Source organism: Malania oleifera, chromosome 12 (assembly GCF_029873635.1).
Source record: "Malania oleifera isolate guangnan ecotype guangnan chromosome 12, ASM2987363v1, whole genome shotgun sequence".
Classification (NCBI taxonomy): domain Eukaryota; kingdom Viridiplantae; phylum Streptophyta; class Magnoliopsida; order Santalales; family Ximeniaceae; genus Malania; species Malania oleifera.
Window position 1 is genome coordinate 82632936 of NC_080428.1, and position 72089 is coordinate 82705024.

General features: G+C 36.9%; 2 protein-coding genes and 1 non-coding gene across 3 annotated transcripts; 1 reads left to right on the forward strand and 2 right to left on the reverse strand.

Annotated features, from left to right (window-relative positions):
* The first annotated feature begins 33513 nt into the window (after positions 1–33513).
* On the forward strand, positions 33514–36278 carry LOC131144724 (uncharacterized). Its single transcript, XM_058093563.1, has 3 exons — positions 33514–33628; positions 33777–33828; positions 35164–36278. Exons 1-3 carry the CDS (start codon positions 33582–33584, stop codon positions 36016–36018), a joined length of 954 nt encoding a protein of 317 aa, XP_057949546.1. The 5' UTR covers positions 33514–33581; the 3' UTR covers positions 36019–36278.
* Positions 36279–36572: 294 nt separating this feature from the next.
* Positions 36573–36645, reverse strand: TRNAK-CUU (transfer RNA lysine (anticodon CUU)). Its single transcript has one exon. It is a non-coding gene; the product is annotated as a tRNA-Lys (tRNA).
* A 7447-nt stretch (positions 36646–44092) lies between these two features.
* LOC131144725 (U-box domain-containing protein 6-like) lies at positions 44093–50331 on the reverse strand. Its single transcript, XM_058093564.1, has 6 exons — positions 50032–50331; positions 49111–49204; positions 48559–48744; positions 47855–47962; positions 46191–47380; positions 44093–45181 (listed from the first exon to the last, which is right to left on the reverse strand). The coding sequence occupies exons 2-6, from the start codon at positions 49168–49170 to the stop codon at positions 44386–44388; spliced, it is 2340 nt and encodes a 779-aa protein (XP_057949547.1). The 5' UTR covers positions 49171–49204; positions 50032–50331; the 3' UTR covers positions 44093–44385.
* Positions 50332–72089: the final 21758 nt, after the last annotated feature.

Here is a 72089-nt window from a genome sequence, read left to right on the forward strand (position 1 = left end):
CCATTTTGTAATCTAAAATCATGGTTTTCCAAACACATACAGTTTAAACAAGTCAAGCCACGGTTATCCCTATAGCACAGTATAAATCAACATATGTAGTGACCCGAAGAATAATAGTATTTTAATAATAAAGAGGGAGGAAAATGGAAACAGGAACAGAAGGAGGCAGTAGGCTTTGTCGACGAAGGTCTTTAGAATCTCGTCGACGAGGTCCCATTTCGTTGACAAGAAAATACCGAGCAAAGGATTGGGCTACTCTAAATTTCGTCGACGAAGGGTAAGTTTCGTCGACAAATTTATTGAAGGACTCGTCAACGAGGTGACGTGTCTCGTTGACGAATCTGGCCCTATAAGTAGTGAAAAATCAGATTTTTTATCACATTTCAGTGCTCTCTCTCTCTCTCTCTCTCTCTCTCTCTCTCTCTCTCTCCTACGGTCTCTTTCCTTTCTCTCTTCGATTTCGGCCCCGCCAGTCGCCAGATCGCCTATCCGAAGCCACCATGACGCCCCTGGCGAAGTTCTCTGCAAGTCTGCCGAAGCGGATCGTTAGTGAAACGAAGTTGGATTTTATCCCAAATTCAGGGTAAGACATTTTAGTCCATTTTTTGTGTTTTGACAGTTATAGGAAATGATGTAGGCGCAGAAATACTGATATTTTATTCTGACAAATATTGTTTTCAGGGTGCTGTGTAGGAGGCCTTGCAGGTGTTAGGCCAATATACTATAGGGGCTTTCCAGTAGTCAGGTAAAGGAAATATGCTATGCTAGGAAATTTTAAAATATTATACAATTTATTAAATTATGAATACCATGTTTTAAAGCATGGTGTGGCTTGAGAATATGAATATAGTATGGGATATATTTTACGCATTTCAGTACCATGATTATATGAATTCTAGTACCATGATTATACGAATCTTAGTACCATGATTATACGAATTTCAATACTATGATTATGCAGTTTTCAATGATATGATTATACAGTTCTCAGTACTATGACGTATGGATTGCAGTTACAGTTTATTCAGTATCATGGTTATTACAGTTATTTCAGAATCATAGTAAATCAGATAGTGGTATATAGAGATATATTATATATTATCAGACCCTGTTGGACTATGCAGTTACAGAGCACGGTACCATTGCCACAGATATTTATGTTATGAGTGCAATCACCTATTTAGATAATACGTGGTAGTAGGTCGATCACCTAGGCCCTTGACGTTGACAAGCTCCCCATCAGATATGGGTTGAGGTGGGCAGATCAGACCGATGGAGTATAATAATTGACCCTAGTCGGCCAGCCAGTGTACATTCTGCCTACGGGCCACACAACCCTGTCATAAGGGGTTAAATCATGACACACAGTTATCCATAGGGAAAGTTTTCAGTTACTATTACGTATGTACATATTTACAGAAACAGGGAACATACTTATGTATAATAGAAATATTTTGAATAGTAACCTACAGTACTATTATGTTAAGCAACATGGAAAGGGGGTGAATTTTATTACTTATACTGTATTTACATATTCAGTTATACATGTTTATATGAAAACGAATTTTTATAGTATTGCAGCTCATATGCCACACACTAGTAATAGCATATTTCATCTTACTGAACGTTGGCTCATTCTAGTGTTGAATCATTTTTCAGGTGATCCAAGTAGGCGAGCAGACTAGGCTCGTAGATAGAGGGGCTTCAGTAGTGCCCTGTCAGTGAAGTGAGTATTGTGAAGGATTTTTGTAAATCTCATCATAGTTGAGGGTATTTTAGGGAACAAATATATGCGTATATTTTCGGAAACATGTTAGTACTCTGGTATTGTATATATATATTTACATATGGTTATGTTTATTTGAATTCTGCTTCTTGTTGCTTAGGTTAATGATTGGGTTTACCCCCAGTATGGTATCAAAGCATGTAGATTATCATAGTATAAAATAAAATAAAATAAAAACCAATCTAAATAGCAGGTTGTTACAACATATATGCTCGATTTTCAACAAAACCAGGGATGCAGCCCGTCGCCTCCTTTTTTCCTAAAACTGCAATCATGAAAAACCCATAATTTTCTTCGTTAGATCCTCCCAAATGAGTATCAAAAACACGCACAGGACCGTGAACCACAGTTCTATCGAGTCCGATTTTAAAAATAATCAATATAAACACGATTCCTCTTACCTTTCCCCAAATAGCAAATCCCGAACTCTAAGGTCCCCAAATAGCGAATCGAGTTCCAAAACCTACAATCAACAGTACAGAATATACTCACAACACTGTTCCCTACAAAATCAGATTTGAAAATTGAGCCTTACCTCGATTTTACGCTGAAACCCGAAAATCTTCGAAATGAGATTTCGATCCGTAGAACTTGTAGAGATTCCTTCCACGATCCTCGTGGTAACTTTAGATTTACTATTTTCGCAACGAACGACGAAGAAATCTAGAGAGATAGAGAGTAGGGAGAGTTATAGAGAGAGAGAGAGAGAGAGAGAGAGAGAGAGAGAGAGAGAGAGAGAGATAGTATTTAGTTTTCTTAGTTGAGAAGTAAAGAGAATTCTATTTATAGCCTTTTGACTCGGACGTCTTCGTCAACGAGATGGCGTACTCGTCGACGAGGTCGTATATACAACTTTTCAATGAGATGGTGGCTTTGTCAACGAATCCTAATATCATCGGTTCCCGAAACTCCTCGACTTCTCTTCGTCGACGTGTAACGACCTGCTCCTTTTTCACATATTTTTCTTTTATATATAAATAAATTATCATCACATCATACATCCCAGCTCAGCAGGTCACAATCCACCTGGGCCCATGGGCACCAGGGATATAACAAAACATACAGCAGAAGCCTACGCAGCAGAAAGTATAAAATCATATACATCTCATCATAATGTGCATAACACATACCAGAGTCACTACAATTACTATCTCACAGTACATACATCTCAAAAATGAAATCTAGGGACAATCTCCCACAAAACCTAACTGTCCCTACCAAAAACCTACCCTTCCAAAGAGGGCAAACAACTGATCTAGATCAGCGGGGCTTTTCTCGCTCTCCTATCAGGGGCTCCTGAAAAATGTATAAGATTTAGGGGTGAGACACCTCTCAGTAAGGGAAATAAACTAATACCAGTGTGTGGCAACATGAGTATTCTGTGTTCTACATATACCATACATAACATATTCAATACTATTTATCAAATATGGGAAAACATATGCATATCAACACATAGCAGAATATACTGCATTTTCATAAACATATCTCATCTCATACACTAATAATAACATAAAACAATCCTGGTAGGTTAGCTGGCTGTTGTCATGTATTACCCCCACATGACAAGGTTGTGTGGCCCGAAGGCGGAACCTGACAATGGTTGGCCGACCATTGCCAAGTCAAACAGTAGTCTGTAGGTCCGATGGGTCTACCCAGACTGGTCCGTACACCAGGGGCGATAACAGCACACTTCTTGAAAATAACCACATCGACCATCCAATCTCACACCACTCCGTACAGCGGCGTTAACACAGATATCATGATCACGAGGACCATGGACACATAGCAACGGTACCGTGCAAGTGCTAGCCTAGACCAAGCCAACCAGGTTCTGATATCATATACATATACTAAAACCGTGATACATAAATATCTCATATCATTTATTTTCACATCAATCATATCATTTTACATATATACGTGTATCATGAAAATCATCGGCCCGTATGCCGGTATTACACATTTTAACATAGCACGACCCATACGCCGGCAAATCACATAGCACAGCCCGTACGCTGGCAAACCACATAGCACGGCCCGTACGCCGGCAAATCACATAGCACAGCCCGTACGCTGGCAAATCACATAGCACAGCCCGTACGCTGGCAAATCACATAGCACGGCCCGTACGCCGGCAAATCTCATCCACATAGCACGGCCCATACGCCGGCAAATCACATATACATATAAAAATATCTCGGCCCGTACGCCGGTTTTCCATCATAGAAATCCATATCGTCCCCATTCCAAAAAAAACAGTATTTCACAACATTTTTATACTCATGCCACACTAAACAAATTTTCTACGTATTCAACATATCATCATTTAAACAGTATTTTCCAAATATAAATCATATATATAAATATATTTATTTTTCCTGAAACCAGATGCTATATATATATACATACATTTTCTCAAAATAAAACTAACTTAGTTTATCCCCTTACCTGATTCCCCCCTAAGAAAATCTTTCCCGTACCCACAAGGTTCTCAACTCAATACCCTGAAACTGAAAATTTCCAGTATTAAAGTTCAGTATTTTTACGCGTATATTACTTTCTTCAACTGTCAAAAATCCAAATATTGAATATAAAGCCTTACCTTGGATTTGGGATGAAATCCAACTTTGTTTTCCTGACGATCCGTTCCGGCAGACTTGTAGAGAACTTCGCCAGGAGCGTCGTGGTGGTTTCGGTTTGTCGATCCGGCATAAAACTAGCCCGAAATCGAAGAGAGAGAGTCGTAGGAGAGAGAGAGAGAAAGAGAGAGAGAGAGAGAGAGAGAGAGAGAGAGAGAGAGAGAGAGAGAGAGAGAGAATGAACTCACATCCACCAAAAATCCAATTAAATTTGGATTTTACCTTCAAAGCTTCTTAAAGAAGCTTGTGTTAATTTAATAATATATATATATATAATAAACCTTAAGTAAAGTAAAGTAAAGTAAAGCTTCTTTAAGAAGCTTTCATACCTTTTATATATATATATATATATACACACACACACACACACACACATATATATATATATATATATATATTTGTTCCTTATCATACTGTTCATTTTACTTATTAATTTAATTAATTAATTTTATTTTATTATTTTATTATTATTATTATTATTATTATATTTTTTTTTCCGGTTACTACACGACGAGCCTTTGAACTTCGTCGCCGAGAGATGCATGGCCTTCGTCGACGAAACTTGTTCAAATACCAATTTTACCCCTCTCTTATTTATTTAAACTCTTTTATCACGATTCGAGTTCTTACATTAAATATCAGAGTATCTGTAATAATCAAAATGAGGCATGACCTATAAAGTCACTAATAATAATAATTTATTATAATAATTATTATTATTATTAATGAATTGATATATCTATTTAGAAGATCGTGTAGTTGATATTTAATGCCTTTTAAAAATATAAAGTAGATCTCACATCATATATTACTTTCAACATTTTCCCACAATTCAATTCTGACATCATAACACGTTTCAATATCACATATTCCACAGGGTAATTCATCTATCCTAATTTAAACATTTTCCAACACAATTCATATGCCACACAAATTTCTTCTAATATTTATATTATAAACAAATTTCAGGTAAAATATCATATACCATTTCACATATTTCTTAACCCATAATTTACATAAAAATGCTGTTATAATTTAGTCCCTTTACCTGACTTGCTGAGATGTTCGCAACAATACTCAATTTGACGCTCCTCAGCGTTCCCAACCCAAAAGCCTTTTTTTTTTTTTTAAAGAAGGGCGGTACCTCCATTTATTTATTGATAACCCCTCACTTTTGGCAGAAGAATACCATGGTTACAAGACAATCAATGAGAGATAACAAAAGACAAACGTTAAAAATCTCCCAAAGGACAATACCAACATCCAGCCAAAATCGGGTTACAAGTCCAAACAAAACAAAACAAACCAGGACTTACAAAACAAATCTCACACAACAAAACAAAACAAAAGATAAACAGCAAAAAGCATAAGTAAAAAACCAAAAGAAAATCAGCTAAACATACCTCATATAAGTCATACACATCTTCTCCAATTTATACAAATCATTGTTAACTCTAGGGAGTTGACTACTATTTGTAAACAAACTATTCCTCCCCATAGCACCTTGTCGAGCCAAGGCATCTGCTACTTTTGTAGTAACCGGGAAAAAAATAATAATAATAATAAATTTTAATTTTAAAAAAAATATAATAATAATAAAATAATAAAATAAAATAAATTAATTAAATTAATAAGTAAAATGAATAGTATGATAGGGAATAAATATATATATATATATATATATATATATATAAATATTAAAGCATGTATATATATATATGTGTGTGTGTGTGTGTGTGTGTATATATATATATATATATAAAAAGTATAAAAGCTTCTTCAAGAAGCTACACTTTAATAAATGTTTACTGTTATATATATATATATATATAAAATAACACAAGCTTCTTTAAGAAGCTTTGAAAGTAAAATCCAAATTGAATTGGATTTTTTGGTGGGTGTGAGTTCATTCTCTCTCTCTCTCTCTCTCCTACGACTCTCTCTCTCTTCGATTCCGGGCTAGTTTTACGCCGGATCGACAAACCGAAGCCACCACGACGCTCCTAGCGAAGTTCTCTACAAGTCTGCTGGAGCGGATCGTCAGGTAAATGAAGTTGGATTTCATCCCAAATCCAAGGTAAGGCTTTATATTCAATATTTGGATTTTTGACAGTTGAAGAAAGTAATATACGCGTAAAAATACTGAACTTTAATACTGAAAATTTTCAGTTCCAGGGTATTGATTGGGAACGTTGGGAATCATCCCTAAGTTGAGGTAAGACTTTTTAAATCGAATTTGACTTAATGGTAGTTATAGAAAATGTTGTACGTACGAAAATACTAAACTTTAACTCTGTGAGTTTTCATTTTCAGGGTATTGAGTTGAGAAGCTTGTGGGTACGGGGAAGATTTTCTTAGGGGCTTTTCAGGAATCAGGTAAGGGGATAAACTAAGCTAGTTTTGTTTTGAGAAAATGTATGTATATATATATATATAGCATTTGGTTTCAGGAAAAATAAATATATTTATATATATGATTTATATTTGGAAAATACTGTTTAAATGATGATATGTTGAATACGTAGAAAATTTGTTTAGGGTGGCATGAGTATAAAAATGTTGTGAAATACTATTTTTTTTGGAATGGGGACGATATGGATTTCTATGATGGAAAACCGGCGTACGGGCCGAGATATTTTTATATGTATATGTGATTTGCCGGCGTATGGGCCGTGCTATGTGGATGAGATTTGACCGCGTACGGGCCGTGCTATGTGATTTGCCAGCGTACGGGTTGTGCTATGTGATTTGCCAATGTACGAGCTGTGCTATGTGATTTGCCGGCATACGGGCCGTGCTATGTTAAAATGTGTAATACTGGCGTACGGGCCGATGATTTTTATGATACACGTATATATGTGAAATGATATGATTGATGTGAAAATAAATGATATGAGATATTTATGTATCACGGTTTTAGTATATGTATATGATATCAGAACCTGGTTGGCTTGGTCTAGGCTAGCACTTGCACGGTACCGTTGCTATGTGTCCATGGTCCTCGTGATCATGATATCTGTGTTAACGCCGCTGTACGGAGTGGTGTGAGATTGGATGGTCGATGTGGTTATTTTCAAGAAGTGTGCTGTTATCACCCCTGGTGTACGGACCAGTCTGGGTAGACCCATCGGACCTACAGACTACTGTTTGACTTGGCAGTGGTCGGCCAACCATTGTCAGGTCCCGCCTTCGGGCCACACAACCCAGTCATGTGGGGGTAATACATGACAACAGCCAGCTAACCTACCAGGATTGTTTTTATGTTATTATTATTATGATATGAGATGAGAAATGTTTATGAAAATGTAGTATGTTCTGCCATGTTTTGATATGCATATGTTTTCCCAGATTTGATGAACAGTATTGAATATGTTATGTATGGTATATGTAGAACACAGAATACTCATGTTGCCACACACTGGTATTAGTTTATTTCCCTTACTGAGAGGTGTCTCACCCCTAAATCTTATACATTTTTCAGGAGCCCCTAATAGGAGAGCGGGAAAAGCCCTGCTGATCTAGATTAGTTGTTTGCCCTCTTTGGAAGGGTAAGTTTTTGGTAGGGACAGTTAGGTTTTGTGGGGATTGTCCCTAGATTTCATTTTTGAGATGTATATACTGTGAGATAGTAATTGTAGTGACTCTGGTATGTGTTATGCACATTATGATGAGATGTATATGATTTTATACTTTCTGCTGCGTAGGCTTCTGCTGTATGTTTTGTTACATCTCTAGTGCCCACGGGCCCAGGTGGATTGTGACCTGCTAAGTTGGAATGTATGATGTGATAATAATTTATTTATGTAAAAAAAATATATGTGAAAAAGGAACAGGTCGTTACAGTTGGTATCAGAGCCTAGGTTGTTAGGTTCTGTAGACTTTAGAGTGCAGCAGGAACAATACCAGAGTTTAGGAAATGATTTGAGGTTTTGTTCTACAATCTAGAGGCAGGACTTCCGTGGTAGTTTCTGTGTTTTTCCTGGGGTGACGATTTCAGGAAAACCATAGTAAGCTATTGTCGGGTTGTGTTCCTAGAATGTAGGACTGAGGATTAACAATGAGTTAGAAATGTTGAGATGAGTGGTGAGGATAAGTGGGTAAATTATGAGGATAGGATTACTGAATTGCAACTGCTATTTTCCAGGATGGATCCAGAAGGACATAGTGCCCATGCGAGTGGCAGTGATGGAGCAGGACCATCAGGTGCAGCTAGGACCGACTCTGATGCGGTATTACGTAGCGTGGCTCAGCAGGTTATGGCTGAGATTGCTAGGAGCTCGAGGGAGCAGAGTGGTCCATCTACAGGCCATGGGTGCACTATAGAGAAATTTACAAAGATGAATCCTCCGGCATTCTCAGGTGGAATTGATCCTGTAGCCGCTGAGAACTGGATGCAGGAGATTGAGAAAATTTTGGCTGTGCTGCAATGCACTGAGGAACAGAGGGTCCTCTTTGCCACCTATAAATTGATAGGAGAGGCTGAGAGGTGGTGGACTGCGGTGAGACTATTAGAGCAGCGGAGGGTAACTCCAATAGCTATGACATGGGACCGGTTTAAAGATCTGTTCTTTGACAGATATTTTCCAGCTACTGTGAGGGAGGTTAAGGTAGAAGAGTTCCTGACTCTGAAGCAGGGACAGCTATCCGTCCAGCAGTATGCAGCACGTTTTATCGAGCTGTCTCGATTCGCCCCATATATTGTTCCTGATGAGGTGAAGAAGGCGAGGCAGTTTGAGAGAGGCTTGGGGCAGAGTATATTTAGGTAGGTGGTGGTGCTGCGGATCCAGGACTTCGCTGAGTTGGTCGATAGGGCGGCCTTGGCAGAGATTGGTGAGCATCTTGATGCGGATGAGCAGGGACAGAGGAAGAGATCTGCATCTACGAGCTACCAGCAGGGTCACAGGCCGGGTCAGTGGAGGAGAGGTAATCATGGTAGAGGGCGGAGACAGGAGACGGGAGGACGCGAGGTGCAGATAGGGCAGGGTCCTCCAGTTTGTCAGACTTGTGGTAGGAGGCACTGGGGAGAGTGTCGAGCTGGTGGTGTAGTGTGCTACCGCTGCAGTAGATCGGGACATATAGTGCGAGATTGTCCTACCCCGCCAGATGCAGCTCCGGTGTGCTATTGCTGCGGTAGATCGGGGCACATGGTACGAGACTGCCCTACTCCACCAGATGCAGTTCCAGCTCCTAGACCATATCGGGGAGGTTATCAGGCACCACGGGGAGGCCAGCAGAGGAATACGGCTCCAGCCAGGGTGTTTACTCTGACGCCGGGTGAGGCTGAGGCATCAGGTGACGTGGTGACAGGTATGGTCATTATGCTTTCTTTTAAAGTTATTGCATTATTTGATTCAGGAGCTACATACTCGTTTGTGTCCTTGGGGTGTATTAAATTATGTGAGGCTGAAACACAATCATTAGATGTTGAACTGTTGGTATCTACACCGACTAGGTCGGTAGTGAGGTGTGGTAGGGTACTCCGTGACTGCCCAGTAGAGATTCAGGGGAAAACATTGTCTGCTGATTTGATAGTGTTAGACATGCATGGGTTTGACGTTATATTTGGCATGGATTGGCTAGCAGCTAATTTTGCCAGCATAGATTGTCGTGCACGAGAGGCGATATTTAGACCCTTGGGGGAAGCAGAATTCAAGTTTGTAGGGTCGCATGTACAATCCCCGCCTCAGCTAGTTTCAGCTATTCAGGCCAGGAGACTACTGTTGAGTGGTTGTTAGGGGTTTGTGGCGGTTGTGAAAGAGATGTCAGAGAATGAGTCGAAACTTGCTAGCACGCTTGTAGTGAAGGAGTTTGTGGATGTTTTTCCAGATGAGTTACCAGGCTTGCCACCCGACCATGAGGTGGATTTCTCTATTGATCTACCTCCCGGTACAGCGCCGATTTCTAAAGTACCTTATCGAATGGCACCTGTGGAGTTAGCAGAATTGAAGAATCAGTTGCAAGATCTGCTAGATAATGGCTTCATACGGCCCAATGTATCTCCATGGGGAGCTCCAGTTTTATTTGTGAAAAAGAAAGACGGGACTATGAGGATGTGTATAGACTATAGGGAGATAAATAAAGTGACAATCAAGAATAGGTATCCTCTACCCCGTATCGATGATTTGTTTGACCAGCTCCAGGGTACACGGGTGTATTCGAAGATTGACCTCAGATCTGGCTACCATCAGGTGAAGGTGAAAGCAGAAGACGTCTCAAAGACGGCCTTCAGGACTAGGTATGGGCATTACAAGTTTCTAGTGATGCCGTTTGGTTTGACGAATGCTCCTGCGGTATTTATGGACTTGATGAATAGAGTCTTCCACCAATACCTAGACCAGTTTGTTGTTGTTTTTATTGATGATGTACTAGTCTATTCTAGGAACTATAAGGAGCATGAGACGCACTTGAGGCAGGTTTTGCAGACACTTCGGGAAAAGAAGTTGTACGCCAAGTTTAGTAAATGTGAATTTTGGCTGGAGAAGGTCGTGTTCTTGGGGCATGTTGTATCTGGAGGCGGTATTTCTGTGGATCCTAGCAAGATTGAGGCTGTAGTGAATTGGGCTAGACCGAGAAATGTCCAGGAGATCAGGAGTTTCTTGGGGCTAGCAGGCTATTACCGTCGTTTTGTTGAGGGATTCTCAGCTTTGTCAGGGCCGTTGACACGATTGACAAGGAAGAATGTTAGATTTGAGTGGGACGATAGTTGTGAGCAGAGTTTTCAGGAGCTAAAGCAGAGACTAGTCACAGCACCAGTGTGGATCATCCCATATGGGGGTGAAGGGTATACATTTACAGTGATGCGTCCTTGAAGGGACTTAGCTGTGTATTAATGCAGCATGGCAGGGTAGTGGCGTATGCATCCAGGCAGTTGAAAGAATATGAGAAGAACTACCCTACCCATGATCTTGAGTTGGCTGCAGTGGTACGCGCACTGAAGATTTGGAGGCATTACCTGTACAGTGAGCAGTGTGAGATCTTCTCCGACCATAAAAGTTTGAAGTATTTCTTTACGTAGAAAGAACTGAATATAAGGCAGAGAAGGTGGTTGGAGCTGATTAAGGATTTTGATTGTACCATCAGTTATCACCCAGGGAAAACAAACGTGGTAGCTGATGCGTTGAGCAGGAAATCTAGGGAGCCAGTGTTGGCGGCTATGGGGATCCAGCATTCGATCATAATGGATCTGGAGAGACTCGGCATAGAGTTGGTGGAGAGTGATCTCCCAGTATGTATTGCCAGCCTAGTGGTACAACCTACCCTGCAGGAGAGAATTAAAGTTGCCCAGAAGGAAGATCCAGAGCTAGTGGAGGTGATAGACAGAGTACAGAGTGGGTAGGGGGAGGAGTTCAGTATCGCAGATGACGGAACTTTGCAGTTCCGTTCCAGATTATGTGTTCCTGCCGATACTGAGATCAGGAAGACTATTCTAGAGGAGGCTCACAGATCTTTGTATACAGTTCATCCCGGTAGTACGAAGATGTACAGAGATCTGCGAGAGTCATACTGGTGGAGTGGTATGAAAAGAGAGATTGCCGAGTATGTAGCACAGTGTTTGACGTGCCAGCAGGTAAAGGCTGAGCACCAGAGACCGGCAGGGCAGTTGCAGCCGTTATTCATCCCGGAGTGGAAGTGGGATCACATATCGATGAACTTTGTGTCAGGACTGCCGACGACGTTACATGGTCATAATGCCATCTGGGTGATTGTTGATTGATTGACGAAAACGGCCCACTTTATTCCCATCAAGATCAGCTACTCCCTCAGCCGTTTAGCGGAGATTTACATTCAGGAGATAGTACGTTCTCATGGGGTGCTTGTATCTATTGTGTCGGATCGAGACCCACGATTCACATAACGATTTTGGAGGAGTTTGCAGGAGGCTCTGGGGTCTCAGTTATCGTTTAGTACGGCATTCCATCCTCAGTCAGACGGGCAGACTGAGAGGACGATACAGATATTAGAGGACATGCTCAAAGCGTGTGTACTAGACTTTGGGGGTAGTTGGACTCAGTTCATGCCATTAGTAGAATTTGCGTATAATAACAGTTATCAGTCTAGCATTGGCATGACACCATTTGAGGCTCTGTACGGTAGGAGATGCCGTTCTCCTTTGTTCTGGGATGAAGTGGGTGAGCGGCGAGTAGTGGGGCCAGAGCTGGTTCAGCGGGCATGTGATAAAGTTCGTCTTATCAGGGATAGGATCAGTGCAGCTCAGAGTCGACAGAAGAGTTATGCCGACCATCACCGCAGGAATTTAGAGTTTGACGTAGGTGATCACGTATTTTTGAAGATAGCTCCGATGAAAGGGGTTATGCGATTTGGGAGGAAGGGTAAACTTAGTCCTAGGTTTATCGGTCCATTTGAGATTCTAGATAAAGTGGGACTGGTAGCCTACAGGCTAGCTTTGCCACCTGTATTGTCCAGGATTCACAACGTATTTCATGTTGCTATGAGTTGGAGCTTAGTGATTCACTGGGATATGAGGAGGTACCAGTACAGATTCTAGATAGGAAAGTGCAAGAGCTACGTAACAGGACGATTCCTCAAGTAAAAGTCTTGTGGAGGAATCACGCAGTAGAAGAGGCTTCTTGGGAGTCTGAGGAGCAGATGAAGCAGAGGTATCCGCATTTATTTCAAGAAGTCTGAGTGAATAAATGTAAATAGTTAAGTAGTGTTCTGTTGCAGGTACATGTAATGGTTGAATAGTGTAGTACTTTAGTTTTGGGAGAATGGTTTTCTTTTGTATATGTAATCTTCCAAGACTCGAGATGTAACCACGGTATTCCTCCGCCATAAGTGAGGGTAGGTAATAAAATGAGTAGACCATTTTTCCTGATTAAAGGATGGTGAGTTACGGAACAGTAAATTTCAAGGACGAAATTCTTTTAAGGAGGGAAGAATGTAGTAACCGGGAAAAAAATAATAATAATAATAAAATTTAATTTTAAAAAAATATAATAATAATAAAATAATAAAATAAAATTAATTAATTAAATTAATAAGTAAAATGAATAGTATGATAAGGAATAAATATATATATATATATATAAATATTAAAGCATGTATATATATATATATATATATATGTGTGTGTGTGTGTGTGTGTGTGTGTGTGTGTGTGTGTATATATAAAGTATAAAAGCTTCTTCAAGAAGCTACACTTTAATAAATGTTTACTGTTATATATATATATATATATATAAAATAACACAAGCTTCTTTAAGAAGCTTTGAAAGTAAAATCCAAATTGAATTGGATTTTTTGGTGGGTGTGAGTTCATTCTCTCTCTCTCTCTCTCTCTCTCTCTCTCTCTCTCTCTCTCTCTCTCTCTCCTACGACTCTCTCTCTCTTCGATTCCGGGCTAGTTTTACGCCGGATTGACAAACCGAAGCCACCACGACGCTCCTAGCGAAGTTCTCTACAAGTCTGCCGGAGCGGATCGTCAGGGAAACGAAGTTGGATTTCATCCCAAATCCAAGGTAAGGTTTTATATTCAATATTTGGATTTTTGACAGTTGAAGAAAGTGATATACGCGTAAAAATACTGAACTTTAATACTGAAAATTTTCAGTTCCAGGGTATTGATTGGGAACGTTGGGAATCATCCCTAAGTTGAGGTAAGACTTTTTAAGTCGAATTTGACTTAATGGTAGTTATAGAAAATGTTGTACGTACGAAAATACTAAACTTTAATTCTTCGAGTTTTCATTTTCAGGGTATTAAGTTGAGAAAAATAGATTATGTCAGTTTATTTTGAAAATATTTTCGATTAAATTGTAGTATTTGGTTTCAAAAATAATATACATGATTTTCTGAGTATTTAGGCTTATAAGAATTGTAATTTTGAATTATTATACATATGTTTTGGGGAATAAAATTTAATTAAATTAAACTATAGGGTTTTGATCAGATCGGGATTTTTGGGAATATATTCTAATTAAGTTAAACTCCATGGATTTAATCAAATCAATTTTTTTTAGGAATATTTTGGAGTTAAATTAACTTGTGGGGATTTGATCATATTCGGGTTTTTAATATATAATAAGGATTAAATTTAAAAATGGGAAATTGATCACACCTGCGTTATAATTAAATTTACCAATTATATATTTTGAAAATTCTGCAGACAATTGGTGAAATTATTATTATTGAATAAATCGTGTGGGAAGAGATTTAATTATATTTTACTGCATAATTAAATATGAGTATTTTTATGGTAATATCGGGAAAATGTGATTTGGACTATTTGATTGAAATATACGAAATGTGGTGGAATTTGTGAAATGAGATATGATGGCTGAGAGCTGGGTTTGATATGATGGCTGAGAGTCGGGTTTGATATGATGGTTGAGTGTCGGGTTTGAAATGACAGTTATACGAAATTACGAAAATGAGAATTTTATTATAGTTTTATTACTTAAATTGCATTATATGGTTTAAGAACCCTGAGGGCTAGTTGTAATGAGAGCACGATACTGTAGTTAGTGATTGAGATAGTGCAACCACACGGTTCTAGATAGAAGTGTTGGTATCGACAATCGATTTGGCCACGGAAGGGTTGTGTACCCCCCCTAAAGTCTAGACCAGACTGGGTAGGAAAATTGGACTTTCAGACATGAGATTTGACTTAACCTGGTAGGTTGGCCAGGGCTAGGTCCTGTCTTCGGACCGCACAACCCGATCATGGGGATTTATACATGATGATGTTGTATATCCAAACGGGGGTTTCTTCTATGCATATATGTGAATTTATGTAAATAGGGTTATTAAACGAACTATTTTATATTATGAAAGAAAAGTGTATTTTCAACTGTATAAGTGTGAGTTATGTTGTTCAAATGTCATATCTGTCAAATAAATTAAATTAAAGAATAAGTTTAAATTCATGAGAACTCATATTAGCCACACAGTGACAATAATCTATTTCGTCTTACTGAGAAGTGTCTCACCCCATTACATATACAAATTTTTCAGGGCCTTCAGAAAACTGAGTCCAGGAGCTTCTGAGCGGGATCTAGACAAGCTAGCTGAGAGTGAGTAGTGTTGGGACAATATTTTGTTTATATCTGGTTGTTTTGGTTATTCAAGATTGTAATATGTTTTTGGGAGATATTGATATTAAGGTTGAGAGGTAGTACTCTAGTATGCATGGTTGTAAAATTATATTTTGCTTACGTTGGCTGTATGTTTATATTAATTAAGGATGTTGATATGGTGGTATCAGAGTATTATAGGGTTATTATGGAATATTAGCACTCCAAGCTCCACTAGGTTCGGAGCGTTACAAATATTAACAAGAGTACACCTATAAATTATATACTACAATCAAATAATTTGATCACGTTTAAGAATTACATTTCATCAAAATTTCAAAAAAAGAAATTAAGAACTAGAAAAACACAATGATTCAAATATTATCACTAAAAGTGCTGATATACACATGGGTTTTATCAGATGGATAGTGATAATAAATCCAATACACAAATAAAAATATCTAAGATGTTGTAAATGAAATAAAGAGAGAATTATAGAAAAATTAAAGTAAAGAAATTTGAAACTATAGAAATTCAGCAGTCTAATTCTTCAGGAACTAGATGTTGCTAATCATCTTTTTTTATCTCCATTTTGGTTTTAAAACATGTCCTTATATAAGCAAAGATTATATTGACATCTCAAAGGTCAATTCCATAATGAACCATAATGTGGGCATTCCAAAAGTTACAACCTATTCTCAAGCTAGTCATCTACATGTATAATATACACGTTTTACAACACTTCCCTTTGGATGACTTTTAATGATAATGAGCATAAACCTCAACTATAGAATAATGTTGATATCGAAATGATTGGCCAAAATGGAAAGAAGCAATACAGGCTGAGTTAGACTCATTAGCCAAATGTAAGGTATTTGGACCAATAGTCCAAACACCTGAGAATGTCAAACTTGTTGGGTATAAATGGGTTTTAGTACGTAAAAGAAATGAAATGAATGAAATTGTGTGATACAAGGCGTATCTTGTAGCACAAGGTTTCTCACAAAAGCCTGATATAGATTATAATAAGACCTATTCCCCTGTTATGGATGCAGTTACTTTTAGATTTCTGATTAGTTTAACAGTTTCTGAAGGACTTGACATTCGCCTCATGAGCGTAGTAACAACTTACTTGTATGGCTCATTGGATAATGACATATATATGAAAATCCCTTAAGGATTTAAAATTCCTGAAGCACACAATTCAAAACATCGACAAATGTATTTTGTTAAATTACAAAGATCCATGTATGGACTGAAGCAATCTAGACGAATGTGGTATAATCGTCTAAGTGAATATTTGTTGAAAATTAGATATGAAAATAATATTATCTGTCCTTGTATTTTTATCAAGAAGATAAATTCTAGATTTGCTATAGTCACGTTTTATGTTGATGACATAAACATAGTAGGAACTCCAGAAGAGATCTCAACGACTGCTGACTACTTAACGAAAGAATTTGAAATGAAAGATCTTGGGAAGACAAAAGTTTGTCTCGGTTTTCAAGTTGACAAGTGGAATTCTTATTCATCAATAATCTTATGTAGAACAAATCTTGAAATAATTTTATTTGGATAAATCTTATCCATTAAACTCCCCAATGGTTGTTCATTCACTTGATGTGAAAAAGGATATTTTTCGTCCTCGAGAAGATGATGAAGAAATCCTTGATCTTGAAGTACCCTATCTTAGTGCAATTGGAGCACTCTTGTATCTTTCAAATTGCACTAGACCAGATATAGCTTTTGTGGTAAATTTGTTGGCAAGGTTTAGTTATACACCAACTCAAAGACATTGGAATGGAGTAAAACATATTCTTCATTATTTCCGCAACACATTTGATATGGGTTTGTTTTACCCAAAGGGAATAAAGTCTGTGTTGAAAGGATATGCTGATGTTGGATATCTTTCTGATCCTCATAAAACTTGATTACAAACAGGCTATATTTTTACATATGGTGATTCTGCTATCTCATGGCGATCTGTAAAGCCAACGATCATGTAGAGACCCGAACCGTAATAAACTGGGTTCGTCAACAAAGGAGTTACATTCGTTGACAAAGTCCTTCAGAGCCTCGTCAACAAAAAAATACCGAGTGGGTCAGAGAAATATTCAGAACTTGGGCTCGGCGATAAAGGGATAGCTTCGTTGATGAGTTGTGTGGTGTATTCGTTGACGAAGACGCCGCCTCATCGACGAGTTGGACTTGATCAAAGGCCATATAAATATCCATTTTGGTTGCTTAGAAGCTGAGTTTCTTCCCAAAAGCTCTCTCTCTCTCTACCAATGAAATTTCTTTCTCTCTCTAAGATTCTTCGCCGTTTGACGCCCGTTTCTTAAAACGGAGGTTCTTGCAGAGATCAGAGGAGGAAGTTCTACAACTTTAGCGGATCAGATCGTCGTTTTGAAGATTTTCGAGTTTTCCAAAAAAATCAAGGTAAGGATCTCATCTCAATTTTAATTGGATATTTGGATAGTAGTCGAAATTATAGTAAGATTATGTTATGGGGTTTTAGGTTTCCAGGATCCCGGGTTGTCGGTTTGGATCGTTTTCATACGAAGTTTCGTTTCGAGTTTAAGGTAAGGGGAAATTGATTACAACAACATTTTTGGAAAAACTAAACCGCTAAAAATCTAGTTTATACTTATATGTATGATTTAACTGCTTATTTGCTAAATTCTACCGAGTATAAATGTCGATTTTACGGTTTTTGGTAAAAACGAGGATTTTGGCGTATGATCTCCAAATCTTATGAAAAACATTTATTTGCATTTATATTATAATAGGAGATGCTTGAATCCTTTGCTTTTCCTTTTAAATGATGTTTACTGGATTTATATCATTTAGCGGATTTTTGGACTAAACTCGTATGATATATGTTGAAATAGAAATGTATGAATTTTTTGTACTATTGATATAGATTATGGGAACGGAGTTCCAATTTGTTATACTTAGTATGTTGAAATGGAAATGTATAAATTTTCTATACTATTGATATAGATTATGGGAATGGAGTTCCCATTTTTTATACTAAGTATGTGGAAAACAGAGGCCGGTGATACATCGAGCTGTATCAGTAAACAAAAAGGGATAAACTGAGTGGATAGACACCGGTTTGAACCCGATGTGATTATCTGAATTTGCAAAAATATTGAAATTGCACAGGTTACTATATTTTGCTGTAAATTGTATATATGATACTGGAACCACAGCTTGTGACCAAAATAAGTTGAAAGAAACTTTAAAAAAAGGGGTTGAAAGATACTCCAGTTCGGGGGTTGAAATAAACTCCTAGGGCTAGGTACCGATGCTGGCAGTACAGTGCAACCATACATGAGAAATCAGTATGGTTCCTTAGATGGTTGACTTGCAAGGAGTTAGTAAGCTACTGGTAAAAATAAGCCACGGGGCGGTCGGACTATATAAGATGCTCGGCTTTGTCTGCAAGAATAGGACACTGTCAAAGGCAATCAGTGCACAACCTATGCCACGGGGTAAACCGGCAAATTGTCATATCAAGCTGGATGTGTTCTAATAATCATATGCATATTTAAATACTTGATGTGCAGATAAATGTTATATGTTACAGTATTATACACAAATGTTTCCAACGTATGAGTTTGTATGAAATATGCATATATGCAGTCACACATTGTTGTAACACTTTCTTCCTTACTAAGAGGTGTCTCACCCTATTATATGACCTTTGTTTTCAGTTCCATCAGTACGTCGGTCTTAGTAGCTAAAGGAACTACGGAGATTGTATTTTGGTTTAACTTATGTAAGCATTCGAATCATGTATTATACTTAGATGTAGGTCCTTTCTCGAGGATTCTAATAACAGGATTTATTCTATGTCTGGATTTATGTACTTGTGGATGTATTAGTAAGTTCTAGTATAAGTCTAGTAGAAATTCCAATGAATGTTTATGTTTTTCCGCGACATTTACATTGTAATTATGTAATACCCCAACCCTAAAGGGTCTGGGATATTTACTTTTTACCATTGATTTACAGCGGAAGCAACATAAACTCAATTATTATTAAACCAGAGCGCTAATTATTCATATTATAATCATTTATTTCAAAAGAAGAAAAATTACACAAGCATAAATATTTGACATCATACTAATATTTCTAATCAATCTTTATTTTTCTATCCCCACCCGCATGCTTGCTAAGCTTGATTTCCGACATGCTTTTCGGAGTTATCTGAAATAAAAATATGATTGGAGTGAGACAACGCTCAGTAAGTAAATAAGATTATTATTAGTGTGTGGCCAAAATAAGCTTTTAAAAATTTTGTAAAACGATATTTAATACTATAACTTCAAAATTGCTTCTAGAATAAATATAAATTTAAGAATTTCTACATAAAACTTTTACCATCAATTACAACAATAAAATTTTATAATCATATATTATAACTGTTAAATTAAACTTTTAACTTTAAAACTGTAAAAATATTTAATGATAAACATGCATATACTTTTTCTTATACGTTTTCCTTAGATCTTCATTTAAGTACCAGAATGATCATTTTCATATAAACTTACACTTTTCTTTCAAATCATCAGTAACTTTGTACATGTAATTAAATATGTATAAACATATATTGTAAAAATCACCCTTAGACCTGTTTGCCGTAAGTCATGTTTACCCCCATGACTGGGTTGTGCGTTCCGAAGACTGAACTTAGCTGGCTGGCCGACCAAACTAAATCAACGTACGTAAACTTTAAGTGAGATTTTCCTTATTAAGTCCTGGTCCGGAACCAGATGTGCACTCAGGAGAAATCCACTAACATAAATAACCACTCTGTAAACAGTGTGGGTGCACTCTGATCTGTTTAAACTTTAAGCTGCAGTACCGAGCATCTATAACTTTGAACTTACTTTGCCATAAGGGGTTTTAAAACCATCTTATCATAATTTATGCAATTTAAAATAATCTCGTGACAATCTCATCTTTACTCATATTTTCATGAATAATGCAACATAAAAATAAATTCATGCCACACATTTTTTGTGTTAAAATATATATAATTTTTTTCTAATAGAAAGAAATGCTGAAAATTTACCCGAGGGGATTAGAACATTTCTTGACCCAAAAATAAATGCAAGTATATTAAAGATAGAACTGGTATAATTAAATATACGTAAAAGTAAACTCATGAAAATTTTACGGAACTAAGTAATATAACTGAAATTTACTTACAAAATAAACTCGGGTATGAATTTTAAATAAAAATGAAACTAACATAATCAAATTTACTTACCTTCTTCTTTTACCTTGTGCCATGAACACAATAACTATCTCTAAGAAATGAGATCGGAAAGAGTGGCTGAGTGAGAACTTACTCAAAAATTCTCTCTCCACCACCAATTCTTTCACTCACTAATCCTTCTCTTCCTTGGAAAAATTGTTGTGAAAAATGAAGGTTGAGAGCTTCCTATTTATAGGAAAATTTTGGGGAGGAAATGAAATTTATAAAAGTGTGGGGAGATGGGTGAAATTATAATTTTTAAAAATTAAAAAATAGGCAAGGGATGAGCAAAGTATGGGTTGAGTATGGGATGGGGATGGAAGCCATGTGGGAGTGCTTGCCACCATTCCCATTAAATAAATTTTTAATTAATCACTTACCTAAGTTATTAATTAATTACTTAATTAATTATTTTATTATTTTTCTTAATCATTATTATCATTGTTATTATTTTTAAACTATTTTTAGTATTTCTTAATTTTATTATTTATTTTTGAATAAGAATTAAATTTAAATTTTAAAAACTCATGTGGGCCCCACATGGTCTTGTGGGCCCCACACAATTTCGAGACCCAAATGGATCCCACGTAACTCCAATAATCCTCATACGATTTTATGAGCCCTACACAGTTTCGAGACTCGTGTAAACCTTCACACGGCTTCGGGACTCATGTGAACACAGTCTTGTGGGCCCCGCATAGGATACTTATATTATGATTATTTTATCGTATATTTCTACAAATTATGTCAGTCAAAACATTATTTTATATATTTATTTACATATATAAACAGTGTCTACTCTGTTTTATCCTATGAAATTCCATTTTGACTAGGCCGACCTCCAGGGAGCGACTGAACCGCAATGGTCTCTGAGCACTCGCTTAGACAAGGTCTTTCTTAAGCATCAAACATGGAATCAAGGATCCTAACAGAAAAACACTTTCATTTTGATACTAACTAAATGACCATTATTATTATTCATTTTTTTTTTGGGTTATTACAAATTATGTATGGTTTACACCTGTAGATCCCTGTTTAGGGCGGGTTGTCTATGTATTTTGAACAAGTACAGGTATTTTGTATGAGTGAGTGACATCTGGGTCCGTATAAAGGGTTGGGTCGTTACAGTTGGCATCAGAGCCCTTAACCAGTCGAAAGTATGATTTGATTCATGTTGCCTGGTTAGGGATATGAGCAGAACTTAGGATTGGCTAGTTTTGATAGTCTAGAATATACCAAAGTATAGGACATGAATATGACCTTGAGTTTTGCTTTGTATATCTAGAGACGAAAATTCATCGATAGACTTATGTGGTTTTCTGGATCAATCGAAGGGTTCAAGAAAATCACGGCTATCCATTGACGGTTTTTTTTTTTTCCAAGTAGAAGGGCGAAAATTGAGTTAGAATGATGATGTTAAATTAATGGAGTACATGGATATTCAGGATGTGGATTTAAGGGAACTGAGTCTATAGTATGGTAGTGTTAGTTGATTCTTAGGCTATTACCTTTCTAATGGATTCTCGTAATTGTTTTCAGGATGGAATCCAGGGATATCACTGCCAACGTGGGAGGCAGTAGTAGTGAGGGTGTCTGCCCTGAGGCTGGTACTGATTCTACTAGTGTGTTGCGTGACTTTGCACAACAACTTATGACTGAGGTAGTGTGAACGAATAGGGGGCAGGATCGTCCTACGACTAAGTTGGGTTGCTCCATCGAGCAGTTCACCAAGTTAAAGCCCTTGGCTTTTGTGGGCAATGCAGATCCAGTTCGTGCTAAGAATTGGATCCAAGAGATCGAGAAGATCCTAGACATATTGAACTGCACTAAGAGGTAGAAAGTCACCTTCGCCACATTCAAATTGGCAAGAGAGGGTGAGAGATGGTGGGTGTTTGTAAAGCAGATGGAAGAGCATCGACCGATACCAATAGCGTTGACGTGGCCATGATTCAAAGAGCTTTTCTTTGAACGTATTTTCCAGCCACGGTTAGAAATGCGAAGATGGAGGAATTTATGAATCTGACGTAGGAGTCACTGACAGTGCAATAGTACGCTGCCAAATTCCAGGAGTTGTCCTGATTTGCTCCATTCGTGATACCGGATGAAGCAAAGAAAGCCTGAAAATTTGAGAGGGGTCTGAGAAGCGAGATTCGTAAGTAGACAATGATCTTGTAGTTGCAGTACTTTGCTACATTGGTTGATAAAGCCAAGGTAGCAGAAGAGTGTTTTTTGGAGGACACAGAGGTTTAGGTCACGAAGAAGAGGCCAGCGCCTCCTAATTATTCGTCTGGGGCAGGACAGGGTAAGTGGAAGAAGAACAGTGGTGGTACGTCCCAGAATACCGCATGTGTTCAACGTTGCTCTTTATGTGGTGAAACACACCATGGACAGTGTTGGTTGTCTACGAGGTCCTGTATGCGGTGTGGTAGGCAAGGACATCAGATGAGAGATTGTCAAATATAGAGGAATAGTGAAACCTCGCAGCAGCTATACAGGAGTAATACTCAGGCACAGCGTGGTGGTCAGCAAGGGGGTACGGCCTAGGCAAGGGTGTATTCTCTGACTCCAGCCGATGCTAAGAACGCGGGCGATGTTATCAAAGGTATTATTTATATGCTTTCTCATAAAGCTGTAGTATTATTTGATTCTGGGGCAACGCATTCTTTTATTTCTCGTAGATTTGTGAAATTGTGTGGATTTGAGGTGCATGGGTTAGATTATGAACTAGTAGTAGCTACATCGTCCGGGTCTGCGGTCAGGTGTAGTAGTGTAGTCTGTGACTTTTCGGTTGACATACAGGGGAGGATACTATATGTCATCTTTGGGATGGACTGGTTGTCATCCAGTTATGCCAGTATCGATTGCCACAGGAGGGAGGTGTTGTTCAGACCGCTAGGAAAGCAGGAATTCCAGTTTCTCGGATCGTGTGTGCATTCTGCACCATGAATCCTTTCTGCCATGCAATTTAGAAGGCCACTCCTTAAAGGGTGCCAAGGGTATCTAGCGTTTGTGAAAGACACGCCAGCAGAGGAATGGGAATTGTAGATGGTTGTGGTAGTGCGTGAGTTCCCTGACGTATTTTCTAAGGACTTGCCATTTTTACCACTAGACCGTGAAGTGAAATTTGCTATTGAGTTAGCTTCAGGTACGGCGCCTATATCGAAAGCTCCGTGTCGTATGACTCCAGCCGAATTAAGAGAGTTGAAAGAACAACTTCAGGAGCTGCTTGACAAGGGGTACATTCTACCTAGTGTTTCTCCTTGGGGAGCACCGATGTTATTTGTGAAGAAGAAGGATGGGTCGATGAGGATGTGCATCGACTACTGAGAACTGAATAAGGTGACGATAAAGAATAAATATCCACTACCCAAGATCAATGATTTGTTTGACCAACTTCAGGGTACGCAGGTCTTCTCCAAGATTGACCTACGGTCTGGGTATCACCAGTTAAAGGTGAAAGCAGAGGACGTCTTGAAAACTGCATTTCGAACCCGGTATGGCCATTTTGAATTTATGGTTATGCCTTTTGGTTTAACTAATGCACCTGCATCATTTATGGATTTGATGAACAGGGTCTTTCACGAATATCTAGACCGGTTCATTGTGGTATTTATCGACGATATCCTAGTGTATTCTAAGAGTACTGTAAAGCATGAAGTTGATTTAGGGATAAGAGCTTGTATGCTAAACTAAAGAAGTGCGAGTTCTCGCTCGAATAGATTGCATTTCTGAGGCACGTGGTGTCTAAAGAAGGTATATCAGTGGACCTGAGTAAGATTGAAGCAGTAGTGGACTAGGCGAGATCGAAGAATGTTCAGGATGTCAGAAGTTTTCTAGGTTTTACAGGTTACTACCGTTGGTTTGTGGAAGGGTTCTCTACTTTAGCAAGTCCTTTAACGAAACTCACGTGGAAAAACGTGACGTATGATTGGACAGATGAGTGCGAGATGAATTTCCAGAAGCTGAAACGGCGACTAGTCACAGCTCCAGTTTTGACACTTCCATCTAGTGATGGTGGCTTTTTTATTTATATTGATGCTTCGAAAAAGGGTTTTGGTTGTGTTTTAATGCGGTAAGGCAAAGTGGTTGCTTACGCTTCTCGTCAACTCAAAGAATACGAGAAGAACTACCCAATGTATGATTTGGAATTAGCAGCGGTAGTGTTTGCACTAAAAATTTGGAGGCACTACTTGTACGGTGAAAGGTGTGAGATTTTTACCTACCATAAAAGTCTTAAATACTTTTTCACCCAGAAGGAGCTCAACATGAGACAACGCAGGTGGCTTGAGTTGATTAAAGACTACGACTGTACTATTAGCTATCATTTAGGAAAGGCTAATGTTGTAGCTGATGCTCTGAGTCGGAAGTCTGTTGATGCGTCTATCTTAGCAGTGGAGGTTTAGCATCAGATCTGTATGGACCTTAAGAGGTTGAGTTTGGAGATAGTGGAAGGAAACCATCAGGTTGTTCTTTATAGCTTGGTGATACAGCCAACCTTACAGGAAAGGATCCGTGTGGCGTAGAAGGAGGATCCTGAGTTGGTTGGAATTATGGAAGGAGTTCTGAAGGGGTTAAAGCCGGATTTCAGTATCACTGGCGATGGGATATTGAGAATTTGCGGCAGGGTTTGTGTACCGAATGATGCCGTGATTAAACGGGTCATTCTATAGGAGGCACATCGTTCACTTTACACTGTACATCTTGATAGTATGAAAATGTATTGGGATTTGAGGGAATCTTTCTGGTGGTTCAACATTAAAAAAGAGATCGCTCGATTTGTGGAACAGTGTCTGACATGTCAGCGGATCAAAGCAGAACATTAGAGGCCGGCAGGACCACTACAACCACTTGATGTCCCTGAGTGGAAGTGGGAACATGTCTCGATGGATTTTGTGACGGGTTTACCTGCGACGGTGCATGGGCAGAATGCCATATAGGTTATAGTGGATCAGCTAACGAAGACTGCACATTTCATTCCAATCAAAGTTAGCTACTCTCTGAATACGCTGGCAAAACTATATGTGCAGAAGGTGGTTCGACTCCATAGTGTCCCTATTTCTATTGTTTCAGATCGGGATCCGCATTTTACATCTCGTTTCTGGAAGAGTTTACAGGATGCCTTGGGATCACAACTGATGTTTAGTACGTCGTTTCACCCGCAGACAGATGGATAGTCGGAGAGGACTATTCAGACATTAGAGGATATGTTACGGGCTTGTGTACTAGATTTCGGTGATAGTTGGATACAATATCTATTGCTTGTTGAATTTGCATATAACAACAGTTACCAAGCGAGCATAGAGATGGCACCTTATGAGGCTTTGTATGATCGTCGGTGTCGATCTTCGTTGTACTGGGATCAGTTAGGTGAGCGGCAGACACTAGGTCTAGAAATAGTTTAGGAGACCTTTGCGAAGGTTGAATTAATCAGGGAAAGAATTAAAGCAGCTCAAAGTCGACAGAAGAGTTATGCTGATACTCGTCGACGAGAGTTGGAATTTGAGATAGGAGATATGGTATTCCTAAGAATCGCTTCGATGAAAGAAGTGATGAGGTTCTGGAAGAAGGGGAAGCTAAGTCTTCGGTATATCGGACCTTTTGAGATCCTTGAAAGGATAGGTTCGGTTGCTTATCGAGTGGCTCTACCTCCGGCACTATCCAGAGTCCATGATGTATTTTACATGTCTGTACTGAGGAAGTACGTACCAGATCCATCACACGTACTGAGTTACGAACCTCTAGAGATCAGTGATTCTTTATCGTATGAGGAAGTACCAGTGCAGATATTGGATCGGAAAGTGCAACAGTTACGGACTAAGGAAATACCTCTCGTAAAGGTATTATAGCGTAACCATGCAGTGGAGGAAGCTTCATGGGAATTAGAATCTGAAATACACTAGAAGTACCCACAGTTATTTGATAGTACGTAGGTATATAGTAGTGTAGATGGTATAAATTGAATGGTATGATCTTTGGGAGAGTCTTGTTTATAGATGTAATCTTCCGATGTAACTTTTTTGTAACCATGGCATTCCTCTGCCATATGTGAGGATATGTAATGAATTTAGGCCAAAGTCACTTTGTAGGTGACGATCGACTCTTTTGTAAAGTGGGATTATAAGAAAAGATTATGTTAGCAATTGTTAGTAAATTTCAAGGACGAAATTCTTATAAGGAGAGGAGATTGTAGAGACTCAAACCGTAATAAACTGGGTTCGTTGACGAAGGAGTCACATTCGTCGACAAAGTCCTTCAGATCCCCGTCGACGAGCAAATACCGAGCGGGTTAGAGAAATATCCGGAACTTGGGCTTGGCGACGAAGGGATGACTTTGTCGACGAGCTATATGGTGTATTTTTCGACGAAGACGCCGCCTCGTTGACGAGTTGGACTTGGTCAAAGGCCTTATAAATATCCATTTTGGTTGCTTAGAAGTTAAGTTTCTTCCCAAAAGCTCTCTCTCTCTCTCTACCAACAAAATTTCTATCTCTCTCTCTTTCTCTCTAAGATTTTTCACCGTTCGACGTCCGTTTCTAAAAACGGAGGTTCCTGTGGAGATCAGAGGAGGAAGTTCTACAACTTTAGCAGATCGGATCGTCGTTTTGAAGTTTTTTGGTTTTTCCCAAAAATTCGAGGTAAGGATCTGATCTCAATTTTGATTGGATATTTGGATAGTAGTCGAAATTATAGTAAGGTTATGTTCTGGGGTTTTAGGTTTCCAGGATCCCGAATTGTCGGTTTGGATCGTTTTCATACGAAGTTTCGTTTCGAGTTTAAGGTAAGGGGAAATTGATTAAAACAACATTTTTGGAAAAATTAAACCGCTAAAAAGCTAGTTTATACTTATATGTATGATTCAACTGCTTATTTGCTAAATTCTACTGACTAGAAATGCCGATTTTACCATTTTACGATTTTTGGTAAAAATGAGGATTTTGGCGTATGATCTCCAAATCTTACGAAAAACACTTATTTGCATTTATATTGTAATAGGAGATATTTGAATCCTTTACTTTTCCTTTTAAATGATATTTATTGGATTTATATCATTTAGCGGATTTTTGGACTAAACTCGTGTGATATATGTTGAAATTTATGTAACGCCCCTCAATTTCTTAACATAAAATATCACATAATAAATAAAATGATCAACTCGAACCCGTGGGTAGCGGGGACACCTGTCAAATACAGCGGAAAACCTAGCAGTAGTAAACATAAAATCTCAAACATCCAATCATAAAAGATAATACCAGAGGTTTCTATAACATCAAAATACTGTTATTATATACAACCTCCAAAAGTCAAAATAACACTAGGATTAAAAACAAAAACTCCCGATCCTAGTTCAATGCTTACCCTTCTAGTAGGGAAGCTCCAATCACTCAATGGCGGCTCTAGCCCGCCGGTCTCACTGGATTTCCTGAAAATCATTTAATGTTTGGGGGTGAGACACTTCTCAGTAAGGGAAAATAAATTAAATACAGCTGTGTGGCAACATGAATATTTAATGCATTTATACGTATATAGTACATTTCATAAATCTATAAACATCATCATATCGTACTGGGTAAACATATATTTTCACATCTGTTAATAAATCATAACATATATAAAATCAACTATTATAACTGTAGTACTGAAAACAAACACAGGATGAATAGCTAGCTGGTGTCATGTATTACCCCCCATGACAGGTTGTGCAGCCCGAAGGCGGGACCCGACAATGGCTGGCCGACCACTGCCGAATCAAATATGTCTGTAAGTACGATGAGCCGCCACACCCTGGTCCGGACTGCCAGGTGGACGTCCACACTCTACTGAAAGCCACATCGACTATCCATCTCTCATCCCCTCGTGGGACAGTAGCACTAATAAGGTCTCGTGCCAAAATGAACCCATAGCTACGGTACCGAGCTCCTGGTCCGAACTAAACTAACATCCTGGTTGTGAAAACATATAATACATGATCACATGTAACATCATTATGGCCTCGTGCCGAAAACATAGATACGGCCTCGCGCCGAAATCATACATATGGCCTCGCGCCAAAATCATAGTAAATATGGCCTCGTGCCAATAATATAAATACGGCCTCGTGCCGATAACATAAATACGTGGCCTCGCGCCAATAACATAAATACGGCCTCGTGCCGATAACATAAATATATGGCCTCGAGCCAAAATTGTTTCAGGTATATATATACTGAAAATACATCATTTATTACATAATTGTCAAAACCATCACAACATAACTCATATTTTCATAATACTTGAAATCATGCTTGGTTCGTAAAATCTTTCACATCATAATACATTTCACATAAAATAATATTCATGCCACACATATGTTGTTAAAAGTCATACTTCATATTCTAAAATCGTGAATTCCTTACATCTCATACATACATACACATTTTAATCATCATAGCAGTATTTTCCCAATCGTACATTTCATTTGTAATACACAATATAACATATGCTTTTCTGAAAATAAATTTACTCATAATCAATAATAATTTGTATGGAAAATTACTGATTTAGTTTATTCCCTTACCTGGCTATTAAGAAATTCCTTAAGACCCAAATCCTATGCCCTTAGCGCCCGAAATTCAACTCCTGCAATTTACATTTTTCCCCAGATTAATTAATCTATTTCTCCAAAATAATACTCATCTAGCCTTCCTTAGGCTCCATATACCTCAAATTAATATTTAAACTATTATTTAACATCCCCACTTAATTTTCCAAATTTTGCATGCGGGTCCCAAAATTATACTCGTGGCGCTTACCCGGGCCCTAAATTTCAGAAATCCTACTTCAGTTCCAAATGCTTAATATTTTAGCATTTCTAAATTAATGCTGACTAATTAAAAATAAGCCCCTTAATAATCGCCGCACCCCAAATTTGGGGTTTTGGCTTGATACCCCCACTTGAATTCCGTCTGGCTAGACTTGTAGAGAATCATCCCTAGATTCTCGTGGTGGTGTCCGTTCGTCAATTGGGCTTATATTTTGCAAGAAATTAAAGAAAAAGGAAAAAATGGCTTACCCCAGGGAATATGCTTACGCCGCCCCTACCATCGATCCGCTCCGGTAGAAATGACGGCAACGGCGAATAGAGACCAGTGGTATCTTCGCATTTTCAATCGGACAAAAATCCGTCACGAAATCGATGAGAGAGGGAGAGAGAACGTGAGGAGAGAGAATGTGAGAGCTGCAAAAGAAAAGAAAAGAAAAGAAAAGTAAAGAAGAAGAAGAAAAAGAAGAATAAGAAGAAGAATAATAATAATAAATATGATTCTTTAAATCTCCTGAAGCTTGTTGAAGCTTGAGGATAATAGAATAATAATAATAATAAATATATATTTAATTAATATTAAAAATAATATATTTTATTTAAAAAAATAATAATAAAAATAAATTTTAATTATTATTATTTTTTCTTTTTTTTTAATATCCAATTAATTAATTAATATTTTTTTTAAATTTTTTTTTCTTTCTTTTTTCTTTTTCTTTTAAATCCAATTAATTAATTAGTTAATTAATTAAAATTTTAATTAATTATTTTTTTAATTTTTTTTATTTTTTTATTTTTTAATTTTTTTGGAAATCAATCCACTAATTTTTATATCTCTTTTTGGGGGTTTTTACAGGAAATGTATGAATTTTCTATACTATTGATATAGATTATAGGAATGGAGTTCCAATTTGTTATACTGAGTATGTTGAAATGGAAATGTATAAATTTTTTATACTATTGATATAGATTATGGGAACAGAGTTCCAATTTGTTATACTGAGTATGTGGAAAACAGAGGCCGATAATACATCGAGCTGTATCAGTAAACAAAAAGGGGTAAACTGAGTGGATAGGCATCGGTTTGAACTCGATGTGATTATCTGAATTTGCGAAAATACTGGAATAGCATAGGTAGTATATTTTGCTATAAATTGTATATATGATACTGAAACCACAGCTTGTGACCAAAAGAAGTTAAAAGAAAGAAACTTTAGAAAAAGGGGTTGAAAGATACTCCAGTTCGAGGGTTGAAATAAACTTCTAGGGCTAGGTACCGATGCTGGCAGTACAGTGCAACCATACATGAGAAATCAATATGAGTACGTTAGATGGTCGACCTGCGAGGAATTAGTAAGCTGCTGGTAAAAATAAACCAGGAGGCGATCGGACAATAAAAGATGTTTGGCTTTGTTTGCACGAACAGGACACTGTTAGAGGCAATCAATGCACAACCCATGCCATGGGGTAAACAGGCAAATTGTCATATCAAGTTGGAGGTGTTCTAATAATCATATGCATAATTTAAATACTTGATGTGCAGATAAATGTTATATGTTACAGTATTATACACAAATGTTTCAAACGTATGAGTTTGTATGAAATATGCATATATGCAGTCACACACTGTTGTAACACTTTCTTCCTTACTGGGAGGTGTTTCACCCTATTATACAACCTTTGTTTTTAGGTACATTAGTACGTCGGTCCTAGTAGCTAAAGGAGCTGGGGAGATTGTATTTTGGTTTAGCTTACGTAAGCATTCGAATCATGTATTATACTTAGATGAAGGTCCTTTCTGTAGGATTGTAATAACAGGATTTATTCTATGTTTGGATTTATGTACTTGTGGATGTATTAGTAAGCTCTGGTAGAAGTCTAATAGAAATTTCAATGAATGTTTATGTTTTTCCGTGACATTTACATTGTAATTATGTATGGTTTACACCCGTAGGTCCCTGTTTAGGGTGGGTTGTCTATGTATCTTGAACAGGTACAGGTATTTTGTATGAGTGAGTGACACCTGGGTCCGTATAAAGGGCTGGGTCATTACAGATCACTACTACCTCTTCAAACCATTTAGAAATATTGGTAGCTCACGAAGCAAGTCGTGAATGTGTATGATTAAGAATTATAATCCAACACATTAAAAGGACAAGTGGATTATCACTGGAGAATGACAAGCCAATAAAATTGTACAAGAACAATGCAGCATGTATTGCACAAATCAAAGGTGGGTACATAAAAGGTGATAGAACTAAATATATTTCACCAAAGTTCTTTTGCACTCGTGAATTTCTAAAGAAATGAGATGTTGACGTTTGCAAAATTCGTTCAAGTGACAACTCAACAGATCTATTCACAAAAGCATTGTCAACTTCAATTTTCAAAACGCATGTACATAACATTGGAATGCGACAACTTAAGGACATTTCTTAATTGATTGTATTTTTTAGGTAAAGTATGAATACTGCACTCTTTTTCCTTTTAACGATACCTTATAAAGATCAACTAGGTGTTAAGGAGTGCGACATATTCGAGACCAATGACCTTTTGTTCCACACCTATAGCAAATATTGTCATTATTTTGCACTTTATTATTTTGTTCAAAACTTTTTTTATTCTTTGCCCATTTCCTTTGAGTCTTTTCAGCACCTTTGCTTTCAAATTTTGAAGGATGATGATCATGGGTCTAACAATTTTTCTTATCACGATCCTTTTTACCATCACGACCTCGTCCACGACCCTGAAAAAAAGCTACATTCACTTTAGGGAATGGTGTTGAGCCAATTGGATGAGATTGATGATTTTTCAACAAAAGTTCATCATTTTGTTCAGCCACCAGTAAACAAGAAATTAGTTTAGAATATTTTGTAAATTTATGCTCTCGATATTGCTACTACAGGAGCACATTTAAGGCATGAAAAGTCGAATATGTTTTTTTTCTAACATATTATCATCAATAATTTTTTCTCCACATAACTTCAATTGAGAGCTTAATTTTAAATAAGGCTGAATTATATTCACTTACAATTTTAAAATCTTGCAGTTGCAAATGTATCCAATCATATCGAGCTTTTGGAAGAATTACCGTTTTTTTGGTATTCATATCTCTCCTTCAAGTTGTTCCAAAGGACTAATCAGTCTTTAATAGTAAGGTACTCAATTTTCAATTCTTCGTGTAAATAATGTCGAAGGAAAATCATTACCTTTACACAATCATGCGAGGATGCTTGATTTTTTTATTTAATTGTACTACCAAGATTCATAACATTAAGGTGAATCTTAACATCAAGTACCCATGGTAGATAATTTCTTCGAGAAATATGAAGGACAACAAATTCAAGTTTTGTGAGATTTGACATCATAAAGTCATTTTGAAAAACAAATAAAAATTTAAATTTAGATAAATATTAAAATGAAAATGTTATTCTCACATATATTTCAACATAAAAACATTTAAAGACATGTATTCAAGATAAGAGATATAGTTAACACATAAATATAGTTTGATAAAAAAAAACTAAAATTATATAGATAATAAATATTAATTAAAAAAAAAAAAAAAAAAAACAAGATTCTTACTTTAAAATAATACCAACGAAACTTAAAAGATCTTCCTATACCATTAGAGACTTGATTGTGATAATTATGTGTTATAAATGAAATAAAGAAAGAATTATAAAAAATTTAAAGTAAAAAAATAAGAACTAGATTTTGATAATTATCTTATTTATCTCCATTTTGATTCTAAAGTATGTTCTTATACAAGCAAAAATTATATTGGTAAGTCATTATGTGACATATTAAAAGTTATAACGTATTCAAGATCATATATAATACACACGTTCTACAAAATAACATATATCAATTCATACTTCCTAACAAAGCCAAAATGCTAAATACGGACAGCCTGCCAAATCTCAGTTGACAGTTCTAAATATAGCCAAAATAATTAAATGAACCAAAAAAAACAGGGGTCAACCAATTTAGGATATTAAAAGAATAGCGCAGCCTCTCTGCCCTTCCCTTCCCCTCCCCTGTTTGCGCTAATATGTTCAACAACCTGTCTTCTGTGCGCCTCTTGCTACTCATCTTCTGGTATTTCCCTCACCTCTCTTCCCAATTTCACACATAAATCACAACGCACCCTGTTTTCATGGAATAATTCTTTGTTCCCTTTGATCTGGTTTCTGGGTTTTTTCCAAATCCATCTCCGTTGTTCTGGGAAATTTTTTTGCTCTGCAAGGAGGTCAATCTGCCGAAGCATCATGGATGCGACGGCGCCACTGTCGACGACGGTATGAAGATCGATCTCGACACTTATTTGTACAAAAATAATTTGTGTTTAGTTGTATAATTTTAGCATTTGAGAAGTATGAAGCATGAAGATGATGATTTTTTTTGTGGGGGGGGGGGGGAGGGGGTACTGCAAAAGAGGGTTATGCACAATTTCCCCATCGTTGACGATGATCATTTTGTGAATTGCCCAGACGATGGAGGAAAAGATTGCAAGCTACTGGAGAAAAGCAATATGCTGTCGAGATTATTCACCCCAAAAAAAGTGAAAAAATTGGGGGGAAAAAAAAGAATTAACTCTTTTTTGTATGTATGAACAGATAGACCCACATAAATGGAAGCTTGCAAAAAGCTGAATAATGCTGAAAGTTGATTAAGATTCATTAAAGCTTCCTTTGCTCTTTAGAATCAGTAGCTTTTATGATTTTCTTTTTCCCAATTTGCTTACCATCTTTGACAAACTTTTAGCTCATGAAAAGAGTGAAGATCAGTATTTGAGGATCCTTTCGCTGTTTACGAATTGCAAGTCAAATTGAACATAAAAGAATCTTGATTAGGATCCCAATAGATTGACTTATGTCTCTTGCTGGCAAACCAGCTGTGTTGGGCATCCATGCCCAAGGGATGAGGAACCCAGTAATGAAGTTCATTTTTTCATGGTATTTCAGTATACCAACTATACTACACCTGCACAAAATACCTCTTGTTAATTTTTGTTGCACGTGTCCTCACCTTCTTATAACTTGGGAGGAGATAGTAAGTAAGGATTTAATATCCTTGATCAAAAGAAATGGTCAATGATCGCATAAATTGGCGGAAAAGGATTCATATAGCCAACCCCACTTAGTGGGACTAAGGCTTGGTTTTGTTGTTGTGTTTGTTGTTGTTGTTGTTGTGTCCTCACCTTCTTATTTCATTTATGGTATTAGGAATAGGGTGGGAGTATCATATCATTCTCATGCTAATGCCCATTTTTGAAGGAATGGCTTACCCCCATTGTGATCACATAGAAATGCAGCTTTCTTTTACTGGTTCTCAAGTTTGTTTTGCTCCAAAGCGTGGAAGATTTAGTGTATTTCATTGTTTCATCCATTAGCTTTCGCATTCAGAATTGTGTGTTTACAGACCAATATTTCATTTTGGGCAGCTTCAAATGACAAATAATGTAGATTACTCAATATCAAGAATTACCAAATGGAAACTGTTCTTGTTTTGTAAATTTGTCAATCATTGGCAAATTGTGGAGTTCATAAATTGTCAATGTCTGTAATTCTTTATGGATGGAATTGTATTATGCATTTTATACAAGTTCTAACATTCGACTTGCAAATTCTCAGGAATCAGCCGCAGCCACCAGACTGATTTCTGGTCACCGGCGTCCGCTGCACACATTTGGAGTTTCTCTCATAGCAATTGTGCACATTTCCTTCACAAAATCTAAAGAAATTCGACTGATAGGCTCGGTGATAAAAAGGGGAGCTGGATTAGCCCGTTTTGCCTACCCATTTGTATATGCTGCTGAATATTTGTGGGTGGCAATCCTCTTTTATTTTGACAGCTACATCCTTGCTATTGAAAGCATGGTTGAGAACCTATTCCCACCGTCAACCCGCTTTCTCAACAGGATTGATAAGGTCATCCAAACTGTTGAGATCCTTCCCGAGAAACTCGAAAATGCTATAGACAAATTCCTTATGAGTGTTCGTGAAGGTTCAGTTCTAGAATGGGCATTGGTTCAAGTTATCTCCTGGTTGAAATTTTTGATCTATTCATTGACATACGTTGAATCAGACAATGCAAGGGAGAAGGAGATCGTGATCGATGTGAGCTACAGTGAGGTTAACCCTGAATCCTCACTGGGAGACAATGCTCTTGACCCTGTTGAATCTCCACGTAAAAGTGAGACTGTGGAAAAGTTTTCTCCCATATCTGATACCTCACAAGCGGAAGCTGGGACACCATCTTTGCCGGATGCTATGAAGTGCAGCCACAAAGAAGTTTTAGAGAAGGGGACAAAAGAAGACACTGAGGAGAAAGAAGAAGACATTGAGGAGAAGGAAGAAAAAATAATTGAAGAAGTAACTGAGGAAAATGAGGCAAGAGAAGTAGATAAAAGCGATGAAGGCTCAACCATGGATGACGATCGAATTCTTCGACTCTTCGAGTCGAGCTGGCACATGACTCCACCATAAAGCAGGTTGGTAGGGCTGGCATGATATGTTTCATGTGCAAGCATAAAATTTGGCTATGCCAATAAGAAATCCTCCCAGTTGAATGTAGATGCCATGTGTTGTGTAGATGAAGACGGAATTTTTAACTAAATTCTTAATAGCTTATTTTGGTGCAAGTTAATGTACAGCAGGAATGAATTTAAGCACTTTTTTCGCATGTTCTGACAAGGAACCTGGTTGAAAGAATCATTAATATGATTTGGAAAATAAGTTTCCCAGTATATGTTGCTTGTGAGTATGGTTCAAGGCCTCGTGGAAAATTCGGATAAATTGAATGTGGGAAGATATGGATAATCTGTAGATTGTGTTTGATTGTGGCAGATTGGATTTCCTTCAGCATTTAATTGGCAAATATTTTCCTCTGTCCTATCAGTTTTGTGTGTAATTCTAGCTGCAATCTTCCTTATCTGGACTTACATTAAATGAGGCAAGTATTAAATGAGGCAAGTATTAAATGAGTAAGGCATGTTAGACACGAAAAAGGAGAATTCAGTGAAAACCTAAGTACAGTTACACGCCCACCGTGGGGCTCGAACCCACGACCACAAGGTTAAGAGCCTTGCGCTCTACCGACTGAGCTAGACGGGCTTGGTGAAGTGTGTAAAATTTTTTTAATTATTTAATAATTGAAACATGACCTACCCAAAAATTCATACCTTAAAATGAGGATTTGAATAAAAAAATATAATATTAAATTATATTAAATTTTATTGAAATTTAAAATTTACGCTTCCAAACAAAAATAACATAATGTCTTAAGTTTACAACAAGATGTGAAAATAAATGACATAAACTCCCAAATCTTTGAGAAGTGCTACTCAAATAAGTAATTAGAAATTTCACAATACTACTTGCGAGCATAATTTAATCGTATTTTTATAAAATCTTAACATTTTTAGATTGTATAAATTATATGTTTAATTCATTGATATTTATTATTTTTTGTACTACTCTTTATAATCAAATTGAATTTAATGGAGTAGAGCTCAAATTTTTCAAAAACTCACAATCAAGTCAACTTAACCATTCACGTCAACAGCATTTTTTTTTTTTTTTTAAAAAGGACAGTACCTCCAATTATTTATTGATAATTCCTCACTTTTGGCGAAAGAATACCGTGGTTATAAGACTATCAATGAGAGAAACAAAAGACAACACGTTTAAAACCTCCCAAAGAACAAACCTAACATCCAGCCAAATACTGAATTACAAGACAAAACAAAACAAAACAAAACAAAACCTACAAAACAAACCTCACGCAACAAAATAAAACAAAAGATAATTATCATAAAGCATAAGCAAAAATCAAAAGGAAATCAACTAAACATACCTCATATAAGCCGTTCCCATCTTCTCCAATTTATACAAACCATTACAAACTCTCGGGAGTTGACTACTATTTGTAAACAAACTATTCCTCCCCATAGCACCATGTCGAGCCAACGCATCTGCCACTTTGTTCCCTTCTCTATACCAATGATTTATCGAAAAAATCAACTCCCTCCAATAAACCAATAAGCTGCTCCCAAAAATCCCACAAATACCACAAGGAGCACTTCCTAACTCTTATCCAATTAACTATAATATTCAAATCACATTCAATATCGATACAAGTATGGCCCAAATGTTTGCAAATCAATATTCCTTCCAGTACAGCTCTCAATTCAGCCTCATTATTTGAACAAGAACCAAAATATTTTGAAAAACCAATCACAAAAGAACCTGCATGGTCTCTAAGGATGCCACCACCACCCGCCGGTCCTGAGTTCCCCAGATTGCTCCCATCCAAATTTAGTTTCAACCTCCCTTGCCTCAGTTTTAGCCATCTCACACTTTGCATTGTTTTAATTCTTTTATTCACAATTTGCACTTCCAAATTCTACAATACCCGAAAATCAGCATCCTTTAACTGAACCATTTTTGTCATATTCCTACTCAAAAACCCCACCCAATACTTAATGGAGAGCCACACATCAGTACTACTCTCTAATTTTCCTCCCATTCTAGCCACACATCTCCTTCTCCATAGCCTCCAAACTACTAAATAAGGAATCAAACTCATCAATGAACCCAATTGAGAGAACTTGGAAGTCTTATTAAACCACATTTGGACTCTTTCTTTCCAACTTTGTTGCTTAAGGAACGGGACACCTACCTCCACTGAAACCTTCATCCAAACCTCAGAAGCAAGCTCTCCCTTATTTAACACATGCTCCAAATCTTCTGACTGCCTCATCTCATAACAATTACACGCCGAAACAAGTGAAACGCCCACCCTTCTTATATTTTCATCAACACTTAGGCACTCAAAAGCAGCCTTCCACATACAGATAGAAATTTTCTTCGGTAACCATTTGTTCCAAACCCACTTAGCCCAATCAAAATTTGGAGCTCTAACTCTGATAACATCCCATGCAGATTTTGTATTAAAGTAACCATCATTTTCCGGGAGCCATAACAGAATATTCGAAGAATTTCTAAGATTTCCTACCTTTTCCATCACTTCAAACGCTTTACTAAACCCCAGAATCTTCTGCAAATTTTTCACATCCCACGTATTATTGATAACCAAATCTTTTAATTTGATATGAGAATATGCACCATTTGGACAATCTACAAATAAAGGTCCCGAATCTAGAAACTTATCATACCACAAATTTACACCTCCTTCTCTAAGCTTCCACTTAGATTTACTTAACAGTTCAAGCATACGCTGCAAAACTTTCCTCCAAAAGGACAAATCCGATCCATGCGATCTGTAAAGAGCAATATGTCCTCCTTTGACATATTTAACTTTAAAAAATATAGCCCATAAAGAATTTTGTGTTAATAAATGCCAACCAAACTTCATGAACAAGGATTGTTGCACTTCCGAAATGTCCCTTACTCTAATACCCCCCTCCTCCACAGGAACACACAATTTCTTCCAAGCCCTCCATTTCATTTTTTCTTTTTCATCCTTAAATCCCTAGAAAAAAGAAGTAAACATACCTTGTATCTTTTTAATCACCAGTTTCGGAACATTTAGAACATCTAACAGATGCAATGACATACTTGAAAGCACATTTCTCAACAAAACAAGACGACCTCCTTTAGACAATAGTCTACTTTTCCAACCATCAACTCCCTTACTGATTTTTTGGATTAAAGGGTCAAAATGACAGCCTTTCAATTTACCATCCACTATTAGCACACCCAAATACGTAAATGGAAATTTACCCTCAATAAAACCAATCTTTTGAAGAATTTCTCCTTTCCTCTGAACATCCAATTTGTTTGAGAAAAAAATAGTTAATTTATCTTTATTCACCCTTTGACCAGTCCAATTTTCATACTCCTTAATCACCTCCATTAACTGACTAACAGATTTTTTCCCAGCATTAGCAAAAATAACAACATCATCCGCGTACATTAAATGCGATATAATAGGTGCACCACACGGGTGTGCAAATGGTAAAATCCGCTTCTCAGCCAACTTTTTTTTAATTAATTTAGAAAGAATTTCTTCCATGATGATGAAAATATACGGCGACAACGGATCCCCTTGCCTTAATCCCCTTTTTGACTTGAAGAAACTTCTATAAGTGTCATGCATCATGACAGAAAACCATGGAGTGGAAATACAATTTTGAATCAACTTACAAAACCAATTTGGAAAACCAAGAGCCTGAAAAATCTGATCTACCACCTGCCACTCCACTCGATCATATGCTTTGCTCATATCAAGTTTTAGCATTATATTACCTCCTCTCGCCCGCCTATGTAATAATTTTGTCATCTTTTGAGTAAGCATTATATTTTCAAAAATACTCTTTCCTTTCATAAAAGCACCTTATTCTAAAGATATTAAATCGCCCATCACCATCGAAAGCTTACCAACAAGGATTTTTTGAGAAAATTTTATAGATAACGTTACAAAGGCTTATCGGCTAAAATTTATCAAAAGAATGAGGATCATTTACCTTAGGAATAAGCATTATGAAAGAGGAACAAAAATACCGAGGCAATATATCACTTTTGAAGAATTCTCTCACCGCATTCATCACATCATTTTTAATAATCTTCCAACAGGTAATATAAAAAGAAGACTCAAACCCATCCGAACCTGGACTACTGTTCACATAAATAGACGAAATAGCTTTATAAACCTCCTCCTCAGTCGATTCTTCCCTTAGCTGACATATAGACTCCTCAGAAACTACCGAATGGATGATATCTTCTAGGTTTAACCTTTGTACTGAACTATTTTATCCCAAGAATTGCTCAAAATACTTAATAGTCCCATCATGGACCATCTGCATATTTTCCAACACCGAACCATCAGGAAGCATCATTGAATTAACACAAGAATTTCTCCTTTTTTGCGTAATCACGGCATGGAAAAACTTTGAATTCTGATCCCCATCTATCAACCATTTCATCTTTGCTTGTTGCGCCAATCTAACCTCTTCCCTTTTATACCAAACCTCCAATTTAGCCTTAGAAATAAGGAACTCTTCTTCAACTGATTCCGAGTATTCTGTTTGCAGTAAATTCTCATATTTGTCCACCCTTTCCTCCAACTCTCGAATAAAACTACTAACACGACCGAAAGTCTGTTTATTCCACACCCTAAGCCTTTGTTTTAGTCTTTTTAATTTACCCGCCAATTTACACAATCCTGAATCCGCCACAATGTGTTCTCTCCAAGATGGTTTAACCATTTCCAAAAAAATCCCCATGTGACGTCCACATGTTCTGAAACCTAAAAGGCGCTGGCCCATACCTCTCCATATTCGCACTCAACTGTAATAAGATAGGAGAATGATCTGAAGTATTTCTTTTCAACAAAGAAGTCTTAACTTTACCATATTTTATAGAAAAAACATTATTAATCAACATTCTGTCCAGTTTCGCCCAACTTCTTCTCAAACCTTGTTGGCCGTTACACCAAGAAAATTGAATTTCTTCGAATTTGAGGTCCAATAACTCATAGCTATTAATACAACCATTAAATTCAGCCATAAATGAACTCAAGCGAGGTCTACCTCCCACCCTTTCCTCATCTGACCGAATTACATTAAAATCTCCCATAACAACCCAAGCCACATCAACACTCGACATCCCCTAAAGTTGATCCCATAAATCTCTTCTCTCAATATAATAACATTTAACATATACAAAAGTAATAAGTAGGGAGCCTCTAGCCTCTGTTAACAAAACTGTCACACATTGATTTAAGGTACCCATCCAATCCACTTGAACATCGTCTTTCCAGAACAACCAAATCTTCCCACCTTCCTCAACATTAGAGCAAAAGTTAGTAAATTGCAAATACATCGCCCATATTTGTATCTTTTCTATATCTTGAAAAGGTTCCAAAACTACCAAAATCGAAACTTTCTGATCCTTCACAATTTGCTTCAATCTTCTCTTCGACGTGCTCAACCCTCTTATATTCCTAAACATAATTTTGTCTATCATAGGTTCAACTTTTGAGGTACTGCCTTAGACCTCTCAGACTTTCTCACTTGTCCATCATCTTTATTTCTTCCTTCCGATTCACCCACTTTTACATTACTTGAATCAAAATAATAATCTTTTTGAGTATCAACGCAAATTTTCAAATCTCCCTCAGATAACACCTCATAATTATCCCTCCACACTCCACCCTCCACTTCTCTCTCTCTCTCATCCACTTCCTCCACTAAAATCAATACTCCATCCTTATCCTTTTCAACTTTTCCCCTCCCTCCTTCATAAACAACTTCGATTTCCTGAACGGACCTAGAACAATCTCTTAGTTCTACCTGCACCTCTACCGCCCATGACTTCTGGTCTTTACAACGATCGGCCTTCTCTCCACAATTCTTCTCTACCAAATTAACTTCCTCCACTTTTTTAGTACCCACATTATTAACCTCATTCACAATTTCTTTATTTTTCTCAATCACATTTGACAGACCATTCACATTTTCATCCTTCGTCTCCTCCACCCATTGTTCCTGACTCTTCAAAACATGACCTTCCTCTTCAACTATCATATTCTCTTTTCTACCAACTTCTTTCCAAACCATCCCATCTACCTCCTTCCTCAAACCTACCTTCTTTTTATCCTTAAGCTTAACTCCAAACCAGCATACTACTTCAGTGTGACCTTGCCTACAACATTTGTAACAATAGAAACTCCTCTTCTCATATATTACCTTTTGCCAATTCTGTTTTTGTCCTACCACCAACGGAAAACCCTCCACAGGATCCTTCTGCAAATCCACTTCAACACATAATCTCGCACCCATGGCTCGTGTTCTATATAATGTGGCATTATCTGTTCCCAAGAATTTACCGAATCTAGTGGCCAAACTCTGTAAACAGTTCATTCTATATAAATGTAAAGACAGACCTGGTAAGAAAATCTACTGATGTGCGATTGATGGCTTCTTGTTGATATCAAAATTCACGGACCAGTTAAAAATCCGAAATTAGCACCCTGCCACCCATCTTCCTTCTAGTGCCTATACATGAATGTAATCTTTTTCATTTACCAAATGCAACAAAACATGATAGTTATCCATAAAACTTATCATAGGAACTTTAGAGAGGCCCCAAGATTGGATAATATGCCTCCGAAGGACATCGATACACGGTCTTGCAGAAAGAAATTTAAGCATCAAAGCAAACTTCAGATCCTCCGCAACCTTTTTCATCTCCACATCAGAGAAAACAAAACCTAATTCCCTATTAATTAGTTCCGATTTCCTCAATGGGATTTTGAATTTTGAATATGGAATTGGTCTCTTCAAGGCTTCCGCAAACGATTTTCCCCTAGCGAAACCTTCCCCCTTTTCGACCTTAACATCCCCCGAACCACTCCCTGTCTCCTGTATACTAGCATCGACACCTCCCCTCAACCCTCTGGTAGCAGCTACCGAAGATGGCTCAGTCATATCTAAGAAAATTACATGTTTTCCATATTGACCACTAAAAAATAAATAAGAACAATAAATAAAAATAAAAAACCAAACCTGCAATCTCGGAGATCACTGAAAGGTAAGATCTTTCTTCAATGCCTGTTTGCTAGCCAAGCATCTGATTCTCAGTTCATTCTGCTTCGCCTGTTTCACCGAAAGGTAAGATCTTTCTTCACGCCCACCGTATATCGCCCACGCAGGTTCGCCTTCGTCGTTGTCTCCGTCTCTCGCAGCCCAACTCGCTACCAACGCCGACGCCGCAGCTGCTCTCCGATGACCGCTGCCACTTCGAAGACGCTGAGGCGATTTCAACGCGGCAGAGAAGGCGTCGCTGGCGAAGACAAGCAACAGCCAACGCCCACTGGCCGCAACACTGTCTGGGGCACAAAACCCCTCGTCTAACTCCTCGCTGAACAGAGGCAGAGCAAAGCCTTGCGGAGAGCTTCCAACGCCAGCGTGCAGCAGAGAGCAGAGTGCCGTCGTCATTCAGAGACAAGCAACAGCCAAACACCCACTGGCCGCAACGCCGTCTGGGGCACAAAACCCCTCGTCTAACCAAAACCTTGCGGAGAGCTTCCAACGCCGTCGTGCAGCAGAGAGCAGAGTACCGTCGTCGTGCAGCAGAGAGCAGAGTGTCGTCGACGTTTTTCGTTTACACCCAACGGTTGGGACGACGAAACGACAACCAGTCAAAACAGAGCACGTCGTTGTCTCTCGTCACGACGGATTCACAGAAAAAACCTCGCGGGCAGAATCTCCAACGCCGTCGTCGTCAGCCGCGACGGCGACTAGGGTTTCCTCTCACGAGAACAATTTAAAAGGTTCACGTCAACAGCATTGGACCTATTTATTTTAGAAAAAAACATATCCCTCAAGTAGTGTTTCAATTTCTTTAGATCGTCCAAATTTCATATCCCCAAGTGCAGCATCACGGATATTCAATTCACCTTTTTTTCCTACAATACCATCAAACCCTTTATTTGGGTTGGGTGCAAAGTGTGGCCTTCACACAGAAACTTGAAATCCAAAGAGGGCTGTGTCGATTGACGTGAAGGTGTTGGATTAATCGCAGTAGAAAACATAAGAGAAAACAACAGGGCTGAGCTAAGCCCTAATCCTGATTACAATTATAGCTAAGAGCACTTAAATTACATATACATGTACTCCTACCAAAAGAGGAAGGCAAGAGAAAAGTAGAAACAAAAATCCATAAATTACAGGGGCCTGTACATTCTCTCTTTTCTCTTCGTAAGCAAAACAAGAAAAATAAATTATGCCCATGGGGACAGGACAAAAAGAAAATTAAAAGAAAGGAGATACAGCAGAAATTTACATGCATCACTGACCCTCCACCCAGGGGAGAAATCCTTTTTGACACTCAGTAAGTTGAGATGTTCTTGTTTTTCCATAAGAAACTGAATGCCCTCCCCATCTTCCTTTTGGAAACTGATTTATGAAATGGATTTGGCTGCTCTGGACCCGGCATCAACACAGCCTCGTTGCTTTTCTCAGGCTGCTGCTGTTGATGCGTCTCGACAGGTGATGGGTCGTGTTGCCGCTGCTCCCGGAACAGCATCAAAAGTTTCTGAGACTTATCTTTACCTCTCGCCGTCCCATTCACAGAAATAGACACTAGTGCAGGTATCACCCCTTCTTGCAGGACCGTTTGACTGCATTTTTCATTCCCGTTGCACAAGATCAAAAGACACGACACAGCTTGCTCTTGCTCTGTCGGCTCGCCCGTGTCCAGTACAGTAGCAAGGCCACTGATAAGGCCCAGGGAAGAAGCCATTTCGTCTTTTCCTGATTTACTAGAAGCTAAGTTTATCAACACAGCTATAGACTTTTCCGTCCACGTGTGCTCACTGGATGCCGAAAAAAGGGATTGAAGGCCATGGATGATGCCTGCCCTGAGGAGGCCTGAAATATTGGACGGGTGGGTGGAGAGATTGTAAAGTGCATGCAGAGCATCAAGCTTGCATTGGAGTTCGGTTTCAGTTTGAAGGAGCTTGATTAGAAAAGGTACAGCTTGGCTCAAGCCAATGGTCGGCTTAGCTTCTTCGAGGCAGGAAAGGTTCAGATACAATGCTGTCGCTGATCCCTGAGTTTTCGAATTGGAAATCATTTCCTCTAGTGATGAAATTACTCCCGTCCCTAGCATCATTCCCTTGTTTCTGAAAAGCAAGAACGGATGAAGATAATATTGCAACACATTTCCATGGTTTAATAAAATACAGTAGAGAAATAAAACCAAATACCATATGATAGTTCCAAATATAACAAATTTAGTTTCTAACAATTCAAGATTAGTAAATAAAAAATTAATCCCATCTGCCTCTGTATAATGAGTCTATGAGACAACATATCTTCATATAGATTTAAAATTAAAAAAAAAAATGTTTACTGCTTGAACAGGATACCACCCTGAAAAGTATATGCATTTGAATGATTATAGTACATGCTTGGTTCCAATAAATGATAACAATAAGTGATTCTATAAAATCAAATGAACAAAGATTGTGACAACAAAGATTGATGATCATGAGTGGAATGCAGCTGGCAATAACCTTGAAACTTCTAATTTGCACCTTCTTTTTTTTTTCCACAATGTGTTTTGCTTGTCCAAAAGGTTTTTTATTCTAATTTGATGGTCAAAATCTTCATCCTCAGCTGAGAATTTGTGCATGAGACAAAAGTTGCTTGAAAAATGTTACTCAGTTTTCAATGAAAAATTCTTATAATCTAACATAGCAGATGTCCAATTTTACACTGATATACCAGGTAAAATATATATATATATATATATATATATATAACACTATAAACTTAATCAGAAATTGCAGGGTTACGTGAAAACTAAAGGGTATCCAAGTAAGTCAACTGAGTCATGAAACTTGTACTTAACGCTGCAATTGAATATTAGCAAATTTATGATTTGAGTAAGAAACAACATAATGACATTACCGCCACAAACAACCAACCAGATCAGCATGATGATCTGATTGGTACAAAAGTCCATAATCAACAAAAATCAGGTTCTTAGTTCAAATATTTATTGTAACAGGATTCAACTTTATGTTGTAAAGCCCTCATAACTGTCACACATTTTACTAGTTGCAACTAATTCATATATCATAACCAAAAATTGTATTTGCTTTTTTTAAACTTGGGAAGAGTAACAACCTGTTATTATTAACAGCAAGGTTGAAGAGAGCCATAGCCCCAATTTCCTGAGCCATTTCATTCCTTTCACACATAGCTGACTCCAAAAAGCGAACCAGTGCTTCAACAAACCCATTAGCTCCCAAAAAGATCCTGGCCTCCTCATCATCCTTCAGTATGCGTCTTAACTGCTCAACCACTTCGCACTTCTTCTTCAAGTCTTGCTCTTCATCCAAGACCTTCAGGAAATTCTCATATCTTTCCAACAAATTAAGCTCAGTCTCATCCTCATGAGCAGGCACATCTTCCTCTTCTGCCACTCCATTTCCTTCAGCCTCCTCAATGGTACCACTCTCCTCCAAGGGGACAACCTTCACTCCCTTTAATTTGCAGGAACCAATGCTGTCCACTGATTTCAAATTCACAGAGTCGCTCTCAGACAATGCCAACCTCCAATAATTAAGATCAAGAGACTCTGGGGGGCCATCAGGAACAAGAACTCCATTCTGTTCACACCAGCTAGCTATGAGACCCTTAACACAGTAATTAGGAGTCAAACAAAGATGATCTAGCTGCGTCTGAGTCTTTGGGCAGGTGTTGTGACCATCACTGAACCATTTCTCAATGCAGATTCTTTCATATGTTTGCCCAGAGGAGATAATGACTGGGTCATACATAAGCTGCAATGAAATTGGGCATCTCAACTCTTCTGGTGGAACAGGCATAAGTCCCGATCTTCTATTGTTTGGCCTAAAACTGAAAGAACTAAGTTTGGAAATATGTCGCTCATAGACCTGACCGTTGGCCCCAGGTCCTCCACCATCCTCAAGAGATTCCTTAACAGTGGGTGAACAAGGTCCTGAACCCTGTGAATCATTGTCATCTGAGAACTCACTTCTAAATAGCTTGGAATATTTTCTCATAAGATGCAAAAGAAAAGCAACAATTGATTCCTTCCGCTTGTCTTCTTCAATACGAGCTCTTTCTATGAGCTTCTTGAGAGCCCTTCTCTCTCTAAGAGCTGCTCTTGAAGATGTAATCCCAAGTCTAAGAGCGGCCTGGTGAAATAATTCAAGCTCACTATTGTCACTACAGTCAGTGTCAAATTTTCTCCCTTGCTGAAGCAATGCAATTATTTCATCCCCAACTTGCTTCTCTGATGGATCTAATGAGAAAACAGTACCCTCAAGTTCACTTACAATTTCTGAGATCTGAAATGACAATGTTCAAAATGTTAGCGTGAAAAAAGAAAAAACAAGTACAACATGGAGAATAAAATCTCACCAGCCTAATAAATGTCCTGCAAGTTACCATTATCATTTAGAGGACCATTTAGGAGAAGTAAACACTTTTAATTGAAACAATTTTAAAGTAGGGTTGTAAAGTTCATTTGGCATAATATATATGGGGCTTGCTTTCATTAAAATTCAGTATGAAATTGCCCTCAAGCTTTCTACTATAGGTACAGTTGGGTGAACCTAAGCTAGTAATTTCTTCGCCTACAAATATTTCTAGGAGGGTCGTCTGCACTAGCATGAAATTACAAATACAAAATCGCACATATGTTTTCAAGCTTATTGAATACCTAACTAGTTGAAATCAATTGAAAAAATTAAACATGAAACCTATCTGTATATAGCTACTAAAAAGAAAATAGACTGAAAAATGTCATAACAGATTATTACCTGACCACCAATAGCTTGTGGAACAATATCTTCAACACGCCTAAGACTATCTGCAAGTGCAAATCTTGCCTTTTCAAATTTTATAACTACAGAATCACCAGTTATAGCCTGCATGATAAGGGTATAATGGTTCCATTAGAAAATTATTCGTGACGGAACTTAAAAGACTGCTACTCTCAAAGGAAATGACATGAAACCAAAATGTTGCAGCAAAGCCATTAATAAAGCTTTGTATCAACAAAGAACGCAAACAAAACAAAATATAACATGCCCCACTATATGGCCTCAATACTCATTTACTTTGAAATCAACGAGAAACTACAAATCAATTACTTAAAAATTAAAATCATTAATCAGAACCATACAAATGTTCAGTATTCAGGTTATAATCATCAGACAGGCATATTTAAAATGCAATGCTCATAATGAATAAACAATTAAGATTCATTGAATAAGTAATAAAAATTCAAAGTAGAGCTACCCAAGCATTGTCTTAACCAAATGGACACACCTGACAACTCAGCAGCAAGAGAATTAAATGGAAACATCAACAGATAAAATTATCATTTGCCTAATACTGTACAAGCACATGTGCTTGGAAGCACGCATACATGGCACGCACACATATGTTATAGGCTTATTCTCACATATGAGAGTAACGATTACAGCATAAAAATATTAGTGCAAAGGGTATGAAAACATACCAAGTAAAGTTTACTGCATTCGGAGCAATGCTGAAGAATATTCTTAACCTTCTCAAGTGCTATGTGCAACGAACATAAAGCCTGAATGCCTGATTTGCTCCTAGGCCGTGCTGCTTCCAGGACAGGGAAAATTCCCAACACTTTGCAATATATTGCAGAAAGTACCTTGCACATGCCTCCATGTAACTGCACAAGCAACGTTCAGTCACTTCTATCATTGTCCATTGAACTAAAACAGATAAAGTGTGCATAATAGTAGAAAAGATTGCCGTTCTCCAAACTGAAACTATAATCATTCTATACAGCCTGTTGTCCCAAATAAAAGAAATTTTTGAATACATCAACTTAAATTTGAAAATAGGAAAACAAAATTTGTAATTATAAACTAATCATCTGATGCGAAGCACAGACAAGTACATTTTATTTTCAATAGCCCAAAAGATTAATCCAAACGGCATTTCAGAATCCCTCGGGATAATACTTCTATTTTTCAAAGAACTCCATTGAGAGGAAATAAGTAGTTGCATAGGACACAGACCGATAAAAATTTACCTTGGCATCACCAGCCGCAAACAAATTTTCTTCAACTTCAGCTATGTCCATAATTGGCATCCACCGTGGAGACTACAACCCAAGTTTATATCAGCTGAAATACACAAATAAAAAAGTAAGAAAATTAGAGGAGCATAAATGAATGACTGCAACCAACTCGCCATCACTGTTACCTAAACTATACGAGGCAATTAACTTAAAAATCTATTAAGGAATGAATTATCGTTTTTAAGACTTTGAAAAGGCAGTTTTCTCATCCTGTGGCAAAGAACCCAAAAAAAAATTTCTCAAAAAAAAAAAAAAGACATGCTACAAAGGATAAAGATTGAACACTTAAGAAATAGGAAGAGATTGCATCAATAGCTATTGAATGATGACGGGATTCCACGAGAACAGTTTGATTTTGATCCCACAATGTATGTAAAAATATTGAAACAAGGATAGACCAACAAAATTTGACTAAGACATTTCTTCGAACATCAAGCGTTCAAAATCGAATGAAAATTTTCAGAATCGTAGAAGGAAAAAAAAAAGCAAAAATAAAAATATGACCAACCCAGCCAAGACATCTAATATGTCGAGAAAAAGAAATCACCATCGGACCCTGGAATTCCAATTCCGCGGAAAGAATATTAGGAAAAATACACAATTTTTTAGAAAGAAATTTAAAAAATCAAAGAAAACGTTTCCAACCATAAAAACTCGAATTCTCGACGTCAATGCGACTCAAAAGCGTATCTAAAACGGAAACAAAAGCAAAAACTATCTTCACAAAACAGCATTTCCCGATTTCACGATTCCCGTCCCGTGAACCCCCCAAATCAAAAGAGAAAACACAAACAAGTATAAAAATTAAATGCAACAAATCGAGTCTCCGACGAGCCCGCACCAGCTAGGGTTTGATTGAAACCGGGAACGTACCGGAATAAACGGAATCATCCAAGGCGGCTTCATAAACAAGCATCGAGAGAAATAAAAGCAGAAACACAGCAAATTGGCGTTTCCATTATCTGTTTTCCATCTCATCCCACGCTCGGATCCGCTGTTTCAATAAGCGAATTTGCCGCAGGCAGCACAGAGAGGCGAGAGAGAGAGAGAGAGAGAGAGAGAGAGAGAGGAGGGAGAAGATGGATATTCCGAGAGGTTGTAAATAGAAAGGAATATGGAAACCGATTTAAAATAAAACCTTGTAATAAATTAACATATATAATATGCTAGTCTGATAAAGCAGTGAATTTTTGGGGAATAATAATAATTGCTTATTTTAGGAGTTTAATTTTTAAAATTTCGGAAGCGCAAATTTGGAATTTTAGGCCGGGTTTGTCTCCCCGGTTAACCGGCCGACAGTTGCCGACATTCAAGATTGTCTGTTACCTTACGTGTCCTCAATGCTACTTAAATGTCCAAATTACCCCTAATCGCAGTACGATTATTTCCAAAGTTAGACATTTCATTTTTTGCAAAGTACGTGTAAAATGTCCTCATAATTTCACACTTTTATCAACGCAATAGCCCGTTATAATCATTCACCTCAAGGGTATTTAATTCCTTATATTTATGAATTTTTCTTTTTCATATTTTTAAGAGAAAATAAAATAAAATAAAATAAAAATAATATGATAGAAAAATCGACCACGTCATGCAATTCTCATTTTATGTAATAAAAAATTATGAAATTGTGCGCTAATATCATTTTTTTTAAATAATATTACTTTTATTTCTTTCTATTGACATAAGAAAAGAAAAGAAAACTAATGTCATCATCACCAACAAAATTAATCATTTTGAACTTCTTAGCGTACACTCACTCTGAGAAGAACTTTTAAAATAGATAACTAATAATTAATATGAATATATATTATGAATATAAATATTTAAAATTTATTACTGACAATATATTTTTAAAGGGTATTATAGATTATTAGTCAATTTAAGATAATATACTAGAGTCTTCCTTTTTCGAGTACTAGATAAATACGCATCATTACATAAAAAAAAGAGATTGAATATATATTGTTTCATAAAAATATGAGAAGTAGTATACCAATTTGAATTAAATAAGGAAATGAAGAAGCCAAAAATAATTACATAATAAATTTAATTGAGTTGAATTATATATTTTTTTGACTTTTTTAATTCGATCCTTATTTTGATGCTGATAAAGCATTTGTATTTTATGTGTGCACTTAATGTGTCAAACAGGTTTACATTTCAGTATGAACATAAGATATAAGAAAATGTAAGCCTTATGGACTTCAAGATTATGTCTTTCAGGTGAATTCTACGCAGAAGAGCAAAGAAAAAAGAAGACATTTGTTTATTTCAATTGTAATTGCATTTGGTTTTTATATTATGGTCTATAATATTTGCATATCATGCATGATTAGGGAGTTATGCTCAAGAGACCTTAGAATGACCATAGGAACCATCACCCTTCAAACTTAAAAATCATATACTTGTTCACACAGGGTTGATGAAGCATAGAGGCCAAACAGGACTTAAACGCACACTTTTAAGTGGTCTCAGGCGACGAACTTTTGGCATTATAAATGTCTCGATCAGCCAAAAAGGTTAGAGGTCAACAGTTTGATCAGACATTAGCCGACCGAACATGATTTGAACATATTGTCTACAGTCGACTGAAGCTAAGATGTGACCATCTCCACCTTCTTCAGCCGACTGAACAGTTTGTTCAAATTGACTTCGGTTGACCGAAACTCAATACTCGGCTAACCGAAACCCTCACCAAACAATCGAAACCACGTAACTTTGTAAAATCGCCTAACTCAGCCGACTGAGTATGTCCATGGTTGACCGAACTAGAAAATTGCTTGTGAGCTATTGTGAGTGTTCGGGCGATCGACCCTAGGCGTTTGACGACCAAAACTTTTGGATTGGAAAATTTTTACTATAGATAAATGAGGTTAATCTTATTTAAACATCATTAATCTTTTTCAAAAAAGACCTCCGTGTCCCCAACAGTTATTTTTTCATTAATATCTATATCTACTCTCTAATTTGTCTTAATTAGCTAGAGATTAACAAAAATCATTAACAAGAATTCTCGAATTTTTTTTTTATATACTTATATTCCTCTTATTGCTAAAAAATCTTCCAAAGCATACTACGAATCATTTGTTATACTTCTTGCTTGCAAACTAATTGCAACTTGAGAAGGAGTTTGATTTCTTATTGGTTGTGCATATTTCATACATATTCTTGAAGCTTACAACTCTCTCATTTTGTATTATTTGAAATAGATTTTTAGAGAGTAAGCTAAAGTTATTCTCATTCCATTTTATTGATAAATATTATTCGGAATAACTTATTCTTACTTTTGAGTCTTGGTATCCTTATTGCCAGATTCAACGGCTTGCTTGTGCCATTTGATAAAAATATATTTTTGCAAGCTTGAATCCCTAATCTCGATTGTGCTTAATCTTTCAAAAATATTTGCAAAGATATTTGCATAGAAGTTTAAGGTCCTTTGATTATTTGTTTGTTGAATATATTATTTTAAATCAAAGGTATCACTCTCATATATATACAATATATACACATTAATTGAGAGTTAACATATAGCTTAACCATATCTCACTTGAGCATAAATTATTACTATTTGTGAGTGCATTGATTGTGCATATTAGTACATATTTGCTTGTTGGAAAAGCACATAATTTGTACACAAAATTTGTATTGATTATTGTATTCTAAGCGTGACCTGAAGAGGGTGTACTCTACCCTATGAAGGAGTGAATTGTAAAGGTTTGGGTCAGTCCTGTTAATTTGACCTAGGTTTCCTTTACCCAGTAAGGAAATGGAGGTTGTAACCGGTGTCGCTCCACTCGCAATTGAGTTTTAGTGGAATCATCAAACTTGCGAGTTAGAGGCGGGGACATAGGCAGTATTAGCCGAACCCCAATAACATATCGTGTGTCACTTTCTCTTTCCCTTATCTCATTACTTTCAGTAAATGTATGCTTGCACTTAAATTATTGTGAAGGTTTTATTTCGTTTGAATTTCTGCATACATATTTGAAAAATACTGAGTTTACTATAACTGTTATAATTCCTACTCAATGTTAAATTGTTGGGTAATTGGTATTTGCGTAGATAGACCCTAGGTTGTGAAATAATGCTTGTGATTAGGATTTAACCTATGAAGAATTTTAAATTTTCAATTCACCCCCCCCCCCCCCTCCTTTTTGGGATTACACCATTTCCAACAATTGGCATTAGAGCTCATACTCAAATTTATAGAGGGAGTCCTTGAAATTAAATTTATATCTTGTTAAGCTCTCTAACTTGTCTAACTTAGATATGTTTTAAATGTATTGTGGCATTGTGTTGTTCTTACTGCAAATCATAATTTGAAATATGTTGATTAGCCACAATCATTTATGGTAACATATGATCCTTATTTTGAATTGTTTAATATATTTAGGATCCTTGTGGTTGATTTTTGTAGACCTTATGGGTCATTCCCGATTTTGATAATGACAAATACTCTGGTATTTGATGACTTTCAAGTTTGTGTGTAGGATCATACTAAGTTGGATCACATTGATAGCATGCAGTAACTTGAAAAAAAGGAAGACCCCGACATATTTATTTGTTGTAATTTCTGTTTGGATCTGTAATCTTCTCTCAGATTGTTTATTTTTTTTACCAAGGTTAAAGTGGTTAAATGGGGTTATTTTCTTTAAACAGGTTTAAAACTTTTTTAATAATGCCCATTGAGTCCCCAACGGTCATAATTTTGCCTATGCCTATATATACAAGCTCATTTGCAAAATTAAGGGTGGATTAGCAAAATCATTAAGCCAAATTTTTTTCAAAATTTCCAAAACCTATTTGGCTCATACTACTCTCATTCACTCTCATACATTTATTCCTTGATTATCCATGTATTGTGAGAGTTTCTAGATTGCTTGTACTCCATTCTAAAAAGCCCACAACTTTGAAGTTTGTATTGTTTGATTTTTATCTTGAAAGTTAGGCTAGAGTTGTTCCCAGTGATTTTAACAAATAAATCTTGTGTAGGGAAACTCAGTAGCTCGAGGGTCTTTGCATTCATATTACAAGATTCCTTAGGCTTATATTTTGTGTGCAAAAATTATTTTACAAGCTCATTTTCAAACAACTCTTGTGCTTGCTACATTAAAGAAAATATTTTTGAGTTTGTTTGAATATTATTGTTAGCATCTTTGAAACACTAATCTGACATTGAGATTTGGTATGCTTGGTTTTCAAAGAATAGCTTATTTAAACACTCTAGTATTTGCTTGAGAATAATCATTAAACTGAGTGTTGATTGCACACATAGAGCACCGAGCTTATAGTTCTTACATGTTTGGTGTGCATTGATTAGTGCTTGTGCTTAGTGGTACAAATCTTATTGTGTAAGAAGCATTTCTGTGTGCGTAAATTTTTATATTTATTGTATTCCAGGCGGGGGCTTGAAGAGGGAGACTAGCCCTGTTGAATAGTTTCGGATTGGTTTAAACTCAGTTAAGAAAATTAGGTGCACCATCCTGGTAAGGTGCGATTGTAGGTTGAACTCAACCCCGTGAATTGATCTGGTTGTAATCGGTGTCGTTCCACCCGTTAAGTGAGCATTAGTGGAATCTTCGGACTTGCAAGCTAGAGGTGGGGACGTAGGCAGTTTGCTGAACCTTGATAACATTTTTGGTATCGTCTTCTTTTATAGCTTTATTGTGCATGTCTAGTTAAATCACTCGTGTTGTTTAATTTCCGCTGAATATATACACTGATTTATTTTATACGCATTAAATTGACCTTAGGTTTGTGTAATATTGTTGCTAACAGATTGACTTAGGATATAAATTTTAAAATACTAATTCACCCCCCTTTTAGGAATACACCAAAGCTAACAATTTTTTTAGTAATTTTATGAATTGTGCTTATATGAGAAACCAAAAAATGTTGTTTGCTCGCTTTAAGTTAAAGTTTCTTTTTCAGCAAGCACACTCCCAGTACCTTTTGAAAATGTCAAAGGGGGATATATATATATATATATATATATGGCAAGAAATGTTTTTAAAATGAGAAATATCTTATTTCTTGTCTGTGTGCTTAAATGGATTCATGGCACATGCAATAAAAAATGTTATACAAATTTTTGTGTCATGAAATTTATATATATATTTTTTAGAGCATTGCATTATTGGTTCGTTGATATATGAAAATGCATGGGAACTAGTTAGATTAGTCTTATGATCAAACCTACACTTGCTATCATATGTCGTGTGTTTTAAACTCAAAATTTTCACGGGTCTTACGTAGTGTTTAAATTGTAATGGTTTGAGAATACTTCTTGTTCGACCTGATTTATCATGTTATTTTAATCTTTTATGACCAATTATACAATTTGCTTCGTTTGTGCTAAATTGCTATAAATTTTAAACACTTGCAAATTTTTATGGCCAAATGCTATATCAAAAAGGGGAGAATTTATTATTGAGCTTATATGATTAACGGGGGAAAGTATTTCAAAATGGGGGAGTAATTGTTTTAAATGAACAAATATTTTTTTACTTAACTTAACCCTTTTGCTGATGAGAAAAGGGGAAGATTTCCTGTGAGCAAAATGTTAAATCTTGTTAAGACCAAAAGTGCGAGTGGTTTGTTGAGCTGCATGCATGTTTGCATGTGCTTTAATGCAAAAACTAAATACTTGATCTAACTACAATGTATTTTTTTCATGAATATGCTTGTGTTATAATGTTTATCTTTAAATTATGCATATTATAAGGTGGAACTTGTTCAGGCTTAACCCATTTTACTCTGATGTGTTTGTCATCATAAAAAAAGAGAAGATTGTTAACTTTTTGAGTCCGATCCCTATTTTGATATTGATAAAGTATCTGTATCTTATGTGCGCACTTAATGTGTCAAAAGGTTTACATTTCAGTACAGACATAAGATATAAGAAAATGGAAGCCCGATGGACTTAAAGATTATGTCTTTCAAGCGAATTCCACGTAGAAGATCAAAGAAGAAAGAAGACATTTGTTTATTTCAATTGTAATTGTATTTGGTTTTTATATTATGGTCTATAATATTTGCATATCATGCATGATTAGGAGTTTATGCTCAAGAGGCCTTAAAATGACCATATGAACCATCACCCTTCAAACTTAAAAGTCATATGCTTTTTCACACATGGTTAATAAAGCACAGAGTCCAAACATGACTTAAATGCACACTTTTAAGTGGTCTCGGGAGATCGAACCTTTGGAATTACAAATGCCTCGGTCAACCGAAAAGGTTAGAGGTCAACAGTTTGACCAAGCCTCATTCGACCGAACATGATTTGAGCATATCGTCCATAGTCAATCGAAGCTAAGTTGTGACCATCTCCACCTTCCTCAGCCAACTGGACTGTTTGTTCAAATTGACCTCGGCCGACTGAAGCTCAACACTTGGCTAACCGAAACCCTCACTGGGTGACCGAAACCACGTAGCTTTAGAAAATCGCCTGGCTTAGCCGACCGAGTATGTCCACGGTTGACCAAACAAGAAAATTGCCTGTGAACTATTGTGAGTGTTCAGACGACTGACCCTAGGTGTTGGGCGACCGAAACTCTCAGGTTGGAAAATTTTTACCGCAGATAAATGAGGTTAATTTTAATTAAACATAATTAATCTTTTTAAAAAAAAAACTTTCGTGTCCCCAATGGTTATTTTTTCATTAATATCTATATATACTCTCTCATTTGTCTTAATTAGTTTGAGATTAGCAAAAATCATTAGCAAGAATTCTCTGAATTTTTTTTTTTATACTCATACTCCTCTTATTGCTTAAAATTCTTTCAATCTTTCAAAGCATACTACTCATTCCCCTTGCACTTTGATTTGAAAAACTAATTTTTGAAGAGAATCATTTATTATACTCCTTACTTGCAAATTAATTGCAACTTGAGAAGGAGTTTGATTTTTTATTGATTGTGCATATTTCATACATTTTCTTGAAGCCTACGACTCTCTCATTTTGCATTATCTGAAATTGACTTTTAGAGAGTAAGTTAAAGTTATTCATATTCTATTTTATTGATAAATATTATTTGGGAAGAACTCATTCTTGCTTCTAAGTCTTGACATCCTTGTTACCAGATTCAAGGGCTTGCTTGTGTCATTTGATAAAATATATTTTTGCAAACTTGAATCCATAATCTTGGTTGTGCTTAATCTTTGAAAAATATTTGTAGAGATATTTGCATAGAAGTTCAGGATCTTGTGATTATTTGTTTGTTTAATATATTATCTTAAATCAAAGGTATCATTCTCACGTATGTACAATATATACACATTAGTTAAGAGTTGACATAACTTGACCATATCTCACTTGAGCATAAATTACTATTATCTGTAAGTGCATTGATTGTGCGTATTGGTACATATTTACTTATTGGAGAAGCACATAATTTGTACACAAAATTTGTATTGATTATTGTATTCCAAGCGTGGCCTGAAGAGGGTGTACTCTACCCTGTGAAGGAGTGGATTGTAAAGGTTGGGGTCAGCCCTGTTAATCTAACCTAGGGTTTCCCTTATTTAGTAAGGGGAGGGAGGTTGTAATCGATATCGCTCCACCCGAAAGTGAGTTTTAGTGGAATCTTTAAGCTTGCGAGCTAGAGGCGGGGACGTAGGCAATATTGACTGAACCCTAATAACATAACGTGTGTCACTTTCTCTTTACTTTATCTCTTTACTTTCGGTATATGTATGCTTGCACTTAAATTATTGTGAATGCTTTATTTGGTTTGAATTTATGCATACATATCTACTAGGGAAATACAGAGTTTGCCATAATTGTTATAACTTCTGCTCAGTGTTAAATTGTTGGGTGATTGGTATTTGCGGAGAAAGACTCTAGGTTGTGAAATTAGCTTGTGATTAGAATTTAACCTATAAAGAATTTTAAATTTTCAACTCACCCCCCTCCTCTTGGGATTATACCAATTCCAATATCTTTTTTCAATTAACATTTTGAAATTTGAAACGTGGGACTCGATCGTGATGATTAATTTCACCACTTTATGAACAAATTGAGAACAAAATATTCATATGCGTAATTGATTGCAAACAGTAAGAACGCTAGATTTTAAAGTTAACTATAATGTTCATTCATGAAAAAAGTTTTACACAAGAAAAGAAAGAAAAAAATATTAATTAAGTTTAATCTAATCTAATTAATAAACAAATTAGTGCACATAATTGTTTGAATTATCAAAATATCACTGTTGAACTTAATTGACTAATTTACACAACTTCTATTCTTGTAAAGGATCAATAAAGTTTAAGTAAAATATATGACATGGGTAAGATTACGAGAGTTTTATTTTAACTAATAAATTATTTTACATTTAAATATATTGGTAGAGGTCTATGCAATTCATGAGATATTATTAATTTTTAATATAAAAATTATTTAAAATTTAATACTAGTTTTAAATTAGTAATATATTTGTCTTTTAGTATGAAAAGATCTATTCATTGCTAAATTTGGATAATTGTATGAATTGAACAATTGGGCATTTGATTGTTTGATCGTTTATGTCGAGCAATAAAAATAGTTCAATCTTTCTTTTCTTTTTTCAAAATAATAAGTCTCTTGAACAATTAATACAATAAGTAATTAGATCATCTCATTTATTTTCTTTTTCTTACATATGTATGTGTAGAATGAAGTGCAAATGAAAGTATGATGAGGAAGAAAATGTCAAGTACAAGTAAATTTCACGTCATCGTTCTAATTGGTACCATTTATCCAATAGTTATTGTAATTGTTTAGAATAAGTTTTTAATACTAATTAAATCAAAAAGTAACTCATAGACAACTCTATCAAGACGTTTTCCTAAAAAGAAAAAATATATTTACTCTTTTGGCATCGAACAAAATTATTCCACAACACCTAAAACTTGTAAAGTACGAAGTATGAGATTGTCTCTCATCCATACCCGTTTTTCACTAAAATTATAATCTAAAGCTTTCAAAAAAATAAAATAAATTAAAACTCACCCAACTGGTTTAACTAAAGCGGTATGGACGAAATTGACTTTAATAACCTTAAGATTTCAAGTTCGATTTTTCGCTTATTATTTACCCAATAAATTATCAGGAACACGTCAATAGGTCTGAAAAGAAAGATTCCTGAAGTTAGAGTTTTAGATCATCAAAAAATATCTTAAACTAAAATTACTTAAATGTCACCGATAGACAACATCACATGCCGCGCTGGTCAAATATAATAGCTCCTAGTGAATGTGTGTGTGTGTGAGAGAGAGAGAGAGAATTGGGGCATTGAAACTTGAAAGCCAAAACGCAGACCAAAAGCTCCCAACAGAAAGGCCTATGTGCAGTGGCTATCAGCTCATTATTCAAATGAAAGGGACTGCAGTGTCCCACGCTCAAGAGACCCAAGTGTGAACACAGGGCTAGAGGCTTATTTTTCATAATGGAGGGCTCCAATTCTTCACATTATGCCAAACTTCCCTACATCACTTCTCTACTTTACAATAACCACATCCCTACTTGGCCATCCCCAAATTAAATTAATGTCCTACTTAATTAATTTCACACACACACACATAATAATAATAATAATAATAATAATAATAATAACGACAACAACAAGGCTACCATGGTTCTTAGGTTTCTTAATTTTTTATTTTGAAAATAGTTATATTATTATATAATTTTTTATAAAATTTTTTTGAAATTCACATAAATCCAGATTCAAAATTTAATTTTAATCTCTCAAACATATGTAATGAGAGTATTTAAAAAAAGCAGATGATAAAAAAAAATGCACATGTTAAAAGAGAAATTATTTTTATTATGATGTAGATTATTAAAAGTAATTATGTCATTATTTTATGATTAAATTCTTTTAATTATTGAAAGAAATGAACAATTGTTTTAGAGAATTTTTAAACACCTAAAGAATTTTTTTTTTAATAATATAAATAAGTTAATGAGGCATCTTAAATTATTATTCCATATTTCATTATCCAATTATTCTATCCATTGATTTTTTCTAATCTATTGGATTGTGATGTATGCCTTACCCATTGAAAGTGACCCTTTGATGTATTAATCCCAACTCCTATCATTCTCTTCCCACGCAATAAATAAGTAAATAAAATATTAATTTTCCTAATGGCAATTCAGGAGAATGGATTACAAAAATCAAATTAGAGAAAAAGAAAAGCAATGTCTTTATTTGGTAAAAATAATTTTGAAATATGACACAAAAAACAATTAATAATATAGCTCTTTTATAAATGTTCAAAATAAAAGATTCAACTACGATTAATGAATTTCAATATAATACAATTACTTATTATTTTCTCCATCTGTTCGGTTTTTTCATTATCTTTCAACTTTTACAATTAACTCAGTACTTATGAGTTGAGAGAGAGAGAGGAAAATGTGAAGTAATCTAGTTTTTATATTTGATAATTATCCTCTTTGTGTACAATTGACATGTAAAAATATTTTACTTATCTTTTTTTATATCATTTAGAATTTGAAAAATATTACAAAAAGTGAAGAAAACGTCAAATAATTTACTTTTATAAATTTGACCACAAAGAAAAACGATAGAGAAAATAAAATATATTCAAAATTAATGAATATATGTTTGATTTTGTACACGATTAACATGCACTTTTTATTGCTTTTTAATGATATTAAAATAAAATTTTCTAATAATATTTGATGTGGACACTGGAATTTCACTCAACTAGAAAATGTGAAATAATTTATAACTCGAGTATGAAGATATTTGCAGTCAAGTTTGGCTTTGAGCAATACATGTGTCCGTGCATGCTTATGTTTGAGGTAGATTTGAATGAAACAAAGTTGAATAGATACAATAAAACATTGAAATTTGACTCAATTCGAAAATTTATAACCAAATAAAACTCATCGAGTTGAACTCGAGTTTGAAAATATTTGTAGTCATGTAATTTTGGTTATAAATTAGTATTAAATACATGCATAAAAACTTGAAATCAACTAATTAAATCATTCGAATAGCTTGACGTTAACCTTAAAATTGGAAAAGAATTCAACAAGTTGAGTAGTATTGCAAGTCAAGTTCAAGTGACCCACATGACCCATCTCTACTTCTATTTCAGCAAGTGTATGTGCGCACGCGCGCATGTGTATCCTATACATTAAATAAAGAATAATACTTACATAATTATCATCATCATCAACCATAACATCGATAACAATGTTGGAGTTGAGTTGATAATATGACACTTGAACTTGATTCAATTAAGAAATTTATATAGCTCAAAATTAGACCGACTCAACTACAAAATTTGAAAGTTCAATTTCAATTCAATTTAACTTGATCTAATTATAAATTAATATTAATTAAATATATATTAAATATATGATATAAAAATAACAAAATTATAAAAACTTGATTAGGCTGCTAAATAATATTACAAATCTCGAATTCGACTAATTGAATTCAACTAATTAAACTAACTGCATAACTTCACCAATAAGTCGTGCAGCCCCAACTTAAAATGACTCACCTCTATTTCTTCTTTCATGTAATTGAAATAAATAATAAAAAAAACTCAAAAATGAAAAATAGGACCAAACTTCCAACCACCAAAACGGCCAATATACATATTTATGTTTTCAAAGTGAAGATTCCCTTCTAGTGCAGCATGCACATTGTAAGTGGTTTTCATACAGTGTACCCACTTTGGTACTTCTAACCTACCACCAAACAATAATTAATTAAGTAAAATATTTAAAAAATAAAAAATAAATAAATTGTAATATGGACGGCATCACGGAGATTAAGAAGGAGGTGGTGGGAGGGCACTTTGGTCATTGGGGAAAAAGTTAAATCCGAACTCCTGTAATGGCGGATGTCTCCTTGGAGGAGTACGGCGACTGCCACCTGCAACGCCCCCAGTCTGTTTTCCGTTTAAATTTTCTTTTAATAGAAAAGGAAGTTTTAATAGTCGTGGCTGGCCGCCGCTCCACGTGGCTGTGTCTCCGCCATCGATATCCTCACATTGGGGCACGATGACTTGGCACTCCCGAGATCCGCAATTGACGGAAACATCTCTGTTATTTTATTTTCCCCCCTCGATCCCCGTGAAAATATCTTCTTCGAGAGGCGATGCCATTCTTACGCGCGGTTAAAGAGCGTTGACACAACGCTCCACATCCAACCAATAGATTAAAAAAAAGGAGGAAGGAAAAATAAAATGAAACATTAAGTCAATGATGGGAGTGCATTAAAAGGAGTGGAGAGTTTTAAGCACTTGGGTCGGTGAAAAACTCTTCGAAGTTTGGGGCCATTAGGCATGGACGGTGAGTAGACGCCTAGTGCCATACCCCCTTGATTAGGGGGCGGTATACAATGGATAGCCCCATGCCAAGACAGAAAAAACATGAGATGAAGCAAGTAATTTTGACATTTGATGATTACGTAATCTATGTTATTACGTAATTATTAAATTATTTGTTTAACAGGATTGAGATAAATATAAATTTAAAAGATATTTATATCTTTTAAAATTTGACAAAATACAGAAACTTCTCTTAAAGTTTTAAAAATATCGTACATCTTTCTTAAAATTTTAAAAATTTTAGACATTTTCTCAGGTTTATCAAAAAGATAAATATATATATATATTCTAAAAAAAATTTTTTTTTTGTAAAGTATAAGAAGAGGTTTGTATCTTTTTTGATAATTTTCATCAGAGGTATTAGTGATTTTTGAAATCATACAAGAGATTCTTCAAATTTTTGAAACCTTAAGGTCATTGTATTTTTATCAAAGCTTAGGGAAGGTTAGTGTAGAGACCCAAATAATAATAATAATAATAATAATAATAAGTAAGAAAAAGGAGAATTTGGTTTGACATAGGTCAAATCGTCGATGATTTTGGATGAGTTCAGAAAACCGTCGACGATATTTAATTACCGCAGTCAGATAAGGGTAAAATGGTAAAAATTAGTTTGGTTAAAACCAAACTCTATAAATAGGTTTCAAGTCATTTTTTTAGGTTATAATATTTCTTCTCTCTCTCTCTCTCTCCGGTTTAAGCCTGAATCAAAGGAGAAACGTCATTTCGGGATCCTGGCTGTAGTAACCTAAAGATTAATAGTATTTAAATAATAAAGAAGGAGAGAAATGGAAACGGTAACAGAAGGAGGCAACCGACTTTGTCGACAAACGCGAACCAGTTTAAGCCCAAATCAAAGGAGAAACGTCATTTCGGAATCCTGGTTGTAGTGACCCGAAGAATAATAGTATTTAAATAATAAAGAGAGAGAGAAATGGAAACAGTAATAGAAGAAGGCTGCCGACTTCGTCGACAAACGTGAATTTGGACGTAGAAATTTCCAAGACATTTCCCAAGCCTTGTCTACGAAACCCCTATGTTCATCGACGAGAGTTCTTCAGGATCTCATTGACGAGACGATATTGAGAGAGGATTTTTGAGAAGTCTGAAATTCGTCAACGAAGGTGCAAGTTCGTCGACAAACTTTCTACAGGACTCGTTGACGAGATGACGTGGCTCGTCGACGAATCTCGCAGTATAAATAGTGCAAAACTTCGGATTAACTTATAAATGCAGTGCCGCTCTCTCTCTCCTCTCTCTCTCTCTCTCTCTCTCTCTCTCGTACGACCCCTCTTCTATCTCTCTTCAATTTCGGTCCCGTCAGTCACCGGATCGACGATTTGAGGCCACCACGACGCTCTTGGCGGAGTTCCCTTCAAGTATGCTGGAACGAATCGTTGGTAGAACGAAGTCGGAATTCATCCCAAATCTAGGGTAAGATCTTTTATTCGGAATTTGGGTTTTCAACAATTGTAAGAAATGTAATAGATATAGAAATAGTAATGTTTTGTTATGAGATTTATGATTTTCAGGGTGTTGAGTTGTGATGCCCCGATTTTCGTAAACTTTTTTTTCTAATAATAATAAATAATTACACGTCATCCACAACATTCACAAATCGGTCACGTCAACAATACTATTATCATTTGTACGACCCGACCAGCATTGAGTACCGGGTAAAGAGTTATTTTATTATACAACCTAACAGCGGAAGACAGTATATACATATCAATCAGAATACAATACGTAGAGTATCAATATACACAATACTATCTCATACCCAAAAATAATATAACCCTAGGGAATCACACCTCCCTAGTCCAAATTCACCCTGTATATCAGGGTTCCAGCTTCCTACTATCAAGGAGTTCTATCACCCGGTCGGTCTCTGTTCCTTGAAAAATTTAGATAAATTGGGTGAGACACATCTCAGTAAGAAGGAATAAATTATTTACAGTGCGTGGCCATATGAGTACAATTATAATACACTTTACTTTTCAAATCACCATTTCATCTGAGAGAATACATTAATATACACATTCTCATAATCGTATAGATATACAACACAAGATTTTATAAGCTTTAAAACCATTTATCAAATTCAATGATATCCAACACATAATTATCCGCGAAGTTCCTGAGAATAAGGAAGATTACCCATCCATACAGGTAGCTTCCCTTTGCCCTAATACATTATGCAGTCGAGTATAGCCACATCTAATACCTATCAGGGCACTCACCTTACTCACTAAGCCCTCATACGAAGAGTTTCACTTCGCCTAAATTATTTATATAATTAACTCACGTGATTCCATTTCTCAATTTTATCATTCTTTATTTCTCAATTTCCATTCTTTCTTTCATTTCTCATTTTAGCCAATTTTATCATTCTTTCACTTTTCATTTTCACTTTACTTTCCGGCTCATGAGTATCTTCGGTATCAAATACCAACATCGCGTTTGTAACTTATGGCCACCCTGAGAATCATTCTGTACACGCCATGTTTCCCCCTATGCTCAAGGTTGTGCAGCCCGAAAGCTGGATCTAATCACGGTTGGCTGACTCTGTTAGATCAAATATCATATCACATATCGCATCTGTAGTACGACTGGCCGGCCTATAACCCTGGTCTGGACTTAGGGGGCTCAACAACCCTACACAATGGCATAGTCGACTGTTACGCCACACTCTCCAAGAGTTCATGTGGTTGCACTAACACCACTAGCAACAGTACCGTGCTCAATATCATAACCATCCAATAGGGTTTACCACCACATACCCGCAATCATTATGCGGTATTGACATTTTATCATTCATATTTCACGTATTTTTACATTTCTCATTTTCATATTATAGAATTAACATTGCAATATTTTCATTTCACATATTCACATTTCAATATCAGTATTCTCAACAAATTTCATCATTTAAATGATATTTTCTCAGTTCATAATTCATCTCATCTCATACTATCATATACATATCTTATTTCACAATTACTCGGTATTTCTCAAAACACATTTCTATATTTCACCTTTCTTCATTTCCTTAGAGAATACATTTTTTTGCACATTTCACTTTCATCATTTTTCCACATTTCAATTCTCATATTAAAATACATTTCAATAGCACATATTTCACAGGGTAAATCATCAAACTCAGTTTAAACATTTCTCAATATAAATCATATGCCACACAAATTTCATCTAATATTTATATCATAATAAATTTCAGGTAAAATAACATACGCCATTTTCACATATTTCTCAACCCATAATTTTCATAAAAAGACTGTTATAATTTATTCCCCTTACCTGACTTACTGAGAGTCTCACTAGAATTCAACTCCTGTAATTTGTATTTTCCCTAGGTTAATTAATCTATTTCTCTAAAATAATACTCATCTAACCTTCCCTAGGCTTCATATACTTCAAATTAATATTTAAACTATTATTTAACTCCCCCACTTAATTTTCTAAATTTTTCCGGCGAGTCCCAAAATTACACCTGCGATGCTCACCCAGGCCCTAAATTCAAGAAATCCTACTTCAGCCCCAGATGTTCAACATTTTAGTATTTCTAAATTAATGCTACTTAATTAAAAATAAGCCCATTAATAACCCCCGTACCCCAAATTTGGGATTTTGGCCCGACATCCCTACGAGAATTCTGTCCCGCTAAACTTATAGAGAATCATCCCTAGATTCTCATGGCGGTGTCCGTTCGTCAATTAGACTTATATTTTGCAAGAAATTAAATAAAAAGGAGAAAATGACTTACTCCAAGAGATACGTCTACGCCGGTCCTACCACCGATCCGTTTTGGTAGAAATAACGGCAGCGGAGAATGGAATCCAGCAGTATCTTCGAATTTTCGATTGGGTAAAAATCCGTCACGAAATCGAGGAGAGAGGGAGAGAGAATGAGAGGAGAGAGAGAGTGTGTTCAGAAGCTACACTGCAGCAAAATAAAGAAAAGAAAAGAAAAGAAAGAAGAAGAAGAAGATAAGGAGGGGGGCTGCTCTTTTCAAATATTTCAAACCTTCCTGAAGGATTCAAATCCTTCAAGAAGGTATATAATAATAATAATAATAATAATAATAATAATAATATATTTAATTAATATTAATAATAATGTATTTTATTGATAAAAATAAAAATAAAAATAAAATAAACTTTAATTATTATTATTTTTTTATCCTATTAATTAATTAATTTTTTTATTTTGGGAATCATTCTACTAATCTTCTATAACCATTTTTGGGATTATTCTCCCCTCCTTATAAAAATTTCGTCCTCGAAATTTGTCATTCCCCTATTTCCCTTCCTTAGCGAAAACACTTCCAATTCTTATTAATTACCCTCACTTATGGTGGAGGAATACCGTGGTTACAATGAGGGCTCTGGGAAATTACAACCATTCAAAATTCTCCCAAAACCATTTACGTTTCAAAATCAAAAACTCTATCTATCCTATGTTACACTATACAAATAAAAACTACAATATTATTCCATTCACTTGACTGGCTCAGCTCTAAACTCCACTGAATAAATGCATATATCTCTGGCGCATCTGATCCTCTAGTTCTCAGGAAGCCTCGTCAATGGCATGGTTGCGCCACAGAACTTTTACCAGTGGAATCTTCTTCACGCGTAGCTCCTGTTCCTTCCAGTCAAGAATCTGCACTGGCACTTCCTCATAAGCTAAAGTGGCTCTCAACTCCAGTGCTTCATATCTGATCACATGGGAGGGGTTTGGGACGTATTTCCTCAGCATAGAAAGGTGGAATACGTCATGGATCCTAGATAGGACCGGTAGTAATGCCAAACGATAGGCAACTGGACCCACTCTCTCAAGAATATCGAATGGTCCAATATACCTAAAGCTCAACTTACCCTTCCTCCTGAATTTCATAACACCTTTCAGCGGTGCCACCTTCAGGAATATGTGATCTCCTGTGTCAAACTACAATTCTCGCCGACGAGTATCAGCATAAATCTTCTGCCGGCTCTACGCTATCCTGATCCTGTCTCTGATGAGTCTAACTTTATCCTGAGTCTGCTGTATCACCTCTGGCCCCAATACCTGTCTCTTTCCAACCTCATCCCAGTACAACCGGGATCGGCACCTCTTGCCATAAAGCACCTCATACGGTGCCATCCCAATGCTGGCCTGGTAGCTGTTGTTAAATGCAAACTCAACCAGTGGCACATACTACATCCAACGACCTCCAAAGTCTAGCACACATGCTCGCAGCATATCCTCCAGAATCTGTATCGTCCTCTCTGTCTGCCCATCTGTCTAAGGATGAAAGGTTGTGCTGAACGACAACTAAGAACCCATGGCCCCTTGCAAACTCTTCCAAAAACGAAATGTGAACCGTGGGTCTTTATCTGAAACTATGGACACTAGGACATCGTGGAGCCTAACTATCGCTTGGATGTATAACTCAGCCAACTTGTCCATGGAGTAGCTAACTCTGATTGGCAAAAAGTGGGCAGTCTTCGTCAGTCGATCCACCACTACCCAGATAGTGTCCTGTCCATGCAATGCCCGCGGCAATCCTGAAACGAAATCCATCGCTATATGCTCCCACTTCCACTCAGGAATGTGAAGTGGCTGTAGTGATCCCGCCGGTCTCTAGTGCTCTGCCTTCACTTACTGGCACGTCAAACACTGATCCACATATTGGGGTATCTCCCTCTTCATGTTGCTCCACCAGAGGGACTATCGAAGATCCCTGTACATTTTAGTGCTACCTGGATGTACAGTATATAGGGACCGATGCGCTTCCTCCAGAATGACCTTATTGATCTCAGGATCGGCAGGAACGCATAACTTGATACGGAACCTCAAGGTTTCATCATCTGAAATGCTGAACTCTGGTTCCTGACCATCCTATACCTTTCCCACAAGCTCTACTAATTCTGCATCATTCCTCTAAGCTGCTTTAATCCTCTCCTGTAGAGTCGGCTGTAAAACCAAGTCAGCAATAAATTCCTGGTGATCGCCCTCTACCAGCTCCACGCCGAGCCTCTCCAGATCCATCTAAATCGGATGCTGAATCTCCACTGCAGATACAGATGAATCCATTGATTTCCGACTCAAAGCATCAGCAACCACATTAGCCTTTTCCGGGTGGTAGCTGATAGTGCAGTCGTAATCCTTTATTAGCTTTAGCCATCTCCACTGCCTCATATTCAATTCCTTCATCGTGAAGAAATATTTTAAACTTTTATGGTCAGTAAATATCTCACACCTACCCCCATATAGATAGTGTCTCCAAATCTTCAACACGTAAACAACCGCCACCAACACCAGATCATGGGTAGGGTTGTTCTTCTCATATTATTTCAACTGTCGTGAGGCATAGACTATCACTCTCCCTCGCTGCATCAACACGCATCCGAACCCTTTGTGGGACGCATTACTATAAATTACGAAACCCTCTTCTCCTAAAGGAATCGTCAACACAGATGCAGTGATGAGTCGCTGCTTTAATTCCTGGAAGCTCTGTTCACATTCATCAGACCATTTAAACTTCGCTCCTTTCCTGGTCAATCGAGTAAGTGGGCCTGACAATCTAGAGAAGCCCTCAACAAACCTGCGGTAGTACCTAGCCAATCCCAGCAAACTTGTGATCTTATGCACGTTCTTTGGTCGTACCCAGTCTACTACCGCCTCAATTTTACTTGGATCAACAGAAATACCACCCCTGGATATAACGTGTCCAAGGAAGGTAACCTGTTCCAGCCAAAACTCATACTTCTTGAGCTTCACATAAAGCTTCTTCTCTTGCAATACCTAAAGCACTATACTCAAATGCTCCTCATGCTCCTTTGGGCTCTTCGAATACACCAATATATCATCAATAAATACTACAATAAACTGATCCAAGTACTGGTGAAAGACCCTGTTCATCAGATCCATAAACACAGCAGGAGCATTCGCCAACCCAGATGGCATAACTAGAAATTCATAGTGACCATACCGTGTTCTGAATGCCGTCTTCGGAACATCTTCCGCCCTGACTTTCACCTGATGGTACCTGGAGCATAAATCTATTTTCGAAAAGATCTATGTCCCCTGTAACTGGTCAAACAAATCATCGATATGCAGGAGCAGGTATTTATTCTTAATAGTCACTTTGTTTATTTCTCGGTAGTCGATGCAAAACCTCATCAACCCATCATTCTTCCTCACAAATAAAACTGGTGCTCCCCAGGGCGACACATTGGGCCGAATAAACCTCTTATCTAACAGTTCCTGCAACTGATCTTTCAATTCTTTCAGCTCTTCCGGTGCAATTCTATATGGCGCCTTCGAAATCGGCACTGTCCCTCGAACCAGATCAATAACGAACTCTACCTCACGATCAGGAGGTAGTCCCGACAAATCCTCGGGGAATACATCAAAAAAATCCCTCGCCACTAGGATATCCTCCACCCTCAGTTCCCCTTCTGATACAGCCTTCACACAAGCTAAATATCCCTGACAGCCTTCTGATAGCAACCTACGTGCCTGAATAGTAGAAAGTAACTAAGGTGGGGTGCGCACACGTGATCCCAAGAATCTGTACTCCTGTCCCTCTGGAGGTCTGAATAGTACCACTCTCTAATGGAAATCAATGCTAGCATAGTGGGCAGCTAGCCAATCCATAGCCAAGATTACCTTAAACCCATGCATGTCTAAAACCACCAGATTAGCCAACAAAAATCTCCCCTGAATATCCACTGGACAGTCCCTGAGTACCTTTCTACATACTCCTACAGCCCCAGTCGGCGTAGCAACAGACAAACTAATTTCTAACTACTATAAATGACAGTACTGAAACCGTACCTATCACCACATCTCCTGCCGCCTTAACATCTCCCGGCGTCAGTGCATACACTCGTGCCGGAGCAGTATTCCTCTGTTTTCCACCTCGAGGTGCTTGATTGCCTCCACTGTATGGTCAAGGAGCAGCTGCTATTGCTGGCAATTCTGCGCAATTTGCCCCGGCTGATGGCACTGATAGCAAACAACCTCTCTCTCTCGGCACTCTGCTGGGTGCCTCCTTAAACATCTAGGATAAGGAGGGGGCATCTGTCTGCCCTGTACTACTCGCTTTCCTCCTCCTTGTCATCGTCCTTCCCTGGTATCATATATCCTCCACGGCCCTTAACTGGGCATTGCTTGAAAATCAGAAGGCGCGTGCCTCTTCTTATGGCTCTGGGCTGCTACGCCTCTCTGTATACTACTCTTAATCACTGCTACTCTGTCCACTATCTCTGAGAAGGTCTGAGCTCAGAAACCTACCACCTGCTCATACAGGTTCTGCCTCAAGCCCTCCTCAAACTTCCTCGCCTTCCTCTCTTCATCTAGCACCATATACAGGGCAAAGCGACATAGCTGAACAAACCTCGCTGCGTACTGCTGCACCATCATAGACCCCTGTGTCAAATACAGAAACTTCGACACCTTCGCACTCCTGATTGTAGTGGGAAAGTACTGCTCGAAGAAAATCTCCCTGAAGCGAGTCCACGTCATCGCTACAGGGTCAGGCCTCTGCTCCTTCAGTGCTCTCACTGACCTCTACCAGTGCTTTGCCTCCCCAGTCAATTTAAATGTGGCAAATAACATCCTCTACTCGTTTGTACATGAGAGGACTGCAGTATGTCCTCTATGTCCTGAACCCAGTTCTCTGCTACTAGTGGATCTGCTCCTCCAACGAAAGATGGGGGTCGCATACGTGTGAACTGCTCGATCGTGCAGCTCCTCTCCCCCGAGCTCCTGGTCATCTCAACCATCACCTGCTGAGTGACGCTACGCAATACTGCGTCAGGGTTTGTACCACCCATATTGGAAGGTCCTACTCCATCACCACCCACATTCGCGTTACTGTTCCCCAGATCCATCCTACAAAAGAAACAGCTAATCTCAGCATACAATCACTATCACGCAACCCATACACTACAATAACTCATAAATTATTCCACTATCCACATCCTAAATCCCCATTTAAGATTCAGTCCTACCACTCAGAAACAATACCCAGCGATAGTATCCATGATTTTTCTGAAATCGTCACCCCAAGAAAAACATAGAAACAACCCCGGTACTCCTGCCTCTAGGCCGCAAGATCGAACCCTAAATTCTCACTTCATCCTCAAACAATCACTAACTCACATTTCAATCTACCCATCACCTCTTTTCTTCAAAATCAACTCCTATACTCTAGTATTGTATTCCGCTGTCTACTAAAGTCTATAGAACATAATAACCTAGGCTCTGATACCAAACTATGACGCCCCGATTTTCTTAAATTTTTTTTTCCAATAATAATAAATAATTACATGTTATCCACAACATTCACAAATCAGTCACGTCAACAATCCTATTATCATTTGTACGACCCGATCCGCATTGGGTATTAGGTAAACAGTTATTTTATTATACAACCTAACAGCAGAAGACAATATATACATATCAGTGAGAATACAATACCAGAGTATCAATATACACATATACACAATACTATTTCATACCCAAAAATAATACAACCCTAGGGAATCACACCTCCCTAG

Coding starts and splice junctions, on each gene's coding strand:
- LOC131144724 (XM_058093563.1), top strand. CDS start 33,582: ATGTTCAACAACCTGTCTTCTGTGCGCCTCTTGCTACTCATCTTCTG. Junction 33,629..33,776: donor CTCTTGCTACTCATCTTCTG/GTATTTCCCTCA, acceptor TTGCTCTGCAAG/GAGGTCAATCTGCCGAAGCA. Junction 33,829..35,163: donor CGGCGCCACTGTCGACGACG/GTATGAAGATCG, acceptor GCAAATTCTCAG/GAATCAGCCGCAGCCACCAG.
- LOC131144725 (XM_058093564.1), bottom strand. CDS start 49,170: ATGCCAATTATGGACATAGCTGAAGTTGAAGAAAATTTGTTTGCGGCT. Junction 47,381..47,854: donor CACAAGCTATTGGTGGTCAG/GTAATAATCTGT, acceptor TTGTCATTTCAG/ATCTCAGAAATTGTAAGTGA. Junction 45,182..46,190: donor CTTGCTGTTAATAATAACAG/GTTGTTACTCTT, acceptor CTTGCTTTTCAG/AAACAAGGGAATGATGCTAG.